The sequence below is a fragment of the Candoia aspera genome, chromosome 3 (assembly GCF_035149785.1).
Source record: "Candoia aspera isolate rCanAsp1 chromosome 3, rCanAsp1.hap2, whole genome shotgun sequence".
Lineage (NCBI taxonomy): Eukaryota > Metazoa > Chordata > Lepidosauria > Squamata > Boidae > Candoia > Candoia aspera.
The window spans coordinates 176,811,865-176,874,096 of NC_086155.1; the positions used below are offsets into that span (position 1 = coordinate 176,811,865).

Genomic DNA, 62,232 nt, shown 5'->3' on the forward strand with positions numbered 1-62,232 from the left:
TCATTCAAACCTGAGACCCAGCCGCTTCAGACAACCTAGCCACAGGTTCCTTTCTATAACCCTGATTTCATGGATTCATACCCCTTTCTTTTCATATACTTTTAACAGTTCTTCTATACAACTCCAGTTAAGCAGATGTATCTTGTTCTAGATACCAGAATCATTTTTTTTAAAGTATTGGAAAAAAAGGGATTCTGTAGTATTTTGTGGATGTATTTTTGTTGACATTTAAAACAGTGTATGTTTGAAATGTACTGGAAATATACTACCTAATTTAGAGTTAGGAAGGATGTGGTGCTTTTAGCTTGCACCAGTTATACTTATGTTATGAAGCATGAAACTGCTCTTTCTGTTACCAGTGAAACTCCAAAGAACAGGGAAATAGTTGTCAGTAAATAACATTAAGCAAGGTAGAACAAAAAATATTGTGAAAAATAACTGTATTTTGTAAGGCTAAAGTAGTGAATAATCATTAATCTCAGGATATGTTTTTCTGCAGTTTGCCAATTAGTGCCTTATATCTTACTATTCAAAAAGTTACAAATACTTTGTAAATAATATCACAACTAGCTGGAAAACTACAGAGTACTGATTTTTCCACAACATAGCAACAGGATGGAGTAAAAGCACTCTGAGATTATGGGATATGGTGTAATTAGTCTTGTGCACAGTACCAAACTATTTTACTAAACCTTTAATTGATTAGTGTGTCAGACAAAAAGCAGACATATGTATATTGTTTGTACTGTTTGTTTCTGCTGTACTTCATCCAGACTGCAGATTGTCTCATGTTGGGTAACCACGAATCTTGTTTTCTGTTTCTTGTCCAGAAGTGACTGTCATTAATGAATCATTTGTATGTTAAAGTAGGTCAATTTTGTTTTCCTTCTCTCTCTAACCATCATTTCTAGACAGTTGTGTTTCTGGTTTTTCATAACAGTCAACAAATACACAGCACGCACAGATATTTACAGCCTCAGTGCTGTTCATCATAAAAACAATTTTTATGCTTTTGGAGTTCCAGATTTTTCACTGCAAGGCAGCTCTGTATAGCTAATCCTTTCAGAATAAAGTAAGCATGAAATTGAAGACTCTACATAAAAATCACAAGACAGCCAGATGGTATGTTTCCAACTGGGAAACATCTGACCTTAAATATCAGACACATGACAAAACTTTCTGGTTTGCTATCAGAAGATATAAACCAGTTCTGGACAATATGTGACCAGTGGTGTCAATATATATCTATTTTCCTTCTTATTCTGGTGGCAGTGTATGACCAGGAAATTACTAGGAAGTGGTATGAAGCCACAATAAGATATTCCCATCCCCATATGCCTACTTTTCCCTGAAATGATACAATCATGTCTGGTCAGACTATAGCTGGGAGGTCATATGATGAATGCTTTATGCAAAAACCATCTCCATTCTGCCCACTTAGCATACCATACATCTTTCTCACCTCAAGTGGTACATTCTATGAATATTTTCTATATTTTCCACTCACGAATGTATAAATTGAGCTTTCGGAGTACATCATTTTTAAATGGATTATCACACTTACTTGTCAAAACTCTTACCCTTTGAATGTCTTATTAGAGCATTTGATAATATTACCTTTAGTCAAAGTAGGACTAACCATTGGACATCATTACATTTAAAATATATATAAGCCATTTGTATGCTATGGAATATATGCAACAATCCATAATAATTAGGTTTGTGCTGGGGGCTTTGCTTTGAAATAAAGGACATATGTTCTTTAGATTAGAGAGCAGGTTTGGTGTAGTGGTTAAGGCATCAGTCTAGAAATTGGGAGACTGCGAGTTCTAGTCCTGCCTTAAGCACAAAGCCAGCTGGTGACCTTGGGCCAGTCACTCTCTCTCAGACCTAGGAAGGAGGTAATGGCAAACCAATTCTGGAATCTTGCCAAGAAAATTGCAGGGACTTGTCCAGGTAGTCTCCAAGAATTGGACACAATTGAACAGATTAAAAAAAATCTTAATATTATAAAAGCACATAGAACAAAGCCTAAAATGAAGTATTTTAGAATCTCACACATGTCCTAGGTAGCGATATATTATGGAAAGTGATACTCTTTGCCTCTTTTAGTGGAATTTCCATTTTGACTGTATTCTTTCCTAAATTTACTTTCTCTTGGTTCTTGGATGGAAAGTGTATCTATATTTGCACTTTGAAATGAACTAGGAAACATCTTGGGAGCCAATGAAGTTGATGAAGCATAAAACTCATATAGCTCTAAAGTCAGCAACAGGCAAGATGACAAAAAATTAATGTTATTTTGAATCCCAAGGCAATTTCAAGGATATCAATGAGAGCTAAAAAGACAAGGACAAAATGCATGAGCAGTCTGGATCACTTGAAAAGGATAGACAAAAGAAGAGCAAATAATCTGAAAACTGGAATTGTCTTTGTTTCCGATCAGATAAGTAAGTTTGAGTACTTACAAGATCACAAACCAAGACCTAGAACAGTGTTTCTCAACCTTGGCAACTTCAAGCTGTGTGGACTTCAACTCCCAGAATTCCCCAGCCGGCCTTAAGATGTTTGGACGTCAACTCCCATAAATCCCCTGCCAGCTGCAAGATGCATGGACTTCAACTCCCAGAATTCCCCAGCCAGCAAGTCCATGCATCTTGCAGCTGGCTGGGGAATTCTGGGAGTTGAAGTCCACACAGCTTGAAGTTGCCAAGGTTGAGAAACGCTGTACATATTGTCCTCCTACCTACAAATGTATACTTAGTTCTGCCAATGTTGAACTAAAGTAAAGAGGGTTTGAGCCCCCAAAGGTATATCCCATAATGTATCTGCTCAGCTTTATGCTGTCACAAAGTGCCTTTATTTTGGGGGGGGGGGGGGTTCTGCATTGAAAGTATGCTGTTAGCATTCTGGAATTCGATCACAGTTGTAGGACTACCCACAATGGGGAAGTCAATGTGGTGGACCCGACCATGGATCGAAGCCCTGCCCTTTTCTGTGTGTGCATGACATTAACACACATAGAAAGGGGCAGGACGATGTGGTTGCCTCTGCCATCTTGCCCCCTTTGGGACTGCAGAGACCACTGCAGTACTATGACTTATATACCCTTCACTGGCTTCCAGTCTGTATCTACTCCCAATTCAAGGGCTGCTATTAAACTACCAAGCCCTTTATGGCTTGGGATCAAAGTATTCGAAGGAGTGATTCTTCCAATATACAGTATTCCTGCCTGTAATCTTCTTTGGAATCCCTCCCACAGGAGACCTATCAAGTGACTGAGAGTCCTTGAACCTGGGTTACCATCTCAGGTGACTTGCCTGGGGCCAACGTCTTTTTAGTGCTCAGGAAAGAGCCCCATTTTCATTCTCTTTCAGTACATTTCTAAGTTAAATTTAAATGGATATATGCTGCATGGGAACTTTGAACGATTTTGGCAGGTGCTTTTATTATTCTACAGGGTATTTTAATTAATCTGTTCGTGTATTTTAATCACTCATCAGAATGTTTATCTGTGCTTCAAATGTAAGGTAAGTTAACCTGGAAAAACTTGGTTTTGAAGGTGGGCATAGAAATATATATGTAAATGGGCAAATACCCTTCCCATAAAGCTCCTTCCATTTCATTAGCACAACCACGAACTGTGCGTAAGTAAGCAGAAAGCAAATCTGTCACATAGTCTGCCTTTCTGTCCCCAGGAAACTTAACAGGAGTTTACCAGCAGTCTTCCATGAGCTGTAGCTCTGCGTAGCTACAGCACCGTGCTCGCCCACCGAAATAAAATTCTAAAATGCCAAGGAAAGGACGGGGGTTATGCGCAGAAGGGAACCGCGTCTTCGAGGCGACCCGCGGGCTTCCCGGCGCACAACCGCCCTTCGCCTTGTCCTCCCGCCCCTCCCCGCCCACTAAGCGTAAGACTGCACCCAGAGCTTCGCTTCGCTTCTTTATTGCGGCTCCCTGGTTGCCTAGTGACTGACGGTCCCCGTTCCTTGCCTGATCCGGCCCGCGACGCTGTAACAAAGGCCGGCAGCGTAGGGATGCCGCCGCCGCCGCGCTCTGGGGTGCCGGCCGCCGCGGGGGACCATGAGCGTCCCGGATAGCTTCCGTCCCCGCCAGTTCTGCAGAGGCGAAGGGTTTGGGTGTTGGTTCGCCACTTACCCTCCGTTGCCTTTCGCCCCAGCGAGCGCAGCGGAAGGGCCGCTATGAGTAGCAGCCGGCAGCGCACCACCCTCGAGCAACGCGGTGCGTGAGGCAGCCCGGCGGGCGCGGGATGTGAGGGGCGTGCCTCGAAGGGTCTGCGCGGGGAACTGGCCGCCTAAGGAAAGGAGGGGGAAATTCCCGAGAAGGATTTGGAGTGTGGAGCTCTCTCACCTAGGACAGGGGTAACAGGCTAGCCTACCTTACAAGGTTGTGGTACAAAGAATGGAGGTGCAGCATTTGAACCGTATCACAAACCGGCACGGTCCTATACATACGCCTGGAGAAGGACGGGTCCCACATGAGGCTCAGCCACGGATAGTACTTTGAACCCTCTTTTTGCTGCCCATCTGATCCTATTTGATGAGAATGGGTGGCATAGTTTTGCAACATTTTGAGGCATGAAAATTATAGGTTTTAATAACAAAGAGAGGCCTCAAATTAAGAGTAAACTGAGTTGAGCTGGATTCCTAGCAACTACAGGGGCATATTCATGCTGTTTTCTTGTCTTCATTACAATGCTTTCTTTTGTATAATTTTTATTGAAAAAGGATTTTGTACAGGATTAAAAACTACACAAACGTAAAGAGAAAATTAGACAAGAGAAAAAGATATAAAAAGAAGAAAGAAAAAGTGGAAAACAGTAAAAATCAAAGAAAGAGAAAGAAAAATATTTAAAGAAGTGACTTCTAATCTTCTTTTGCAGCAGTTACTAATGTGGTTATTACCATTTCTGTCCTCCCAGATTACATAACATAGTTCTCCTCTTCTCATAAACAACCTTTTTAATCAGTAAATCCCAAAATCACCACTTCATTTTTGTCCATTTTGGCAAAAAGTCTATAAAGGGTTTCCAGTCTTTTATAAAAGTATTTATTGTTCCTCCCCTAATGAGACAGGTCAATTTAGCCGTTTCAGCAAATACAATGCTTTCTTTTGGAATTTTTAAAAAATTGTCCAGTTTAGCCTCAGATTTCTTAATAGTCTCCTATCCAAGTACTAACCAGGTCTGACTTTACCTATCAAGATCAAGGAAAACAAAATAAAATCCTTGCCCTCATTTATTGGTACCATCACCCCACTTAACTGCAGCCCTCAGGCCCCTCCAAATGTTAAGTGCGGTACACTGCTGGGCTAAGTCATACAGTAACGTGCTGTATGGTTTGGACTGTGTGAATCCAGTTATTATGATATGTAAACCATACCTTCTGGTTTAGCATTGTCTATGAGTCTAGTCATTTTTCAAGAAGCTATGGTTAAAACAAACCATGGTTTAGGCCACTGTCTGAATCCAGCAAGAACCACAACTTTCACTGAGCTAAATATGGCTGATTCTCAAAGTATGGTATATTGGATTGCAGCCTAAAGGATTGTAAAAGTGCCAGAAGTTAAAGGGAAGAGGTGAAGAGGTGATTTTCCTGCCTGAAAAAAGCAGAAATTTGGGGATTACTTGCAGAAAATAATGTAGTGCTGATACTTCAAGCATGCCTTTTATTCATTGTATTTTTGCATAAAATTAATGTAAAAATAAATTTCATTTCATTTATTTATTTATTAAGCTTTTAGCACCGCCCATCTCCCCCCAAAGGAGGGACTCTGGGTGGTTTACAATAAAAACAAAGTTAAAATTTGATACAATTATAAAAACAATAAATATAAATATAAGTAAACAATAAAAATATAAAGTATGATAAAATCAAGATGGACTGGGGAATTCTGTATCAATCCATGTGTCTAAAGGGCCACTCTAGGGGCTAGCCAATGCCAGAAATAACTGTTCTCCTTCCTGCTCCAGGAATGCTGGCAGAACCAGGTTTTTCGTTTTTTTCGAAAGTCCAGGAGCAAGGGGAAGAATGTTCCAGAGGGCGGGGGCTACTGCAGAGAAGGCATGCTTCCTGGACCCCACCAGATGGAATTCTTTTACAGATAGGGTCTGTAACATGCCCTCTCTGCATGACCGGGTGGGATGGGTCGATGTGATGGGGATGAGACGGTCCCTCAGGTAACTGGCCCTTTTTTTTTTATTTTGCCAGAATGAAGTTTGACAAAAATGAAGTTTTAGCAAAGTCATGTTAAAAGGCATATAATCATCCTGAATGGAACTAACAAAACTGATTTAGTAAACAGAACTATTTGTTTGTATGGTAGGAATGTAAAGAGTGAGGGTACCAATTATTTGTAAGGGGCAAATGGTAATAGGAATAATTGTCCTGTAATCTTATAATCGTTATGTTGTTCTCCCATTTGTATAAGGTAAAGGTAAAGGTTTCCCTTGACGTAAAGTCCAGTCGTGTCCGACTCTAGGGGGCGGTGCTCATTTCCGTTTCAAAGCCTTGGAGCCGGCGTTGTCATAGACACTTCCGGGTCATGTGGCCAGCATGACTCACGGAACGCCGTTACCTTCCCGCCGAAGCGGTACCTATTGATCTACTCACATTTGCATGTTTTCGAACTGCTTGGTGCGCAGGAGCTGGGACGAGCAATGGGAGCTCACCCCGCCGCGCGGTTTCGAACCGCCGACCTTCCGATCGACAGCTCAGCGGTTTAACCCGCAGCGCCACCGCGTCCCTCCCCATTTGTATAAAAATGTATTATTTAGAAAAAGTGGTTGTCATAATATTAGAAATGCATCCAATGAAGCTGAATAATGGCAGATTCAGAACAGATAAAAAGAAGCATTCTTTCATAAAATTTTCTGCCAGAAAATGTTGTACTAAGGGAATTAGACAGGAGGAATCACCACTACTTATACCAGTATAATTAATTATACTAATAAAATATATTATCTCTGTTATCAGAAACATTATACCTATAAATACTAATCAGTGGGAGTGTAGAAGGAAGGGTGCTTTTGCAGTCTTCTTGCAGAGTTCCCATGGACATTTGGTTAGCCATTGTGAGAACAGACTTCTGGACTAGATGGGTCTTTGATCTGTTCCTGTTGGATTTTTCTCAACAGTTACACTTTCCTGAGGGACAAATTTAAAAACTTTAGGCTACAGTGATTGACTGTGGAGCTAAAAATTTTTTTTACTGTCTCGGGTTAATTGAGTATGACTTTATGGACTTGGTTGAGATTGCTGAGCAAGAGTATGGATGGTATGATTACTGCAAATGAAGACACCAGGATGCTTGAAATGTGGTTTGGAAAAATTGTTGATTTGGAGAATTTGAATGAAAGCATTGACTGGGACACAAAAGCAGAATGTTACAGCTTTAGCATTCTTTTGGGTTGGTTAACTGCTTGGTTTTGAGCACTGTAGCCTGAGGAAATACTGTAAAAGCAAGGTAATCATCAAAAAGCTTGGTAACTGTAGGGAATTATCGGAAAACCATCAAGGGGAACTTAAAATTAAATCAAGAGAGCAATTAATAGCATAAGGATATAGTTGTCAATAGTTTTCCCATTTACAGTTATCAGAAAGATTCAAAATGGACAAGAAGACTTATGATATAGAGCAAAGTAAGACAATTTGAAATACAGTTGTGTACTCATGATGAACAAGTAATTGCTAGAATGTATAAACTTTTGTTGAAATATGAAACAGAGGAAGAACAGGTTAAAGAATGTGTGATAAAGTGGGCTAAGAATTTTGGTTTTAATATACAGATGGGCCAATGGGAAAATATGTGGTTAGAGGGTTGAAAGTTTACATTGCATTATGATTTTAAAGAGATTTTTTATAAAATGATGTATCGCTGGTATAAGATGCCAGAGAAATTATCTAGAATGTATAAAGGCACTTTAAATGTATGTTGGAAATGTGAACAACATGAAGGGACATTTTATCATGCTTGGTGGACATGTAAAAAAGCTAAAAAAAATTGGATTCAAATACATACTTTGATACAGAAGATTTTAAAGATTAATATTCAATTGAAGTCAGAACTTTTCCTTGAGGACTAATGGATAAACAGTTAGAAAAAAGCCATGGAAGGTAATTTCAATATGTGATTACTGTGGTGAGATTATTGTATGCACAGAGATGGAAAGATTTAACAGTACCCACTATGGAGGAATGGTTGGTGAAATTGACAGATCTTGCTGAGATGGCCAAACTGACTTTCCTGATTAGAGAAAGGTCATTATTGACATTCATCAATGACTGGAAACCCCTTAGGGACTTTTTACATAAAAATGAAAAAAATGAACTTGTGATTTATGGCTTTGATAATTAAACAGGATAGGTTATAGAAAGAAGAGTATTATGATGTAACTTTAGAGAGAAAGGTTAAAATATAATTATACTTACAACTGCTGAGAAGAATATTGGAAGCAACTTCTTTGTATCTTTTCCTTTCTTTTCTATTTTTCTTAAACCTTTTCTTTTCTTTCCTTATACTTTTTGCTTTCTCTTTGCTTTCTTCCTTTTTCTTTTTTCTTCCTTACTTTATATTAGTTTGGACTTATTTTTTTTAAAATCAGTAAAAATCATATTAAAAAAACCTATTAAAAAATTACTATTACATAGTAATAGGTAACACTACTATGTACACAGTAAGATCCATTGAAGAATATAACCTGGTATAGTTCTGGTAGCTCCATAATTAACCATCCCCACATCTCAGTGTGGCTTTAGACAGCTTGCTTGTTCTTGGAAACATTAAACCTGGCAACTTTTGAATTGGACTAATAAAGTTGTTGCAACTGAAGTCTGGATTTTTTGTTTGTTTCTCATGATCAAGGATACTACTGTTGCCTTTTACAGGATTTCTTCTGGCATTAGAAAGCTGAAGAAAAATCCTATTAAGCCACAGTCTGCAACAGAATAGCCTTAAGATATGGCAACTGGGACCCATTATAAATCTGTCTTTGCTAGGGGAGTGTAATCTTTTCCTGACAGCTGCCCATCCAGGAGACAAAGTACTAAAGCTGCCTTCCAGAACTACCAGCATTACTGTGTCTTTTTATTCTTTAACATTAATGTAAATTGAATGCGTTCCAGGAGGAAAATTGTAAAATGCTGTGCAAGCTATTCAAAATGCCAGAACCAATGTCTGTTTTAGCCTCTTCTACAGCAATTTTGTTTTATTTATCCTTTTATACTAGGACTTTACAATAGGATAATATATATTTAAAATTATTAAGCATTAGGTCCTTTATGTGTATGTGTCTCAGTTTTATATACTGTATTTTATTCAGACACATTAATTTTTATAGAAAAAGATATAGTACTATATTACTGTGGAGAGAAGAAAATATTCATATAAATCAAATAAATAAATAACTATTCTTACAACAAGGAATAAATCTCATATATAATGCTGAACAAGTGGTACTTACAACCGTTCCTCATACTTAAAACAGTTGCAGCGTCCCTGTGGTCACATGATTGCGATCCAGGTGCCTGGCATCTGGCTTACAATTATGACAATGCAGCATCCCGTGGTCACATGATTGCCATTTGTGAACTTCTTTGCCAACTTCTTACAAGCAAAGCCACCAGGAGATCGCAGATGGTGTCCACGTGACATTGCACTTAATGACAGCATGGGATTCGCTTAACAACGGCAACCCGATGTGCTGGAATTTCTGTTGCTAAGTGGCATGGTCACAGGATGTTGTGCTTTATGACCATGTCACTTAGTGATGGAAATTCCAGTCCCAATTACTGTCATTAAGTGAGAACTACCTGTATTAGCTGATGAACCATTATGTTAAATATATCATTGTCACTTTGGAAACAAGGACTTCCTTTCTGTAATATAATTTATTTTATTTTCTATCCCACCTTTTATTTATTTTTTTATAAATAACTCAAGGCAGCGAACATACCAAATACTCCTTCCTCCTCCTATTTTCCCCACAACAACAACCCTGTGAGGTGAGTTGGGCTGAGACAGAGTGACCAGCCCAAGGTCACCCAGCCGGCTTTTATGCCTAAAGTGGGACTAGAAATCTCAGTCTCCTGGTTTCTAGCCCGTTGCCTTAACCACTAGACCAAACTGGCTCTCATAATACTGTAATAATGTAATATAAGGCAACGCCAAAGTCTTAGATCCTCCCTGTTATTTCTTACTGTATTGGAGACTCCTTTTGGGACAAAATCTTACCAATTACAATCCATTAATAATTTACTGATGTATTCAACAGCTGTTTGGATTTATTCTGCAGTATATATTAAGAGACATATGACAAATTGAAGAATCCTCTAGTACAAGGATCTGTCTCAGAGAACTTTGTAGAAAAATCTTCAGTTACAGTATTACAAAATGCAGTGCCTACATCTGGCCAACTAACTTGAGGCAGCACTATGCTTAATATCTAACCAATACTTACATAGCTGTGCTACTATCACTCCAGATACAATCAGTGCCCAAGTATTGCCCATAGAAATCTAAATATTATGAAGCCAGGCATAGCAAGTTGAAATAAGATTTTATGGTACATGAGCCTGGCTGAACTTTTTATTTGTTAATCTGAGGTACTTCTCTGTGTCTCTTGACACTTGATGTTCAGCACACAATGACCAGGCTTGTCTGAGTATTGATGTGGAATGTCCTCCCGAAAAAAGTACACATAGTACCAGTTATGATACCTTTGTTGATTTCAGGCAAACACTTACTTTTACTGCTCAGATATTTCAACATGTTTTATTGCTAGTTTAGTATTTTATTTCCTCCAAAGATTTTGGGCCAGGGTTGATGTGAATTGTAACCCCGCTTATCCAGGGAGCATCAGATTTGGTAAAGTTACATTATAGCCTTGCAGAAAAGATTTAATGACATTTTCTGGGGTTTCTGTGCTTTTACTGATTTTGATGACTTCATCTTATTGCTGTTGTGTAGAATCTAGGTGTGTGTGTGTCAGTGTGTGTACATATGTATGTATGTGCGTACGTGTGTGTGTGTGTGTACATATATGACTGATTTCAATTGGTATGGATCTAATTTTTGAATATAAATATGTATGTTAAACAATTGAGGATTGTTTTATAAATAAGCTAAATGAATAATGTCTTCATTGATTTCTCTAGTACTTGCAACTTTATTATTATATAATATGTTAATTATAATTAGCTATTATTATTATTATATTATATTTACTTTGGGGTGCCAATACTAGAGAAAATGTTTTGTTACTAAAAATCATAGCCCTCCCCTGATAAAACACCTCCTTCCCCCTTTGCTCAACTATGTATGTTGGCCAGATTTTGATTTGAATTATTTACTTCTACGAAAGAAGAAGAAAAAATATAGCAGTTTAATGGAAACTTTCATTCCCAGATTTTTCTTTAAAAGTAGTGATTCTTTACATTTTCAAATGAAAACATAGTATTATTTTATTGCAGATTTACAGGCATATGATGGCAAGCTCCCAGAGATCTCATGTGTTCCAAAATGGTAAGTATTTTAAACTAGGGTCAGTTAGATCCTTTTTATTTTAAAAGGGTTTATTGTTTCCTTATGGAAAACATATTACTGTTGGTCTACTCTAATCTAGTATTTCCACAGAAATATATTTGTATCTTTTAATTGAGGCAGACAGTTCACTGTTCTTTTATAAGTGAGTGGGGCAGAGAGAGGGACTCACAGATAAGTGGTATGAGTGATTAAGAATTCTCCTGAATTACTATTTGCTATGTTTGATCAAGAAATATGCTGAAGACTAGTATTTGGTAGAGCATCTATGACGGCCTTGGAAAAGATATTCAAATGCTGTGATGTGTCTATACCTAGAAAGATCAGAATCATGCAAACTGTGGTATTCCCTGTGACACTCTATGGAAGCGAAAGTTGGACTTTGAAGAAGCTGGATAGAATAGTATTGGTGTGTTTAAACTTTGGCGTTGGAGAAAACTCCTGAGAATACAGTGTACAGCCAAGAAAACAAACCAATGGATCATTGAACAAATCAACCCAGAGTTCTCACTTGAGGCACAAATGACCAGGCTCATGTTATCCTACTGAAGATACATTATGCAAAGACCTAGCTCTCTGGAGAAGACTAATGCTGGGAAAGGTGGAAGGAAAGAGAAGAAGAGGACAACCAGCAGCAAGGTAGATAGACTTAGTTACAACAGTGATGAGTACACCATCGGAAGACCTGAAAGATCATCATGGAGAAAATCTGTTTATGTGGTCACTAAGAGTTCACAACAGCTTGATGGCACATACAGTAATCAATCAATCAGTCAATCAATCAATCAAATGAATGTCTGAACAAAAATAATAGGTGGAAGCTGTTAGCAAAATATCTTGCTATTGAATGTAGTCATGTTAAAATTGTGGCATATTTTTCTTTGATGGTGAATTTGAGAGAGTCATGTCTAAAGCCAACTGTTTACTTTTTTCATCCATTCTCTTTTTTTTTCCCTAGCACCTTGGAATGTATTAGAATTATTCTTAATGAAAACATGCTAGTATTTTGGTAGATAAACACATTTGGGACACACCGCTTGCTATTTTAGGGTAGAGGGAAATTGAACAAACTGAAACACCTGTTTGGAAATGTTAAAGCTGAAATATGAATAAAAGGGTCTATAGCCAAGACAGTGATAGAAAGAACCTCGTGTGGCACAGAGTGGTAGGCATCAGCATTGCAACCGAAACTCTCCCCATGACCCGGGTTCGATCCTAGTGGAAGCTGGATTCTCGGGTAGCCGGCTCAGGTCGACTCAGCCTTCTGTCCTTCTGAGGTTGGTAAAATGAGTACCCAGCTTGCTGGGGAAGGCGACGACTGGGGAAGGCAATGGCAAATCACCCCATCTCCTCCCGCTCTATAGTCTGCTAAGAAAAATGTTTGTGAAAGCGGCATTCCCCAAGGAGTCAGTAAATGAATTAAGGGACCTCCCTCCTCCTCCTCCTCCTCCTCCTCCTCCTCCTTTAAAACTGTCTTTTGCTTTTGGCATACATTCGTTTATAACTGTGACTTTCAGACTAAAAACTAAAATATAAAACTACTTACTGTATATAGAAAGAGCTTCCTAAAAGTATAATGTTTAAAGCTAACAATAATAATTAATGGGTAGAACCAGTCAGTCTGACCAATACTGCTTGGGAATGAAGAGCTAGGGAAGCTTTTTGTAGCTTGGTCCCTTCAGATCTGTTGGCAGGCATTACATCTTCCATTGGCCCTGTTGTCTTGGAATTCCAGAAGTTGTAGTCCCACCTCAAAGGAGGATGTTTGGTTAGGGACAGCTGAAGGAAGGTGTGCTGGAAATGAAATGCAGCATTGTGACCAGATCCTTTAGTGAGCCAATTATTATCTGAAATATATCCATACTTTATAATATTTGAAAAACATTACTTATTTGTGGTTTTTATGTGTCCCCATGATGTTCCATTTCGCCATCTGAAATAGCAAACATACCACTTTTCAGCCAATCCTAAAAGAAAGAAAATTGCCGTTCCTGATGCCTGACAATACATTCCTGGATAATAAAGGAAAATTATTTGAAAGTCAACCATTTATGAATAGTTCGAAAAATGCAGTTTTAAAGACAAAAAGAATTAAGCAAGGTAAAACATATTATAAATATATTGCAGAAAATTCATTAAAAATCTTATCAAATCTAGTGTATTTTTATACAAGTGTTGTCATAAGGTTACGTGATCTCTTTATGTTCAGTTTTGTGAAAGTTCGAATAAGGCAGAGCCCTCTGTAGTCATGGTATACGTCCTTAATTTGGTGGCATAGAATGTTGTTGTTTATTCGTTCAGTTGCTTCCAACTCTTCATGACTTCATGGACCAGCCCACACCAGAGCTTTCTGTCGGTCGTCAACACCCAGAGCCCCCCCAGGGACGAGTCTGTCACCGCTTGAATATCATCTATCCATCTTCCCCTTGGTCGGCCCCTCTTCCTTTTGCCTTCCACTTTCCCTAGCATCAGCATCTTCTCCAGGGTGTCCTGTCTTCTCATTATGTGGCCAAAGTATTTCAGTTGGCATAGAATAGTGGGTGTTATTATAGAGGGTAGAGGTTGGTAATTAAATTTGGCAAAAAGTGATTTGTCATTTGCTCCAATTCTTGCATTAAAATTGCCAGCCAATATTAAATATGCTGCAAGGAATGCCACCATTAGATCTTCCACATAAGTATCTATTTTATATCTATTTTATCCCATACATGTCTTATCTGTGAACGTATACACAGGGGTGGGATGTACACATTAAACAAAAGGAGTTGTCTGCTATTGAATTGAAGCAGAACTGTCAGTGCATACTGGTCTAATGGTTGTAAACTAGTTATCTGAGCCTGCAGTGAGGTAGATGTTAAGATACCTAAACCCCCGCAAAGCCTCCCATGTCCTGCCCCAGTAGCACACATTTTCACAGCTCTCCCTAATTTAATTACATTAATAGATTTTAATAATTTTTAATGATCTCTTTAAGATTTTAAAAAGTCTTTTTCCCAGAGTTGTTAAATGTTTTGTGCTCTTACTGTTTTTCTTTGTTTGATGTCTATATTTGAGCATTTGTTTGTAAATTGTCAGGGATGCAGGGCTGAAGGCAATGATATGAATCTTTTATATAAATACAAGCAGTAGTCAGTGGTATATACAGTTTAAATAATAATTATAACAATATTAGCAACATGTGGTCAAGATTAGTATCTCTAGGTAAACATGTCCCTACTTATTCTGGACACATTTCCTTAGAAATCTCCCACTGATTTCAGTATGGGTGATTTCTAAGCATTTATAATTAAGGCTCTAGAGTATTTGAAATTTTGACTTGATGTTTCATGTTTCCTACTTTGAATTATTTCTTTAAGCAGATTGTGTATCTGCATATGGCTTGAGCGACTCCATTGAAAATACTGCAATGCCACGTCTTTCTCAGGGTATGGAGAAATGTCCTGCAATACCAAACCCCTTTCCTGTTGTACAAAAGACACAAAGTGGTGCTAATCAATTTCCAAACAGGTATATTATTATACTTTGTGTTTTAATATGAGGAATATAGAAATGTCATTTCTCAGATTGTGCTGCACAGAATAATTTAGAGAACCAGAAATGCCATTTCTAAGAAATACCCCCCCAAGGCATCCTTGTTTGTATGGCTTATTTGAAACCATCTGCATACATGGCACTTTACAAAGAATGGGTATTAACAGCTCCCATGAAGCATGGATCGACTGATCCCATTATTATATTATTTGTATTTTTGATGTTAATTGTGAGAGTCCTTAGGGATTAAAGCAACATACAAGTTTAGCTCCCAGGATTCACCATGATTATTCTCAAGAGGCTATTCCTGGGTAAAAGACTTTCTCAGGAAACTCAGATTATTACCCCTGTTCCAGGAGTTGGTCCCAGTTCCTGTTGTTGTTGTTTTAAAGTAAAATGTGATAAATACAAATAATGTCCTGTCTATGCCATAAAGCCCTTCAGTGTAAGGCTTTTGCCCTTGCCACATTCCCAAGTAAACCGTACCCAAAGCAATTTACAGAAAACTATTAAATTACTATTAAAAATAACATATGAAAAAGCAGCCTGTGACAAAGCATGTCAATAAACTAAAATAGGACAAATTCAACAGTTCAAAAACCACTTGGCCAAGACATAACAATAAAGCTAATTTGCAATATTCATTATAGTCCGGTTTAGAGTAAATGGGACTTTACTCTGTTGGCTACATCAAAAGGGAAGAAGATAAGTTGTGGCAATGCTGATAAGTTTTCATTATCAATTTCCTAGGTGCTTCAGCTGCTAACACTAGTCTTACTGCTTTTACTGTTACTATTTTCATCATTTTAGCTCTGATAGTAATAAAGATTCCCGTTTGCCACCTTTACACTTGCTTCCATCTACTCTACCCCAACGTATTTTTGAAGGCTACTACAAAAGCAGGTAAGGCTTCATTTCTTATTGAAAAAGAATTAGCTTTACTATTATTCTGTTCCTTATATGAGCAAACTGCAGGCCACATGTATTACCTACATACTCATTTTACAGCCCCAGAATATCACTGGCATGGGCATGAACAACTTTTTCTCCTTTTTTGGGAGGACCTAGTTGTTTTTGGAGCAACTGGAAGGGTTTAAAGAATTGAAGAGTTCTGTTCTGAACCTTAAACCTTTTCCTTCCCCTACCTCCCTCAAATTGGGTCAATTGCAAGTCTGAAAAGCTTAAGACAGAGAGCCAGTTTGGTGTAGTGGTTAAGGCACTGGGCTAGAAATCGGGAGACCATGAGTTCTAATCCTTCCTTAGGCACAAAGCCAGCTGGGTGGCCTTGGGCCAGTCCTCCCTCAGCCCTAGGAAGCAGGCAATGGGAAACCACTTCTGAAAAACCTTGCCAAGATAATTGCAGGGACTTCGCCAGGAGTCAACACTGATTTGAAGGCATTAGAAAAGAAGTGCAATGGGAGTAGATGGTCTGTTTCTGGTACACATTGCTCTAAAAAAGCCAATTCTGAGATACAAGGGGTAGCTTGAGTAGACACAAGACTCCCATCAGGCTTACCCTTGGAATCAGATCATTTAAAATTAAAAAAAATATGAACCTCCTTCTTTTCTATGGGCCCCTATGAAGATGAGTCATTTATTTATTTTTTAAAAGAAACCTTACCTGTCATTTGGAATGTATAGAAGTTATTATAAGTTATTGTAGAGAGCATGGGAGATGACCTTGATAGGAATATGTAAGAACTGTTAACCTAGCCAAAGAGAGCTGAAACATTCTTTTAAGTCCTGGGAAGCAAGATAACATTCAGAAGCAGCTCAGGCAAACACCTCCCTGATTCTTTGGGGAATGAGGAGGGGAGGTAAAGCATAATCTGATTTGCAAGAGATTCTTGTTATAGCCAATCTGAATAGCCAAGTATAGGACTGGTCTTCCTGTGGAGTTGATTTTCTGGTCTGATCTACCTAAACAGTTATGAACCTTCTAGTTTAAAAGCTCGTTATTTTATATTATGATTAATTGTAATGTATGATTGTTTCAGTTGTTTTATTTCATGTATTGCACTTAGTTATAAGCACATAATAAATAAAACTACTACTACTACAATAATCTAAGTCACTGTTTCTTAAAGGACCCCTGGGGGGTCTGCAAAATCAGATTATTTGCCAGATATTAAAGACATTTGCAAAAATTTAAAACAACGTCACTCTTCTCATTATTTTTTATTTGTTAAAAAATAGTTTTTTTCATGAAAAATATTTTATTTATGTTAACATCTAATGGGTTTAATATTGTTATTTTTACATTATTCAATAAATAAATATTCTACAAATGCATCAGTTTTAATGTTTAATACAGTAAATATCAATAAATATAACCCATACAAACAAAAGCTCTTTTGGGGTCCCCCATAATTTTTAAAAGTGGGAAGGGGTTCTGAGAGCAAGAAGTGTAAGAAACACTGTTCTAGGTCATGCATATGGAGAAAACTCTAATGAGAATTTCCATTCTAAAAACCAGTGTAGCCAGACTTCTAGATATGAAAATAAGTTTGCAGAGAAAAGGGGAACAAAGGAAGACAAGTACGTAAACAGGATTTTTTAAAAAAGCCAATAGCCAGTTTAACTGAGCTATATTACCTCTTTCCCTAAGATCTTGGATTTCATCATTTGTTCAAGGTTCATTTAGTGTTGGAGAGAAAGCACTGTTGCTTTGCCAAATTAAATTAAATTCCCATCTCAGATGTCATGTGTCTGGCCAGTGGTATGCTAGTAAATGTTTAACAACCAGCTTTCCAAAAAATAAAATAAATAAAATAAAATAAAATAAAAAATAAAATAAAATAACAACAATAACAATAACAAAACAAAACAAAACAAAACAAAAACATAAATAAAATCTAATGCCTCTAGGCGTCACCAACACTGCTGGTTCCACTGCTACCACTGTGCCATGCCACAGTGCCACGCCACTGGCCATGAAATAGCTGATCAGTTCAGCACTTCTCTCAATTAGCTCACAAAATTCCAGAACGTTTAACAATCGGCTCTCATGAGCCAGTGCACACCGGCTCCAGCACACCACTGGTCTAGCCAGCAAATTACAAGGTTAGTTAGCAGCTGAACCCACCTTTCTAATGACTCTGGCTGGATGATAAAGGTGCATACTGGTGTTCATCAGTTGTGTACATTAAAGATTATACAGGAGTGGCACTTTGAAAAAGCTAATTATGACTTGTCCAATAGATGGCAGCACTTAACCAACTGTGGCTAAAATAGAAAGCTAATCGAGATCAGATCTTGGTGGATGGGAAACCACCAGGAAATTCTGGGGCTATAGATTAGACTGTGAAATCAAAAATAAAAACAGAAGAAAGCAATGGCAAACAGTTGCCATTTATTTGCCAAGAAAACTATATGGACATGTCTATGTAGTCAATGAGAGCCAATTTTGTGTAGTGGTTAAGGCATCAGGCTAGAAACCAGGAGACCATGAGTTTAGTCCCACCTTAGGCACGAAGCCAGCTGGGTGACCCTGGGCCAGTCACTTTCTCTCAGCTCTAGGAAGGAGGCAATGGCAAACCACTTCTGAAAAATCTTGCCAAGAAGGCTGTAGGGACTTGTCCAGGCAGTCTCCGAGAATTGGACATGGATTTTTTTTTTAAAATGTAGTCAGCAGTAGTCTAGGTTGCCTCAAGGAGCTTGTTATCTTCAAAGACAAAATCTTATCTATTCAAGCCTCTCAGCATGGAGTCCATTTACCAAATGTTTTAGTTGGCACTGATTGTGCCATACCAAAAATTAGGGGGTTCTCACAAATGAATTGAGTATGGCTGAAAGTGTCAGATGCTGTATAAAGAATAAAGAAATTTTATGTAATTGAATACTGTATGCTCATAATATGGTTTGCTTGGTGCTTCTAGAGGTATTTCATTTCAGTTTGCCTTAGTTTTAGCCAGCATTGCCAGTTGCAAAGCACTCTGGGAACTGTAGTTCAAACATCTAGAGGATACAGGGCCATAAGCACTTTCCACATAGCAAACTGTAAAAAATAAGTGATTTTGGAAGGCTGTGAAGCTTAACATCAATAGGGGGAGAGAGAGAGAGAGAAAAAAATATGTGTTTGTGTGTTTCATATTCTTTATAGGGGAAATATTGCCGCGAGAAACACAGACAGAAAAGGAATGCCTTGGATAAAAGCACCCCTGAAGAATTCTGAACTACACTGTGGATCTGGAGAGTTGGGCGCTGTAAGGTAAGGCAGTTTGAAAGGGCAAATATAGCCAACTCTTTTGTGAAATGTGGGTAGTTATTTTTTAAAAAAGATTTTTACTAGGCTATTACCTAGGTGCTTATTCTTGAAATGTGGTTGAGATATATTAGCATAACTGATTGGCTTCAACAATGCAGATTTCACATTTGATTTGTTATAAATTTAGGAGTTCTAAATTTCTAGTGACATAAATAAAAGTTTAAGATTTGAGAAAATCTTGAAAACTCCTTTACAACCTTGACTGATTATATCTGGTAAACTTCTGGAATGCACTGCATTGCATCTGAACAAAAGTCACAATAAACCTTCTTTATGCAATCAAATCAGAACCAAAATTAAATGTTACACTTTGATCTGGGAGTAAATTCCACTGACCAGGAAGCACTGAATAACTTTGGGACAGTGACAGCCTTTTGCCTAAATTTAAATGATTTGGGGCTCCTGAATTAAAGGCAACATGGGAATGTAATTAATAAATGTAAAGAAAATATTCTACCTTATGAAGTAAAAATGCTATTGTTCAGCAATATTAAACCTTCAAAATGGTTCATAGTATTCATCATTTGACTTTATAGGACAATTCTGTACCTGTAATTACAGTCCTACTGTCCTAACAGTCAGGAACCACGCTGAGACGAGGAATAGGTCTCTAGTGTTTATTACTGTTACGTTAGACAGAAAATCCTAACAAACTGAAGAAGTGTGGGAAAACCCAGACAAATAAACCCCAAAAGTCAAGGCGGGTCTGTTCTGTGTCACTTTGAATGGCTGCTTAACTCAGTACTACACATGCATTTTCCCCCCTGGATAGGGGCCCCCTCCTGCTCACCATCAGTGCTCATGACACCTACAATTTCAATGCTTATTAAGAATACAGTGTTGTTGTTGTTTATTCATTCAGTCGCTTCCGACTCTTCGTAACTTCATGGACCAGCCCACGCCAGAACTTCCTGTCGGTCGTCAACATCCCCAACTCCCCCAGGGATGAGTCCGTCACCTCTAGAATATCATCCATCCACCTTGCCCTTGGTTGGCCCCTCTTCCTTTTGCCCTCCACTCTCCCCAGCATCAGCATCTTCTCCAGGGTGTCCTGTCTTCTCATTATGTGGCCAAAGTATTTCGGTTTTGCCTTTAATATCATTCCCTCAAGTGAGCAGTCTGGCTTTATTTCCTGGAGGATGGACTGGTTGGATCTTCTTGCAGTCCAAGGCACTCTCAGAATTTTCCTCCAACACCCCAGTTCAAAAGCATCGATCTTCCTTCTCTCAGCCTTCCTTATGGTCCAGCTCTCGCAGCCATATGTTACTACGGGGAACACCATTGTTTTAACTATGCGGACCTTTGTTGTCAGTGTGATATCTCTGCTCTTAACTATTTTATCGAGATAATACAGTACCATTTAAAATGTGGATGGTGATGGTTATAGAAACATATTTTCATGGCGAAATTGTTTCTGGATGTGACATATATATATATATTCTCTCCACACTTCTGTGACTTCATACACACACAGATAATTACTAGAAATTAACACAAGCTGTCCAATATGTAACCATTTATAGGTTGAAGAAATACAATCGGTGTTCCAGCCTGATTTCATTTCCAGAAGGGTCCAAGTTCAGGACTGGTAAATAAATAGAGCCATTTCCTACTTCTGCCTTTACTAAAACAAATTTCTAAGGCAAATTAATGTTTTCTGTATTTTATGGTAAAGTCTTCTTCCTATTTTTGCATTCACTGTTATTATTTTCTCTAAGATAGGGGTAAGGAATGGAATCCAGAATCATTTTTTCCATACTGTAGGGCAGTATTTCTCAACCTTGGCCACTGTCAGATGTGTGGACTTCAACTCCCAGAATTCCCCAGCCTTCCTAGCTGGGGAATTCTGGGAGTTGAAGTCCACACATCTGACAGTGGCCAAGGTTGAGAAATACTGCAGTAGGGTGTAGGTTCTTTGAGAGAGGAAACATTTTGACAGTCAGAGGAGGCTCATAGTCACCAGCTATGCAGGGGCTTACAGTGGAGTGTCTGTTCTGCTTTGACAAAAAAAAAAAAAAAAGGCGGGGTTTGAGCAGTAGCAGAGTAGGGCTTATAGGACTGCTGGAAGCACTCAAACTGCCATATTAAGAGGGCAGGTCCCTTTACGTAGCACTGGGACTTGTTCCCTCCCAAATGTCTCTGGAGGGTAAAGTCAAAGAAATGAGAGTCACCCAGGCAGAGCCACCTCTCTGGGTCTTTTTTTCTGGAATGCTGTAAAGCAGAACTCTCGCCAGCTTTGGTCACCTTTTTCTGAGGACAGGAGAGGAAAGTGGGCATGAGCTGCATTTGTGGGCATTCAGCTGGAAGGCTGGCAAACACATCAGTTCCTTCTGCCAGCAAAGACGGAGCTCCTCACAATGCTTCCTGAGGTATTGGCAATCAACAATACCTCACGAAATACACATTTGAACTAGCCGTATGTTCAAATGTGTATTTCAGCTAATTGAAATTTTAAAAAACCTTGGCATTGTAATTTCCCATTTGGGGGATTTATTTCTGTTGCAATTGATTTGTTTGTATGGGCAATTATTGTATTTATGATAAAATAACAATATAAATGTATCTTTGCTGAATTTTAATAATTGCGGCCTCTAATTCGATAGCCATCTCATAGAATTCCCTTCTACTCCTAACGTTAATCTCGGAAAGAATTATGAATTTCAATTTCTATACTATTTCTCAGGGTATCAAGATTGCTGTTATGAACTAGAGGCTTTAATGTATATTGCAATGAATTTACAGTAATGTCCTGTATTATCGATTTTAGATAGTCTGTGACATATTTGCGTTATTTCTATTGCATGTAGTTGGCAACAAAAATGATTGAATTTTGACAATTCTTCCCCAAAGTCAAGAGTAGAAATGGGAGATATTTCAAGCTTTCGACTTGCACCCTTATAGACTCCAGATTTTTAATTTGTTAAACTACTGGGGGAGGATTAAGCCCCTTCCCTAGCAGCTTGAAAAACAGCAATCTGGGTGCATTTTCAGGGGATTTGGGCTGCTTAAGGGTTGGGAATAGATGCATGTTGTCTCCTAGAGATCTCCATTTCTCATTCTACCTCCAGCTCAAAACACACACAGAGAAACATACACAGGGGCTGGAAAAGTCCATCTCACCCTTTCTGGTAGCATCACACTACCATAATGTCCATCTAGAAAGGTGAGGGTTAAATTGCAACCTGACTTAAATGTTGCCATCCCCTACAATAAACCATAGATTGTGTTCACACACTGCATTAAGCCATGGTTTACTGAGTAAATCACACTTGTAGGACACTTAACTATGTACAGTAAATCAAATCAAATCAATCATATTTTATATCGTGAACCTTGATTTAACAGACCAGCTAGGGAAAATAATCTTCTATTAAATTATGTCACCTGGCCTAAATCACAACTGACATAAATTCAAGTGCTTCATCCAGACTACAAATTATGCAAATTACATCATTGCAAAAATCACCATCCTGATATACAGTATTTTCATATCTAATGGGCATTTGGGAGGTTTTACTGTATATGCTGCCATCATGTGTAACAACAGATGGCAGGAACTAATCAACCTTTGCTGATCTCAAAAAGCTAAGTAGAGTTGGATATGATTAAGCACTTGAATGGGAGAAAAAAACCAAGGGCTATAGGCTTGGCTTGAAAATCCAACATACCCCAGAAAGCAGTGGCAAACCATTTTTCTAGCATTGCTAACACAGGAACATGTCAGTGCAATCTCCAGTTAACTGTGACCCAAAGATTTTATTTTCCACATTGTTTTGAGATATGCTGGATTAAATAAAAACATGCAATCAAGTAGAATCTTTCTTCTCTTAGGTTACCGTTTTCCTGATCCCGTCATTGGAGCCCCACCTCAATTCCTTCAGAGGCTTGCTGAATTGGCTGCTTTGGAACATGAAACGATTCATCAAGAGAAAAGCAGTAAAATAAGGAAGACCAAGAAACAGGAGACATAGACCACTATCGTGCAAGGAGCAGGCTCCTTTGCCAATTAAAGTTTTTTTTTTTGGCTTGGATGTCCTTTCACATACACTGTGTTGATCAGTGAACCTGACAATTAATGTAAAAGGAAAATTTGATGTTTAATAAATATGTTATAGTTACATTGTCATTACCCAAACCAATGTAAGTTCAGTTTAAGTATTTTAAGATTTCTTAACAGGAAAAAAAAATCTCAGAACTGTCGAGTCCTTGGTGCTGAGCCTTGTTTTCTTGCAGACATTTCTTGCCAGACTAGGCAACATCTTGTGTGAAAAGGGAGTGGGACTTGCCGTCTGTTTATATACCATGGCTTGCCCTGCTTGTGTTGGTGGGGGTGTTGTTCTCTCCTTGGGAGTCCCTTGATTGGGCTCGTTTGCTGCTTGGTTAATAGTTCCTTAAGATATATTGTACTGTTTGATTGCTCATCTGATGTTAATCCTGGTGTTAATCTTAGCATATCTGAGTGTTGATTGCTGGCAAGGGAGTATACTGGCTTTTGGCTTTTCTCTCTTTTGAATGTTATGTAAATGTTGTTTACCTCTGTGTTGTTGGCTGCTTTGTCTGAGTGCCAGGCTTCCAGGAATTAAACCAAGCCAAATCCAAAAACACCAGAGAATTCCTGGAAGCTTGGCATTCAGACAAAGCATGTCCATTTCCTATAGTTAATAGCTGCTTCAGATGATCTCCCAATCCTGAGCATTTTTCTGAGGTTCTAGGCCAGCCTTTTGACCCTTGAAATATTTTTCATGCCTCAGGGAACCCCTGCACATTCAGGCTCAAAGATAGCCCAGAAGTTACAAAATTATATTCATTTCATGCATAGGCCTGAATATATGCATTAACAGTGTTCCTTAACTACAAATAAACGTACCTCTTTAATGTGAAATTGACTGAATTTGAAATAATTCTTTAAATAAATCATGATCTCCCAGGGAACCCCTAGTGACCTCTCTACCAGAACCCTGGTTGAGAAACCCTGTATCTAGGCATTTCCCCCCTTCCCCACAATTCTACTGCCAGTGGTTGGATTCATACACTACACCATGATTTAATTTGCTAAAGCAGCCTAGGGGTAGATTTAGGTATCACAATCTGCAATGTGGTTTTTCTAGTTTACCATGCTGTTTGAAACCAGCTGTTTTACTTTATTCAACAAACCATGGTTAAAACATTAGTATGTGAATAGAGCCACTGTGACTACTTCATAGATAATACTAGGGTTTAAATGGATTTGTCAGCAACTCAAAAACAACTAACTGTAGCTTAGTGCATCTGTCAATGCACAGCAAGTCAGACAGTAATCCAGTCAAGTATCCTGAACTGCATGGTCAAATCCTCCTTTGGCAGTTCTGTGACTTTGTCACATAAATCTGTACTAATTTACAGCTGCCAGAATTTTGGCCAGTGCACAGATCAACACAGTAGCCATTTTTCTATCTTGTTTTTACAATAGGCATCAATTGTGAACATCTGGTTTCAATATGTCAGGAATTTTTGTTTCCAATAGCTGGATATTGAAGTACTTCACGAAATAGTCCAGCTGATGACGACTATCTAGCAGACAGACTGCAATCCATATAAAAATCTTGATCATATACACAATCAACTTCATTTTGCAATATTCTGTATTTAAACATTTAATGCAGAAGATGAGACCAGTCCTTCCCTTCTTCTACCATGGAACTTTTTCCTTATCTCATGCCCATGTATCAGGAAAAAAAAATCCTGGTATTCTTATTCATTTAATAGCCCAGTGATCAACAAGTAGCTTAATCAGAGGCCTAAATTTAATTCTTATATCATGTTTTAGTTTACTTTCACACAGGGCCCAATTCTCTTTTGTAGGCCATGCTATTTGGACACCAAAAAGGAAAACAGCTAGATAACCAACCCTGAACTAGTTAAAAATGAAGGGCTTCCTGACCAAAAAAGTATATAGTGAGAAGTCATATATGGTATCATTGTATGGGCTGTACCTTATTCAGCAATTAGGTCATCCAAATAGCATACATCATGCATGCTTTCCTTCCAGGTGACTGAATTGTAGCTTTCCCCACTGATTGGAAGAAGCACGCCTAACTTTAAGTGTGTGTACTTGAAGTGCACAGGTGAGGTATGACGTCAGTGAACAAGCTATTTAACGTAACGGCACACTAGCTAAAACATCTTGTACTCATTGGAGTGATGCTACAAATCAAAGTTATTTAATGACAACATTCAACTTGTTATTGTACTACCTAATCACATTTAGTGGAATCAGAACATACTTCGCGTATCAGTAAAAGAACAACAGTGCAAGCAGTTTTCATAGTTCTTTTTTTATTAACAGTGTGTAGAGCAGTCATCTTCTGAGCCTCTAGAAGAGAAGAGATGTTTACACTTAAAAAGCAGAAAGCAAATCATATTCAGATTGAAAATAGAATACAGTTAAATTATTAAAATTTCTGAGAATCACCAATGTACTATACTGCATTTACCTCCCCTTTTCTGAACCAAGGACCACAATGGACCTTTGAGTGCTACCTTCATGGCTACATTCTACAAAGTAGATGGGGACTGGATGGAGGATGGGTCACAGCCAGCACAACAGCTAAACTTCATTTAAAATAAAATTAGAATACATTTAGTGTACTATATATACATTTAATAATTTTCTCTTCTGCCTCAATAAAATTTAATCAATTCTTCCTTCTGCTACAGCCCCACTTTGTCCCAAAGGCTATATGCACAACTTGCATATTCTACACACCTATGAGATTGAGAGAGAGATTGTTCAATATTGTTAGCTTCTTTGCCTTTAAGCAGAAAGGCAAGATATAAATCACATTAAGAAGGAACTGTATCTCCTTTTCTGGTATTATTTAAAGTTTAGAATTCAGTGCTAGTAAAAACAATGAAGAGATCAAAATCTGTATGTTGGAAACACAATTATCTCTTTAACTGTATCATACCATTAATTCATCCTCCTTATCAGCCTGTTAATCTGGTCCTCCCTGTTTCCTGCATCACCACCTTCTACGAAATGAGTAGTTTTCTTCTTCATTCCACCCCTCGGAGAAGACAGCTTGAATGGCCAGAGAAAGTTGTTTGCAGCTTTGAAGTTTTTGCCAACAGTATAGATTTCATGGACCAAATCTTCCATGCAAATAATGCCATACTTTTCTGAAAATTAAAACAAACATCAGAAAATGTTCAGACTGCAAAATGCCCTCACTTGCTCCTTAAAGGCACATAAAACATGCTGAGGTCTGGCTATTTCCACTATGGCCAGAACATTTCAACTTTCACATCCCAGCAGGTTCAGATGTGAAACAGCCAAAGGGGAAAAAAATCTGATCTGTCAATTGAATCTAAACCATCAATCAAAATCAATCAAGTCCCAAATCCAAAAGAACCTGTAATGGAGAACCACAAAAAATACAATAACCTAAGGAGCCAGATGCAGGTAAGGATCATGGATTTATTTTACAGGTTAATCTAAGCTGTTGGAAATTTGTTTGCCTTTGCTTTGTTATCTTGACTATTTCCTTCTCTTTATGATCTCAGTGTGTATGAATCTGAATGGAGCTCAGACTGCCAAGAGAAATCTCTTCAAATGAGCTGTCCAATTTTTTTTCTCCTATTGGCATTTACTTGTCTAGTTAGTTCCCTAACTTTAATATGCATAATAAAATGTCTGAACATCTTTATTGAATCAGCACACTTTTACAGAAGGACTTAAACTTTTAACATTTGGCTAAACTACTAAGAAAATTAAGAGGTTTGCAACTTTACTTTTGAATCTCCCCAGAAGTATGGCAGGTTGCAGTAGAAGGTTGAGTGGAGGATCTAGAGACCCCAGTGTGGGCCACACGGAATCCAGTTCATCACACCTGTCTGTGCCTATGCAACTACCCACCCCAATAACAGGCTCCACATGAAACACTGTTTCTGTAGAAAACAGAGGTATTCTGCCACTAAATTAAAAACTCAGCATACCTATCACTGTCCCAATTAGACTATGCTATCTGAAGAATATACATGTTTTCTTTGCTGTTATATAAAACTTAAAAGTCCTGTGTTCTATTTTGTTATTGACCTTTTAAATAAAACTACAAACAGTTTTCATTTCAAAGAGTTAATTTGATACTACAGCAAGAAAACAAGCCAGAGTCCCCAGATGAAGCAGCATTCCAGGCACAATGTGACCTTTTGACAAACCATCTGTTCAGTTCTTTTCTGACATTATTTATTGAACAAAATCCCTCCATTCAGAGCACAGTATGGCAGTGAAAGATTAAATGTCCCAAATAGGTATAAATAGGTACTATATTGTAAAACACATTCACTTAAAATCTCCCAATTATTTTCAAATAATAAAAATGTGCAAAATGTTTCAAAGTCAAAATAATGCTAGCTTGAAACAGTGGATTCAAGTTCAAAATGGACTGTTCTGACCATTTTGGAAGTGCCCATTTCAGAAGTGCTTGTTTCGCATTCTGTTTTAAGCTCAAAGTGGTACCTTCTGAACTTGGAAACACTTTTTGAATGTTTAGAATAGCTGCTCAAAACTCAGAGCATTTCAAACCTGAAATAGTCCTTCAAGTTCAAAATGTTTCAAATTCAGAACATTCTGTATACAACTAATCAGTAATTCCTTCTCACCTGATAAACATATATATAAAATATGAAATCTGTGGTCTTGCAGCTCTTTCAAAACACAAATATACCCAAATTATTGTTTGGATAAAATAAAGGGATTTATAAGTGAAGATGTACTATTTTAAAGCCTGCTGTGTTAGAAAGCACATATTGCATATTCTGAATTGCTGGAATTGTTAACTTTTACTTTTATTCTACCTCTGATTTTCAAGGCCTCAAAGATCAATAGGACTAATATTTATAATTAGATTTTCAAAACATAATTCTTCTGTCTAAACATTATAAAAAAGATTTTTATTACATAAAAGTTACAAGAAGTCACATGGAACTAGACTGCAACCAGAAATTTTCCAATACTGATCCCAGTACAGTATTAGAACTCTTCCAGTGAAGGTAGATGTTTAGAGGTTGAAACCTTTGGACCTCAGAATATTTTGTACATATGTAACTGCTGCAAGGATAACAAGACTTAAGCTCTTAGCATCCTAAATCCTACTTTCTGGCTATTCTGAACATTATATTGTGTTCATCATGCTCCTATTTCATAAAACAGCAAGTTACCGAGATTAGACAAGGTATCCCAATAACAACTGAACTATAGTGCATGTACAAGCTACACTGCAGAAGGCTTGAATTTAAAAAAAAAAGTAGCCTCTGCCCCCCCCCCAAATCCAAGAGATATTAAACATTTAAACCAGTCATACTGTATAGAGAAGTTACAGTATGTGTCTCAGAGCAACCATGCCACAGATTCACAGGTGCAGCTATACCTTAAAATCACCACTATTTAAGCAGTGATGCAAAGTAAATTGTACTTACTCAGGCATTTCTTAATCAGAGAGTTATCAGTCAAAGCTATGCGCTGCTTGTTGATCTTCCCATAGCCGCGCTTATAGATCAGCTCATGCACGGACTTTAAGTTGGGGTATCTAGAAGATACGCAATCACTTATTTCGGTGTAAAATTTTGTATATATATGGTACTTATTCTTCTTACATGCTAAATCCTTTGGAATACAGCATTATTAAAAAGACTGCAAGCAAAGAAACTAACACTATCGAGATAAGCAAATATATATTTGTATATCAAATTCCAGCAACAGGTAATTCACTACAGCTGATTTCTAAAATGTATTTTAAAAGGTATGTCTAGGCATGCAAGGCAGGAAGAACTGAAAATTCTTTGAAAATTAAAAAAAAATTGAAAAGAATCTAAAATTTCCTCCTGTGTGCTGAAATGCTGCTTCTGACAAGGCAAAATTAAAGGTATTAAGAAAACCTAGCATGCCTAACTTGGAATAATATTTGCTTAGGTATTTTAGACTGAAAGATTCAAAGGGCCAGGGGAAAAAACCCTTAACTGTTTTATACACTTACTTAAAAAACACTCTCATACTGAAGTCATGACACACAAGATATCTCCCAACTTTAAAATTGGGCACATTAAATATCAATTAAGAATTATTACAGGAAGGGCGTGTGCACACACACACACACGAATGGCTACTAAAATACATTAAAATCTTTTTCCAGTTGTTTCTACCTGTTCAATCCAATCCGGCAGGATGGGCATGCTCCCAGTCCCGTCAGCCAAGGAATGTCGGTTGGTGGGGACCAGGAGACATGCCTTTTCTGCCGTGGCACCTGCCTTCTGGAACATCCTGGGGTTAGGATGGCCCTGACCTTTTGGCTTTTCGGAAGGCCTTGAAGACCTGGCTATGTGCCTGGACCAAATACAGCCAAGAGATATTAAAATCTGTTGGTTTCAGCCCAACCATGAAACGGGGCACCAAGTGTGTGAAGGGCCCCATTTCACGGTTGGGCTGACACCCACAGAATTTAATATCTCTTGGCTGTATTTATATTTAATATCTTTGTATTGTTTTAATAGTTTGACTGGCTTTTTTATGATTGTTAGCCACCCAGAGTCACTGGTTTGAGATGGGCGGCTATATAAATTGAATGAATGAATGAATGACTGAGTGAGTGAATGAATGAATGAATAAAATACCTACTTGCCAATTATTTCCTAACAATAAAGTGTCTTATTCAGACAGATCAAGAGAGAGGGGTCCAATCAAATCTTCCAGACTTCTGTAGTCACCACTACCTGTGTCTCACTCTCTATTTTAAATCACTACAAGGACACTATGATCATCCCCCTCTGCAGACATTAAGCAATGGGCAGGTACACAAAAAGAAATTATACTCTAGGTATGCTAAACCAATACCATCATAGCAAGTTTTTATAGCATTCAGGAGCATAAGAATGAAGTACTATTTGTCTGTAATGCCCCCACTTTCTCAATAAAGTAGGAATGAAGTTTTAATCTTATAACACTTTGTAGCAAGACCATTTGACCATGCTTCCTATAACCACTTTAGCAGACCTCCAGGCTTATCCAACCTGGTATAACAAAGCCTGGACTATTTGAGGACCAGGATGCACAATCTGTTCTAGATGAAAGGCTGCACTTGGTCTATGAATGGCAAGTCAGCAAAGACACTCCCAAAAAGTGAGTGTCAGCACTTACAAAAACTAGACTTCATCAGATTATAATAAATGACATATCCTTAAAAAAAATCAGACACTCAAGCAGCAATCACTAAACTTGATTCAACTTACCCCCAAGCAATGTAAGGTTCAACGATCCTCAGCATGTTAATGGATGCCTTGTTGAGTTTCACAAATGTTCCATTGAAAATCTGACGCAGACGAAGGAGCTGCAGTACCTTACGAACCTTGGGACTAACGCCATTAATTCTAAACAGTAAAACAGAAACTCTTTAGTACATTCAGATGTACTAGCTACACCAAAATGCAGTATCTCTGTATCTATAAGCTCACACAGAATACTACAGCAGAAATTAAATTCTAAATCTTGCACAGTATTAAATATACATCATTGTTGCACCAGGTAAGTAAACTGTCCTTCAATCGAAGGATATACGTCCATCTATTTCTTGGGAACAAAATCAACGTGGTTGTTCCAACCTTAAACTGGGATGTTTTTTCAACTTCGCAGCCTACCTACACTCAGGAGATTTCCTGGTGGTCTCCATTAACTAGGTCCAATCCTGCTTAGCTTTTTGGTATCAGCCAAACTAGGCCATTGCTGTCATCTAACTGGGCCCTATGCAAAACAAAGTTTAAATATCTATATCAGCATTGTCTAAAAATGCATTCCTTGATTAAGGAATGTCAACCAATAGACAAGGAATCAGACAGTGTATGCTATTTTTGATCATGTATGCCTTCATAATTAATCCAAATTAAGAAGCAACTGGAAATTAATTATGAAGGCATAGATGATCAAAAATAGCATACGCTGTCTGGTTCCTTGTCTACTGGTTGACAGCTGCAGGCACTAATTCATACAGATTATAGAAAAATTAGGCTGACCTCAGATCTATTTTATGTTCTATTAAGGCAAGCGGACATGTACTGATGTATGCAACTCACTCATTTGGGAATGGAAAGTTCCAGAGAACTTCATTCCCACTCCTGACCACACAGTTCCAAGGGCAGTTTCATCATCTCCAGAAGTAAATCCTTAGAACCAGAAGCAGTTCAAAGTATCCTGAACAAAAGTGGGCCTACTTCAGGGCTGGACTACCCCTAGAACACTTCAAACTGCTTCCATTTTGGAGGATTTACTTCCAGGAGCTGCAGAACCATCCTCTCAACTGCGTGATTCAGAAGAGATTTGGCAGGGTCTAAAGGAGGAACAGAAAATTCCAGAGTTCTGAGGAAATTTCTGTTTCGAATGAGTGACTTTTCCACATCCTACTGACAACTTATCCTATATTTTTTTCTACGCTTCTGCATATAACAAACATGTATTTTTCACCCAACATTTGCTGATTTTATTGTGGAATTTTACTCCATAAAAAAAAAAAAAGGCTTAATGCTACGCAATAAACAACTGGATTGGCTACCACCCTAAGAGGATCTATCTGGACATGGCACCAATGTTTTTATACAATTCTTCATCAACAGATCAGTAATACACCACTACTTTGTATTCATGAAGCTCAGCCTCAATTCTTGACATATCAAGGTAGATCAGAAAAAATCTTGTTTGAAGTCCCTGTCAGGCCAGTGTCAAAAATGATCTGACTCAGTGACTTCACAGAGTATATAATTAATCAGTACAACACAGGTATTAGAAATAAAACATTAAAATTTACTTAAAATTGTCTCTAAAGCATGCCTAAACTGAATACTGGTCATGGTAAATGTGATAAATGAAGGAACAACCATCATTTCCTTCACAGAAATTACTACTAGTTGATATCTGAATAAATAGATATCTGAATAAAATTGTCCAATTAGTATTTGCTTGAATTAACTGCTTAGCGGTGGCTTTGCTATCAGGGCTTAGATAGCACTACAAATACACTTTTGTTTACCTTACCCTCTGATCCTGATTACAAATGCCAGTTTGGGTTCAGCAGGTACATAGTAATTGCCAGCTTTGCGGGCCATACGGGCCATGCGAATCTCACGACGGTACATCTGCCTATATTCTTTGTGGTAGGCCTGGGCTCTTTTATAGATGACTTTTCGTTCCTCCTTTCGCAACTGAAATGAGAATGTTATATTGAGAAATATATCCTTTTCTCCCTCCTAGGAGATCAGAGTGGCCAGTTCTCCCCCATTTAATCTCACAACTATACTCTCAGGTAAGATCAAATAACCAAATGAATATGAATTTCAATCTACTCTAGTCACACTACTACAACTTACTTTTAAAAAACTTGGGTCACTTTAAAGGCAACATAGTTCCAGGATTTTTTTTCTTTTCTAATCAGCTTGTGCTAGATATTTTCAAGGGTCTCAAATTTTTTAAGGCACTCGTTTGGAAGGAATGCTTACTTCCTGTTTTATCTTTATCCTCTTTACCTTAATCTTGCAGGGAAGGGCAAGCTCCCAAATTTTGGTAGATTCAGGCCAAAGACAAGACTGAAGTAGCTGAGGATCAGACAAGGACTTTCAGTGAAAGAACACTGAAAGCAGGAATTGTTTTAGCAAGGTACAGGTTAGGAATGGCTGCCAAACCCTGAGTAGTGGAAAGTTCTCTAGCACGTATCTTGCTAACCTATGTAAAATTAGAGTGCAAGTTATGTTAAGAAAAGGATCCAGTACTGTGTATTACTGATTAAGACACTGTCAGAATAAGAACAAGAATGCTTTTGGAGATGAACGAAGTAGTAAGTGGATCCCAAATAATTTTTTTGTTTATTTAATACTGTATATTGCACTGAATGCTAAGAATGTGGAAAATGTAGCAATTAGGCTCTGGAATATTTCATTTTCTCACAGAATGTTGTGGTCCAAATGTATTTCCAGAAAAGAAAATGGTTTATGATGTTCCAGACATGCTCCAGCACCCAAACAGCCCTGAGTTGCTTTCTGTTCACTAAAATACACTTCCAGACATGCACAAGCCACTTATGGAACAGTCAGGCCAGCCAATTCCAGGGGAAAAACAGAGCACTCAGGATAAAAGCAGAATGCTCAAGATAAGCTGCTCTGTTTTGCTTGTAATAGGAAAACCTTTGGGGTTCTATAGATGCTACATTGCTGCAAAACACTAAAAGGTTATTCAAATTAAAGCCAAAAACAAAAGCAATTTTTGCTGGTTCATAATCGATTATTCTCTTAAGATCAAAACTTGTGTTACTACTGCAACATGCCAAGGCAACAAACAAGATTCATCATATTTTAACCTGTGATTTTAATTTAAAAATTGTGTACTAAATTGGAATTTGATAGATTGACTTGACAAGTAAGCCAAATGAACACAATGGGACTATATTCTGTGTAAATGAGCATAGAATTGGTTATCATATTGGATTTTATTGTTTTGCTCTTATGTAAGCTGCCAGAGGGTTAAAAATATAATACTTACTTTCTTTTGGACCAACAGTCTCTTCAGGCGTTTGGCCTTTAAATCAGCAAAAGCCTTCCTTTTCTTCAAAAGGCTTTCTGGCACTGAAGGCAACTTCTTCTTTCCTCTAAATTATAAAACAGCAAATAAGCAATTAAGCCACCCTTACTGAACTGGTTCTCATGATTTTTTCAGTAACACAACTAGACAGTTTAACTTCTACTTCCAAAGTATTCTTCTCTCTTTGTGGGCAAAACTTTTCTAGAATTAATTGCATCAAAATGTTTCATATGAAGATGTTTGACAACTAGCTAAAATGTACCCAATAAAAAAAAACTAGAGCCTCAAGAAATATAAAATATCAGGTAATGCACAGATATACTTTGTTCTGAACTTCATTTGGTACATTTTGGTAATTTTTATGAAATTCATTCTAATTATCCAAATATGTATCAACCATACTTACACTACCAGGCAAAAAACTGAACACTTCCCTCAACTCACCCTGCCTGTTACTATTCCACTAGTTCAGGTTTTCTCAACCAGGGTTCCATGGAACCCTAGGGTTCCACAAAAGGTCACTAGGAGTTCCCTGGGAGATGACAATTTATTTAAAAATTATTTCAAATTCAGGCAACTTCACATTAAAGAGGTATGTTTCATTCTTTAGTTTAAGAACACAGTTACTGCATATATACAGGCCTACACATGAAACGAACATAATTTTGCAACTTCTGGCCTGTATTTGAGCCTGAATGTGCAGGGGTTCCCTGAGGCCTGAAAAATATTTCAAGGGTTCCTCCAGGGTCAGAAGGTTGAGAAAGGCTGCACTAGTTGTAACATAATGTTTTCCTCCATTAAAATCACTCCAAAGCCTATAGCAAAACAGGTTTATTGTTGATTTTGACCGAAGTTGGAAAACACTTATTTTCAAACGATCAAGGAAAAAGCAGTTAAGAATTCCAAGTTTTCCTGCCATTCTCTTTCAATGTTTTCAACGTTGAATACAGCGGAGTTTCGGATCCTTGAGTTCAGGCGAAGGACCACATTCTGGCCCTTTTGCAGCACAAGCGCCCTCCTTGCTGTGTTCCATTCACCCCCATACGTGGTATGCGTGTACAGTACCGGAAGGCAATAACTAGGCCTAGTCCGCACCATCAAACGAACAAAGCAGCGTAGTGGATCTGGGAGGCCGCAACTCACTCCACCATTAGACTTCTCTCGCTCTGAGAAAATAACCTTCTACAACAACTAAGGCGCCCCATTACATCACGGATCCAGATCCCGGCAGCATCTCCCTAATCAACCCCTCCCAGACAACAATAATGACATCGATGTAGGGAAAGCTTTCCCGGTTGTAAAGCCATGGTAAAACCAAAAAAAAAAGGCCGGCAAGGAAGCTCTTAAAGCCGTGGATGGCAACGGATTGCCTCCAAAAGCATTACTTACTCTTCGCCCGCCATGGTAGCTACCGGAAAAAGAAGGACGGGGAGCATGCGCAGTGAACATAAAGAGTCGCTTAGCGGGCCAATAGAAGGGACTGCTTAGTGCGAAGCCCCCGCTCTCGCTTAGCTGTCTAAAGTAATGCCTGCACCAAGCTTGGTGGACAGAGTAATGCTGAAACTTGAACGCGGAAGCAACTGTCGTAACTCCTTCAAATGGTGAAAAAGTTTTCATGCTTTCATTGTTATTGCCAACCAGCGTAGGCGATAAGAAGTGGGGAGGGCGACATTTAAAGTGAATGATTTTATCAGTGTGTTAAGGTAACCTAAGTTTGGAAATTTATTGATAATTCTTCTTGTTTTGATCTCTTGATCTCTCCTTTTCTAGGCAATAAAAAAGGTGTCGTCTGTGAAGTATGTAAGTGATGTCTACATGAAATAGAGTATGCCGTCCTTACGATCGTATGCATGACTCACTCCCAGGTTGGTTCAGTGGGACTTTCTCCTAAGTGCGTAAAGCTTCTACTATATGGAAATTGGAATGCTTCATGGACATTGGTGTGTTACATTACAAGGACTGCTGTTCTATTCTATTCGCTCCACGTAAATTTCAGTGTGAATGCACCGAAGAGCAGCACGTGGCTGGGTTTGAAAGCTAAGCAGTCTGGCTTGTTTAGCACTTGAATGAGAGACTGCCTGTAAGTTTGGCAATGGCAAACCTCTTTCATTTTACTGCCAAGAAAACTATACAGACGTGTCCATCTTGTCATCGGGAATCAAGCTCGATTTGAAAGAGGCTGTAGTCTAAACCTTCCACAGTACAGTACAGTACAGTAGAACCTGTTCGTTGAGATTACAGTGTGTAAACTGAATCCGGAGCATGGGAAAGACCGAAAGATGAGAGGAAAGCCGAATGCTTATGTAAAAACTACATTCTCCAGCATGCATTTCAACCCTACGAGGGCGAAAGTAAAAAAGGAGTTTTTACGGGAGCAAAATCTTTCTACATAGTGGCTTTCCATCAGGTGCCTCCTGAAGTTATATGATTGGCCAGGTTAGGAATTTTGGTGTCTGTAGGTCACCTCCTTGACTTCAGGCCTTCCAAATCTAGATGAACGGCTGCTGTGGCATCACACAAGTAATTCTTTTCTGAACCTGATCTTTTCCAATGTTTCGTATGGTGTATACATTTCCTTTGCCGTAAACTCCATTTGAAATCAGTGCGTGCATAGAAGCATTTAAGTCAGATCACAAGGCAGTGGGTGTGTATAGGGTTGAAGCTGTGTTGACATCGCTGTTTGCACACAGTGGCTCAGCTGTAAATGTCCTCAACTATTTTGGCTCTGCATTGTGGATTGAATTTATCAGGTCTCCGGTTATTGGAGGTGGTGATGGAAAAAAGTACACGACCGAGGTGGTCCTGCGGATTAAACGACGGAAGGGTTTCAGGCAGAAAGCAGCACCAAGCCGCACCCCTCCTTTGCTCCAGTTTGCAGCAGTTTCCTTCACTTGTAAAGAAAATTAAGGGTTCTACTCCCAATGATAATGCTCCGGTTCAAAAGGTTCTGGCGGTGTTAGTCTGTTAGAGCAAAAACAGCAGTCTTGGGCTACCTTAAAAATCAACTTCGTTTGCCCTGGTATCAGATTAACAGTTGCAATAATTTAACGCGATGGTAACTTTTGTTCAAGATGGCACAGGATTCTGGACTGTCTTACAGATCACGCTAAGCTAATTTATGGCTCCTTTTTATACATTGCAAATACTGCGTGAACCCAGCCACGGTGGTTTCATTCCTACCCCGTGGTCACACCATAGTTCACCGCTACACTCTACTCAGGTGTCTGTTGATTGAAATGGGATTCGCTGTCAAACGACGCGCGCCTAGGATTGTGCCTTGCAATCGCCCGCGCCTGGGTCGAGTCCGTGGACGCCCCAAAACAAAAAACGAAGCCGCGAGCCTTTTTCTCGGCGGCGGCTGGGCGGCCTACCGAGGTTGGGAGGGTGGTGCGCGTGGCCGCTCGGGCCAATCCGGGCCGCCCACCGAATTGCGAGGGTGGCGCTGTTGGGCGGAAATGTGAGGGGAGAAACGGCTCGGAATGCAAAGTGGGCGACGAGGAGGAGGGGCCGGGCTGCGAAGCGCGGACGGTGGGGGGAGTTGGGGGCGGGCTGGCGCCCTCGTGCCGGGGCTATATAGAGCCCCGAGCGGTGCGAACATGCTCACAGAGGGGGGATGCGTGAACCTGTGGCGGAGGCGCGAGATAAAGGGTGCAGGTAGGGCTGGGGAGGGAGGCGTGGAAGAGCAGCGGTGGCGCTCGAAGCAGCCTCCTCTTAGCCTCGTTCGGTGCTTCGCGGTGAAGGTGGCCGCAGAACGCCCAGCGGGAGCCCAGCGGTACGCGAGCGGGCGAGGCACAGCGGAGGGAAACGCTGGTCAGGAGCGCCGGCAGCCTTCATCAGAACTTGTTCTCTGCTCTCCAGAAACTCGCCGACTTCCCTAGTCGACCCGGGCGTAGGTTTGGCTTCTGCAGGAGGGGCAAGGTGGTCGTTAGGTAATAGGGCTTGTGCTCGCCGCAAAAAGCAACCGCTGAGTCAGAGGCGGGGAGGGGTTAAACTCCGAGGACTCCGTGGAGATCCGTCCCTGCCAGCCTGCCAGGTGTCTCTAGAGAGTGTCCAAAGAGGCTTAACCAGGGAGTGTGTGACTCTTGCCTGCCTCTCTCTCGACAGTGGGAGCCACCGGCACACTCCCTGAACTGCTCGGGGCAAAGCGCGAGGGAACAGGGTCTCTTCCTGCTATGCGCTGGCGCGCTTCTCCTTGACTTGTTGAGCCGGCGCCCAAGACCTCTGTGCGGGGAGCCCAGCGCGCTCGCACCGTCTCTAAACGCGGCTCGCAAAATCTTCTGAGGCTTCTCCGTCGAAGGGCGGCTCCGCAGCCATGAACATCATCCTGGAATTCTTCGTGGTCACCTTCAAGGTCCTCTGGGCGTTCGTGGTGGCCGCCGCCAAATGGCTCATGCGCCCCAAGGAGAAGAGCGTGGCGGGGCAGGTGTGCCTGATCACCGGCGCCGGCAGCGGGCTGGGTCGGCTCTTCGCTCTGGAGTTCGCCCGCCGCCGAGCACGCTTGGTGCTGTGGGACATCAACACGCAGAGCAACGAGGAGACGGCGGGCATGGTGCGGCACATCTACCGGGAGATCTCCGACGAAGCTGTGGTCGCTGCTCAGAAAGGTAATGGAGTTGGCTGAAGGCAGGTGGACCCTCCGGGACTGGGCATTGGCGCCTGGGGCGAGCCCCAGCTTCTCCAAGTCGGAAAGAAAAGTGGGCATCGAGTGTTGCTTCCTTCAAAGAAGGATAGTTGGAGTGCGTGGGTATCTTTAGACCCTCGCCTGAGATACACTGAAATAACGAGCAGGGAAGGAAATTAGGAGCTGTGTAGGAGCAGCGGTGACTGCCATAGTTTACTCTTGATAGTGCTTGGAATAGGCATTTCCTGATGCACGGAGATCAACGGATACCTAGACGAACCTTCAGGAACAGTGTTGTATCAAACACTTTCTTTGATACAAAGAAATTACTCTTTGCTTAGAATAAAAATACAGTATGGCTCTGGTCCAGCACTAAGGGAGGAAAATCCAGGTGCTTTGCAGGAGACTTTTCCACAAGTCACTAGGAGGTCCAGTGAGTTGTGCTACTGCTTTGCAGCCCACTTCAGAGGGACTTCACCTGCTCTTTTCTTAAGAGCAGCAGACTTGAAAGTATTAAAAAGTTCTGGTGTGGGGGGGCAAGCATTGAAGGGTGTCCTTCAAACTGGTTTTGGGGGGAATATTCTCCATTCTTGCCACCTAAGTAGTTTAGGAATTTGGGCATTTTTTGTTTAGCCAGAGACTTATGTGCTAGAAGCAATTGCTGTTATGTAATTTATAGCAGTGTCCTATTGAATGGGTAAAGAAGCCTCTCAATATGTACAGTTGTATAGAACAACAGAGAGAAAGGGTCTTTGGAAAATCTTAAGTTACCCTGCTGGTCACTGATTCCAAAATCACAGCACACATATTTATAACAAGAATTTCCATTTCATTCTACTCCAAAATGACTTCGAGTAGCTGATGAGACAAAGGATAAATAATTGAAAGTTTAAGGGTTTAAAACGTACTGCAAAATGAAAATGGTGACAACAGAATTTTGTTTCTATCACAGTGGGAGCTAGGCTTTTTTGATGGATTGTTACAGCTTAAGAGATAGAAAGTTGACACCCTTGCTATTAAATTAGCAAAATGGGAGTACTATTATGTGCTTTCCTTGAGATAAGTATTGTAGGAGTTGCTTGAGGTAATAAATGGCATAATAGCTTCACATAATTATTTAAACAATTTAAAATAATTTTAAACTTATTGGGGAGTGAGCCTTAATTAGTACAGTGGGACTTCCAGGTAAATGGATGAAAGATTGCAGCCTGCAAAATAAATTCATGGAACTCAATAATGCATGAACTAATATGAACTAACTTCTGAACTCATATGAAAAAGCTAAGTTTGCATGTCCCCACTGAGTTTGGGGCTTCTCAGTTCCATTTTTTATCAGTTTTGGTGCATTCCTTGGTTCTGTTACCTTCCACTTGGCATCAATTTTCAGATCCCTGAAAATTAGCTTTGTAGGGCTTGGTACTTCATTGTTTTGGTATGTAGTTGTCAAACTTTATTTTTTGGAACAGGACTAACAAGAATCTTGTCAAACTAGGTAGATTGATAATTGCCTCTTATTTCCTGGTATGGAAACAATATATATTTAATTGAACTCTTATTTGTCCCTCTCCTTTGCTTTTCTGGATTTCTGTAAGCAGCTGGGCATGGTGAAGAGGAAGTGCTACCTCCCTACAATTTACAAGTTCATACATATACTTGTGATGTGAGCAACAGAGAGAATGTGTACAAGACTGCTGAGAGAGTCTGCAAGGAGGTTGGAGAAGTCTCAGTCCTGGTGAACAATGCTGGTGTGGTTTCCGGGCACCATCTTCTGGAATGTCCTGATGAGCTGATTGAGAGGACCATGATGGTTAATTGCCATGCACATTTCTGGGTAAATACACTTATTTCTAGCAGGGTGGCTGTATGAGTCTGTTGCAGTAAGTGTTGATATTCTGAAGATGAACAGGACCATTTGCTTATACTTACTTCATTTTCATGTTTCCATTTCTGCTTTGTCCTTTCCTCTTAAAGTTGAATGAAGTTTAAAATTTGCAGCATTTTTTTTGCATAGGACTGTAGTTTTAAAATGGTTTTGCCTTAGACTCTTCCACTTTTTTGCTGATTTTCCTACTCAGTGAGTCTGATCCATAGAAAGTGTACTGGTGTTTAATTGAAAACAGTAATTAGACATGTTTGTCACAACTAACTTCTGTCCTACAGGTTTTAGTCAGAGTTGAGGGTGATACAGACCTTCCAGTTCAGAGATACTACTAGAGAAACATCAGTGGATTTAAATAACATTCACTTGTTGTTTCTCCTTTTGAATTGTATCATACATCTGGCTCTTTAGATGTTGTATTATATTTAGTGTGTTATGACAATGAAAAAGGGCATTTCTTTGAACATACTTTACAGCATATCTTGTTTATCTAGTTGGAACTGGCTGCAAGAAACTATTACCTCAAATACATGAAGCTTCGCTACCCTGACTATGGTCATTGCTCAACAGACTATTTTCTCTTCTGAGTAGTAGCAGCTGTCTGAAGTCCCAAGCAGAAGTACATGTTAACCTTGTTTTCGATCACTGGGCTGGTAAACTTTCCATGGGGGATTTGTAGTCCACTTTCTGCTCTGTTGCTACTTGAAGTAGACTTTGAATGACTGTGGCTTTCATCACCTGTACTGCCATCCTGTATATGTTTAGGTGTAACTTAGTTCCAGCAGGTCCCAGGTAAGTGTGTAGCCAATTGAGTCTAAAGAGCACTGAGTAATGGAAATCTGTGGAGAGAAGGATTAGCTGTTCCTTGGCCCCCTTTGCCTTCTTGGCAGTTTTAAGTCCTTTAATGTCAAGAATGCTCTTCTTAAGGGTTCTGTTGCTGACTGTAAACAAGCATCAGTTCCTTGAATAAGACTTTTTAAATGATTCACATGACATTGTATAATATTCACAATCCCAGCACCTGCAATGCTGATATAGTTTGTAACTCCTTGCTGCTGAGAATCTTAAGCATTTGCTGAGCATATCTTGAGAGAAGAGCAGATGAGTGGTTCATGACCCTTATGTCAAGCATACTCTTTAGATCCATGCTGCATGCTGTTGAGTGACTTGATCTGAGAGCCCATTTCAGCACACACTAGATGCATAACTCAAAAACGTTTGCCTTTAGTATTTTACAGACAAAGTACTTAGAAGCTTTTTCTGCATGAAGGATAAATATCCAGCTGATACTCAGAAAGGCAGAAAAAGTACTAACTTCACAAATGTGGTTAGTGACACAATAGAAAAACGAGAAGCTTTGGTAGTTTTGTCATTCATGAAATCCTCATAAATACATGGGAGAATCCTGGATTATCCAGTTGTTCTTCCTTTGGGCAACTAAATCAATTATTTACAAAATTGTGTGTTCTAAGGAATCATTTTAAAATCCCCAACTAATAGAACATTTAAATGTAATCCTATAAGAATTTATTAAGAAATAAGCATTACTGTGGTCAACAGAACTTACCTTTGAGTAATGTATATAGGATTATTATAGCACCATCTTACAAATGTTTATCCTTATTTCAGGCTTTTTCTCTCTCCTCTGGAGCAATAGTGTTTTATTTGAAGCAGACTGGCCTAATAATCTGCTAATAAAGAGTCCAGACCTTGTCATACAACTTTGTATAGTTTTAGTTAGCAACCACAGCCTCTGTATTTAAATGTTCATGACTTCTGTAGTTCAATGAAGATGTCTTTAGGAAGAAATTATTTTCTTATGTGGATACTTAGGCATCTCTTTGTTTTTGGATACTTAGGCATTTCTTTGTTTTCCAATCCAAAGTAACAATACATGAACAATTAAAATTTCAAAAGGAGTGTGAGCTATTAACATCTGCTACTGATGATCATAAATACACATATAATTTAGTATTTTACCATTTGCAAGTCTTGGTTGTACATATCATGACAGTGCTCTAAAACCTTGAATTCCATGGCTGATCAAGCTACAGTCTTTATTCATGAGAAGTTGGGTGATACAGTCTTGTTTCCTTTCACCTATGAAAAATACTACCTAGTGGAAAAGGGTTTTTGTGCAGATTTCTCCCCCTGTTCTGCACAAATCCCCCAGAACTACTCTCGAGGGGAGAACAGCATAGAAGAGTAACAGCTTTTTATGTTGATGGATGTCTTCCTTCCAGAAGGGAGCCACAATGGGACACAGCCCTTAGTGTCGTTTTTGGGTGCAGTGCTAGTTCATGTAGTGTTTTATTAAATATATGGGATTTTTCTTTTTCTTTTTTTAAATGGTAAGGTAAAGGTAAAGGTTTCCCTTGACGTAAAGTCCAGTCGTGTCCGACTCTAGGGGGCGGTGCTCATCTCCGTTTCAAAGCCTTGGAGCCGGCGTTGTCATAGACACTTCCGGGTCATGTGGCCAGCATGACTCACGGAACGCCGTTACCTTCCCGCCGAAGCGGTACCAATTAATCTACTCACATTTGCATGTTTTCGAACTGCTTGGTGTGCAGAAGCTGGGACGAGCAACGGGAGCTCACCCCGCCGCGCGGTTTCGAACCGCCGACCTTCCGATCGGCAGCTCAGCGGTTTAACCCGCAGCGCCACCGCGTCCCTTTTTTAAATGGTACTTAACACTTTTTAGTCTACATTAATATTCATAAAGGATTTGCAACTATTTATAAGCACATCATGAGAAAAAAGGTTCCAAATCTTTCTTGACCCAATGTTTGGAATCCATTGCATATGACAAGCCCATAAAACTCTTTAAAACACGTGTATTTAAAATGTGATGTTTAGTCATATATGTGCTTCATCTGCAAACCAATAAAATAGTCAGTGTATCTCTAGCAAAGGCAAAGGAACCAAAACTTCCAAATCTTTGCATCAGAACACCCATGCACCATATTAAATATACGTATTTAATATACGTATTTACACAAACATTTCTAGTCCATTAAGCTTGCTTTCTATATTCATCATGGTTAAGACTACCTGGGTCATCTTGCACACTGGATTTACAGTACAAACATCCTTCCAGTTACTGTTCTCCAGAATTAGTGTTGATATATATATCCTGGTCTCCTAACCTGATGCTTTATAGCAGCCTTTCTCAACCTTTTGACCCTGGAGGAACCCTTGAAATATTTTTCAGGCTCAAATATAGACCAGAATGTACAAAATTATTGTATTTGTTTCATGTGTAGGCCTGTATATATGCATTAACAGTGTTCTTAAACTAAAAATAATGAAACTTGCCTCTTTAATGTGAAGTTGCCCGAAATTGAATTAAAAAAAAAATTGTGATTCCCCCAGGGAACCCCTAGTGACCTCTCATGGAACCTAGGGTTCCACGGAACCCTGGTTGAGAAACCCTGATTTATAGACACATTTAAGGCTAAGCTAAAAGTAGCTTTGAAGTGTTATGTATATATCAACCCATATTTAGAGTGTGTACATTGCTGCTTTATCCCTTCCAGAGGAAACTGAGATGATGCCAAGAAGGATTAATTTAAATAGTACTATATATAGTTCTGTATATATAGAAAAATCTCCTATGGTTTAGTAAAGGTATGTCAGTGATAAATGGTTTTCTACTTCTGTGCAAAAGTGTAAATATAGACCAGTTGGCTTTTTTAAACAGGCTTTTAACTATGCCCTCAAGTATCTTGTAGACTATTGTCCTTACCTGTGCATTTTAAAAATGGCTGCAAGTAAGTGTTAAAGTTATTTCAGTATGTGTTTTTTCATCAATGTCAATCTTAACTCCAATTTTTTAGATTATGAAATAAACTCAGGGCAGCAAGCTTCTCCACAGATACATATCTTTATTGCATACATTGTTTTTGTGTACTTAATATCCAGCCTCCTCATCAAATGCATTATTTGACCTTTGACTTAGCTTGAACTAAAACAAGTCTATTAGTGCTATACATCAAGGCTAAGACTTGAAATACACCCATTGAATAAAAATGGGAGACCATGAAAGCTGGTGGTGGTTAACAGACCTCTTTGAAGTTGATAGAAGTTGAAGTATTTTGATACTCCATTGTGTTGTTGGGTTGTTGAGTTTGTGCCAGGTACTTAGATCAGTGATAAATAGTTGGAATGTAAAGCCTAAGTACTGATACCAAGATCTAATTGTATAGCACATCCATATATGGACTGAAATAGATGTATATTTTTAGGAGTGAACTTGTTCATCATTGGAACATCTGCTAAATGAAAGGTGGCTTTTATAGCATGCATAGTTCTAACTCATAATTCAAAACATTTTACATCTCTGCTCCCTAATTATATATGCAGTTTTGAAAAGCCTTTTTTCTGATTTTTCCATTGATCAGGCTCTATGTACAAAGGATTAGGTTCAGGTGACATAAGTAGTATCTGTGGATCCCACTCTTGTAAAACTACCTTTCAACTCGGCAGTGGTGTACACATGAAACTGCCTTAAGCTAAAAGAAATGAAACTTTCTATCTCACTATCTCATTGTCTATTACCCTCCAGATTCTTGAGCCCAAGCCTTCTTCCCAAAATTTTTTCTCTGGAGCTGCCACAATTGAATCTTACATGTTTTCATATAAGTGCAATGTGAAGATAACATAATAGCACCAATTTCTTTATTTTTCAAATTTGGAAAGCATCCCACTACCATAACAACTCTAGGCAGCATGCAGTATTAAAAACAGGTTAGAACAATTAAAAAAAAGGAAAACATGAAGAAAACAACACCCTCTCTTACACAATAGACTCACTAATGGGGCCTGCCACTCAGCCTAGCCAAAGGGGAAAACCAGGTTTTAACAGCTTGTTTGACAAGGTCAGCATAGGAGCCACTGGATTCTTGAGGAAAATCTAAAGTATAATGTATTTCCATATTACTAGCAGGTAAGGCGTATGTCTGGCTCTTTCTTACCTTTGGAACAGCCTCCTGTTGGAAACTTCAACTGCTTTATAGGATCCTTATTTGATGACAGACAGTTACACTGAAGGCTTTGAAACTGAAATAAATGAGCTGCGCTTTCCAAAAATGGGACTATATACCAGTTCTCTCCACTTGTTGACCCCAAAATGCATTCAGATGGCAAATTCCAAAATTCCCTGCCAATTCTATCTTTACCTATATCCCCAAAGTTTTTGTTAACTCTTCCTTGTTTTTTTGTCACTTTATCCATGGGCTTTGACTAAAAACTATTTTTGTTTTTGTTTTCAATTTCACTTGTTTTATTTTAAAATATTCCTGTTATACTCTTCTGCAGTGCTTAATAAGGCATAATACTTTTCAGAATGGTTCAGAAAACTTTAAAAAACCAATTGGTGATTCCTTGTAATAAAAAACAATATAGAATTTATTCTAATTAAAAGTCAAAATTAACAGGAAGAAGTAACATTCTGTTGTACCTATTTTTAAAGTTTTTCAGAAATGAATTACCTTATGGTACTCTTTTTGATTTCCTTATTATTATGGTAGGATACGTGCAGCTCCTGCTTGTTCCAGAATCAAATCAAAGTGGAGTGACGCACAATGCACAAGGTAGTATGTGACATAATACATCTGGCAGTAATATTTTTCTTTTGGGGATGGGGGTCTGTGAGTAAGAAAGTGTCACTACTTCATTGTGTCAAGGATGTGACGTTTTGTTGTCACTACTTGGCCTACATATTTAACTTTATCCACTCGTTACGACTTAAGCCATTCACTGGTCTTGTGTATATTTGCATACACCAATTCAGCTTCCAAACTTTTTCATAAGGCTGGATGTAAGCTCCCTTGAACATAATGGAATTTTCTTCTGGGGAAAAAAGGATAGAATTTTGTGATGAAAAGGCAAAAATTCGGTAAGCAAAACCTTTTTTCCTAAATGCTTATTAAAAAGAAATTATGCTGTTTTATGCAAACCTCAGTTATCTTAAATTGGATTTCTAGTCATGAAAAGATGGATTTGTTATGGCAAAACGGATTTGTAAGCCATCAATAGTGCATATTCCATTCACTGATGAAGTATTTGAAGTATGTTTCTAGGGAAAGCCTAATGAAATCTTTTTGTTTGATCTTCTTTCTGAGGGAAACTTGCTATATTTTTCCTGATATATTTATCATTTTCCACCAAATTTTAGAACCTAAGTTTTTTTCCCATCCCCAGTTTGTGGAAAAGGTTTTGTGTGCTGAAATGCCCATTGGATGAGAATGAGACTTATTTGGTGGTTGGTTTGTGTGCCTAGACATCCCATGTGGGGTCCTTCTCAAGCAGCATGGAAGGTAACACTAGGAGCTGCAGTGGAGGAAAATGTGTTGATTCCATTCTCTTCCATTCACAGGAAGTCTGCTGGGGCATTTTCCTCCACAAATGGGAAGATCCTTTGTTCATGTGGAAGGACAATTCAGATTGAATATATTGGCTCTTTTTCATTTCAACTGCTAGACCAATACTGTACTTTACTAGAAATGTGTAAAAGTGGTGTGTCTCATTCATCAATGTACTGAAGTAATCTCTTGGGCATTTACTGCCTTATCAGAGCTACAGGTGACTCTCTTTCCCTCGCTGTTCCCCAGCTCCATGAGGGGGCATGCTGGAAGAAGCCAGAGGTACAGCTAGTCCAGCATTCTGCCTCTACTGGGATCAGCCAATGCTTATAAGAATTCCAGAAGCAGGACTTGAACATAGTAGTGTGCTTACATTTCTTGCCAATGGATATTCAGAATGAGTCAGGTGGTAAGTGGCAAGGTTTAAGTATTTGCATTATTCATTGGTTTTTAACCAAATGGCAACAAGCTTTGGTGCTAATTGAACAGAGGTGAAGAATTTTTGCAACTAGAAATGGAATGTGTTAGTAAATGGGACTTAGGATTTAGGTGCTAGGAAACTTCTAATGTGTAATGAACAACTGAAAGACAAAAGGTGACTCCTTTTACTGGGACTTGGTAGTTTAGATTCTGTACCTAAAAATAAGCTTTTGATGTTTTCTTTGTTGTTTCTTAGTAAAGTCTCTGCCAACTTTCTTGTTTTCCTTCCTTAACATCCTGAATTAAAGTGTGTGGGGAGTGTAGAGTCAAAGATTGCTAAACCATTAACTTCTTAACTCTTTAAGTTTTTGTGGCACAAAAATCCCAGTTTGACATATTTTTTTTCTTGATGGTAAATAATTTGTGTAGATGGATTGATTATGTGCCATCATGTCATTGCAACCACAAAGATAGATTTTTTTTCCAGGACAAAATGTGTACATATAATCAACTTTAAAGATTTATTCTTTGATTGGAACTCTTGGAAGCTGTTGGAAACCAGTTTCTCAGGTACCAATTAAGAGGGTCATAATATTTGTCTAGGGACCCTGTTTGATTTTGCTGTTTATTAGATTATTTTAGTCTGGGCTGTCCATCTGATTTGATGTTTATAGCTGTTTTTATGGTTTTTTTATGCTGCCCAGAGTCCACTGTAGTTGGATGGCTAATTAAATAACAACAACAACAATAATAATGGAAAATGCTATACAGTTATATATTTATATTTGGACTTATACTTTTGTTCTTGATTTTCCCTCTGACAGTTGAAATGAAGACCAGAGCCAGATTACTGGACAGGCTAGCAAGGCCCTGCTCTAAAGTTCATGGTTTCCATAATGCAGTGCTGCTGCATCTGCTGTTTTTTTCCCCATTTTAACATTTCACATTATCCAGTATGACACAAGAATGCCACAGTGCCATTGATTGATATAAGACCTTGTATTTTGCTAAAAACAGTTGCACTGGATGTAAATGAAAAAGAATTTTGTGCTGCTGTCCTCCTATACCAGTGTCCCAATGCAGAATCATCATTCCTTACCATTGCTTCCATTTAGTTATCATCTTCAGTTTAATAGCGATGAAGAATTGAGTTCATACGGTCAAAGTGTAGTGTGTTCTTCTGAAGACCTCAGAGAAGAAATACACATTTTTAAATAAAATATTTTTGCTTTAAGATCTGGATTTTCTTGACACACAGTTTGGCCTTTTTTTTTTTTGGTTTGGCACAGTATACAGAGTCCTCCTATCCTAGAGTTAAGAGTAACTGCTATGTGTGTATCAAGGGAATTCCTTTTATGGCTGTAAAACTAGTTGAACCAGTTCCTTTGTGTCTGCGCAGAATCTGGTTAACAGTTCTCTTAGCTGCTCCATTATGTAGATACTGGTACTGGTAAGAACCCTACAAGAAACATTTTATGTGATGGACAGAAACTTGGTTTTTGTCCTGTTTTGCTGTTTTATTCATATTTCCATAATTCTCTGTTTAGAACTTTTGTTCTGGCTTGCATTGTGCTGTTTTATCTTTTCAACTAGCTTCTTTCATAGTTTTAAAAGTAGAACTAAAGTAATAAAGGGGGGGTATTAGAAACTAAGTTTTCCATGAATAGAAACATTCTTAGTCCCCATTCCCTAAAACAAAATACTTGTTCAGTTTCATGAAACTAGTTTCATTAGGCATTTTTCTCAGAAACATTCATTTACAAGACTATTATTGTGTTGGAAATAACTCTACAGCTCTTTTTTGAAAAATAAGGTTAAGAATGGTGAATGCATTTGAGATTATCCTGATGTTACAGGAACTTGGCAGCCTCTAACCATGAGGCTAAGTACATTTTTAAAAATATTTTTATGATGACGGCTAATTCACAGCTTCCCTCTAAATCTAAATTGGTGCGCCTTCATATATTAGCTTCATTTCACCTTCATATTAATCAAAGACACAATTGGAAGCAGACTGAGAGTCAGTTTGGTGAAGTGGTTAAAGTTAGAAGCCAAAAGACTGAATTATAATCCTCCCTTAGGCATGAAAGTTGACTGAGTTGCTTTTGGCCAGTCATACACTTAGTCCAACCCTGCTCACAGGCTTGTTGTAGAGTAACTAGGAGGCAGGAACAATATGTATACCACCTTGAGTTGTATACAAAGGTGAGATATAAATCTTAAAATAACTATGTGGGTATGTCTCTTTAGTCATCATAAGTTGAAGAATGCAGTGGTAGGTAGGGAAAATTTAGATCTTAAAAGGCAAAATATCTTTATGTGCTTAATTTAGTAATTCCTAAAATTCTAGGAAAGGCTTTGCAGTTATTCCTGTCCCCACTAGATAGTTATTGCTGAGTTTTTTCCCATCAAATAAATACCATCTTGTCTTATGGTAATATTGTATGTTTATAATTTGGGTTGTTGTGCAAATCTTGCTCAATGCTTTTTTTTTACTTTCTAAACTCACACATACTTAGAGTTATTAAGTCAAGAGTTACTTAAAGAGATATTAAATCAAACCAGTAGTCCATTTAACTCAACATTGCTGACATTGACTGGCAGCAACTATGCAAATCTACTTAGATATCCCAGAAAGTGAACTTGAGATTTTCTGCATGCAGAGTTTGTTCTGTCATGGCAATGTGGTCCTCTGCATCATTGTTCGAAGGAATTCATACATTTTACAAGCAAATTGTCTTTAATCATGATTTAACAATCTTGACTTTGGAGATTAAATGAAGTAGAACTCCTTTTCCCTCAAGACTCATAATATTTGCATATGCCTCCTGCTGTAAGAGGAGGGACAAGCTCAAAATAAGGAAGTCTTTACTAAATTTGTGAATACAGAGCTGTGTGTGGAACTTTGCATTTGGCACAGAATCTGAGTTTTCAGTATGATGTCTTTTTTTTAGTCGTATACCTGCAGAGAGATCATTTGAAAAGACACCAAATCTTCAGTAAAAGTCTCTATAATGAAGACAGTCTGTACATTTTATCAGCTTCTGTATCAGTTTATATTAACCAGTTGGGCATGCAGTACTTTCCAGTCATAACTCCTTGACGGGAAACAGGCCTAGAACAGGAAGGATTCCCCATGTACCCTCTTTCTAGCTTCTCAGCATTAACAAAATGTATAGTCCAGACATTATTGGGAAAAATGATATAACATTTTTTTTCCATAATACGTACTTTCATTTCATAATTTAGGTCTTGGGTATGCAACATCTAGATCAAAAGCTACACTTGGACTTTAAATAGTCCAAGTAAGATGGGGTGAGAAATAAACTAAATTTGATTTTGTCATTGTACATTTAATTAACATTAAATGTAGTTACTAGTTAATACATATTGTAAAACTGATTTGATACTGTCAAATCATGTGCTTAATTTCTTTTCCTTCTGTTACATTAAAAATTGCAAATTGGTAACGACTTTGTGTATGGTGCTTAGATTTTACATTTCTAATTAAGGTGACTATCTGCTTTGCAATAGGAGTCAGTGTTTTCAAGAACTCCAAAGGAAGATCGGGTGGATAGATAAAACAAACAAGGTTAATTCTGAAACAAATATTTTAAGCAGTTGAAGCAAGAACTGAGGAACCTTTAATCTTCTGTCATCCAACAACTGCCTAGTAAAATCTCTTTATTTGTGTGGTGTTCAGAGTGCAGAGTTAACACCTGCAGGCAAAACTCTGGAACAAGAAACATGTGAAAATTATTCTGTCATTTTTGATTGAAAAACAAAGACCCATCATAAGAGTGAAATTAGACTGGGTCAGATGTTGGTAAAGTTATACAAGCCAACAATTATTTAGAGAGCAAATTCATATAGCAGGTGATTTAAGTTGGGGAGAACAAGGGAGAAGAATCCTCGTGTGTGCAGAATTGATGTATAGCAGTCCAAAACTAAGCCCTGTTTTTGGCTTACAGATACAGTCAATTTGGCAGAAATGCAATTCTAGCACATTGTCCCTTCCTGCAAGCACATGGCAGCTGCAATGTGACAGCTTATAAATGTTTTACTATTTCAAGAGGATTTCTGCATGGGGAAGCTCAGAAAAGTCCACAGAGGCATATCCAGGTGGTGTGGGATGAGATTATAGAAGAAACTTTGTGGAGAGTTTTTTGTTGTTCTGGCCTTGTGTACTGGTAAAAGGGAATTGGCCAAATGTTGCTCTGAGAGACTGCAAACAATAATTATAAATTCTGAAATGCAAACAATAAGATAATTTTTGGGAAGAACATTCTTGAATGTGATTATGGATACGGCTGCTGGTACGTAAGAAGGGATATTCTAAAGCAGCGTTTCTCAACCTTAGCAACTTCAAGATGTGTGGACTGCAACGCCCAGTGTGCTGGTTGGGGAATTCTGGGAGTTGACGTCCACCCAGTTTAAAGTTGCCAAGGTCGAGAAACACTGTTCTAAAGTTACCTCAGTCACCATATGCCATTTGGAGGACGCTCCTCCCTTTGAAGGTGTCCCCTATTTGAAAGGTTGATCTGTGGTAAATCTAATTGTAAAGTAACTATAAAAAAAAGAGCAAGGATCTGGAAGCTGCCATCACTATTGACTCTGCACTTGTTACAGGCCTTTGGTTAGTGACCTTGCTATGATGGTGGCATTTTTATTTGAACTATGGTAATTGTTTTTACATATGTATCTGAAAATTTTAAGCAAAGCTAGCTTTTATCTATTTAATTTGATGATATGCATGTGTATCTTTAAGAAATTAAAGTGCATTTTCTGTCATAGAGCCTGACAGAACTTACCTACCATGTTTATTCAATATTTGTTGAGTAAGCCCAGTTGGCTATGTTCTCCCCTCCCCCACATGCCAAACCAAACCAATCATATAGTTAAATAAACATGTTACAGTTAAATATGATAAACATTTTTTGTCCATGAGTAGAACTAATACTGGCCGGCTAAGCTGTTACTTATTTAAAAACATGACCCTTGCTTTTAAATAGAAGAGAATTTAAAAAAAAAACAATCCTGCTTTTAGTGTCATTCAGTGGTATGTTGTGGCACCCAGTATGACTTTAGTACCCCTACTTGTTAAAAGTCAGTTCATGTTTCAAAATATCCTTAAGATTATTAATTTTAAAAAGTCTTTATTCAAGTACTGCAAGGCTGCTCATATGTGCAAGATCCTCACATCAGTGCAGCATATCTGGGTAACTTATGTTTAAGCGTTGTTGAAGTATTGCAGTTTTGAGGATATAGTTGTGTTGTCGAAGGAAGCTCTTATCTCCATTTTTAGTAGGTAAGATAATGGGCGTTGTGTCTTCTGAGACCTCCAAAGCTAAGCCAAGCAAATGTGTTTTGCTCTTTTTAAATTGTCAACAGGTCCAGGGAAGAGTGGAAAGCTGCATATTACTTCGTTGTGTTCATCTTCACTGCACAATAGGAAGGTGGATCATCAAGTGCTCAGACAAATTTAAAGGGCTGGGATTTCTTATGCAGGGATACTTATGCAGGGATATGAGGCATAAAGGTTGTGCTTCTCTCTTAACCCTCCTCTGCCATGCAGAAGTAGAAAGATGAAATTATTAAATAGAAGGGAATAATATTAATTTAATTAAACAGATTAAAATTAAATCAAATGGAGGTTCCATTAGTGGTCCCACTAGAGGCTGCTCAGTAGGAATCCACTCAAGGATCAGTTGTGGCCTTGAGTCTGAAAAATACTGCATAGTCAGTAAGGTGGCTTCTATAGAATAAAAGAGAAAATGGAATTAGAGAAGTGCAATCCTGTGCATGATTATGAGGAATTTAATTCCACTAAGTTCAGTGGGACTTACTTCCTGGTGCATGTACAATTGTAAACAGTGATATCCAAGCAAACTACACTGATGTGACAATGATGACACTTGCAATAATGTAATGACACAAATGCTGCCATTATGTACTTGCATCCTGACATCTGATACTGGTACTAATTCTTTGTGTAATAATGCCCATGGTTTCACTCCCCTCCCCCCTTAGATACCCGTAAATCAGGATTCTTCCATTTGAAATGAAATTTAAGAGGTAAGTGTGTAGACTAGCAGTTTAATGTGGTAGGAAATAAAAAGGTCAAGGACATTTTCATTGGATATTCCTTATTCAACGTGTAATATAGAAAGAACTCAAGCAATGTGTTGCTCAAATACTTGTGCTTTCACTCTTGTAGGTATGGTTTGGATCCAGGGTTAGTTATACTTAAAGTAGCACTATAGAAGAAGTGTGACTTAATACAGTAACTGAGTATTTTCATAGACAATTAATTAGAGCTACATGGACTAGCCTGTGTAATTTTATATATAAGATATTGTCATAAATTCATTATTTTTACTTTTTGTTTCAATAACTTTACTTAACTTTCGTTTTTCAGGGGGGGGGTTGCTTAAATTTCCATCTCAATCCTGAAATGAAATAAGCAGGTTTCAGCTCAGAGGACTGCTTAAGTATGACATCTTTTGGCTGTCTTACTTTTGGGCCGGCACATCAAAGATTAAGACATTATCTCTTGTGTTCTTCTTTGCAGACCACTAAAGCTTTCCTTCCCAAAATGCTGGAACTGAACCACGGACACATTGTCACTGTTGCAAGCTCTCTTGGCCTCTTCAGTACAGCTGGAGTAGAGGTTTGTTCAAATGTCTTAAAGCTGTTCTTGCATGTCAGAAGGGTCTGCTTTAACATCATCAAGCTTGCTACGCAAGGTAATGTATGCAGCACATGGACAAAGAATTCAACTTTTGAGGAATCCACCAGTCAGGAGCAACTAACCTAATTTCTTTGGAAAACCAAGTCACCAATGAACTAAGCAGTAGATACTGTAATAGGACTACCACCAGCATTTTCAGATCTTTTATAGAACTGTTTGTTGTAAAACTATCACTGTAGAAAAAAAGAAAAAAAACAGCTCTTCCTTTGTGAAATCTCAAGGATATGAGATTTAACTTTAGTATCACAATCTGTTATTAGGGTGTGCTATAAAGCTGCCTTTTACTGGCCCAACCAACTCAGGTTTGTTCACATTAACTGGCAGCACATCTCCAGAGGGTTTATCTAGTTCTGGGAGATGCTAAGAAATGAACCTCTGTCACTGAGCCATATGTCATTTGAGGAATCTAGATATTGTAACAGAGCATTCCTAGTTCAAAAGACAATGCCAAAGACCTGAGCTGAGATTAGAAGTGGAAAGGTAGATTTGGTCAGAATTGTTAAGTTAACTAGCACCTATTCTTCCCTCTCAGAACACCCCTTTTCTCTGCTTAGAACTAGAGCCATGTTCCATTCCTTCCTGGAAAGCACAGTTGAATTGTTATGCTTTTGGTTTCCAACTGCTTTTTGTTTCTAATATAATTGATTTAAGGTTACATATTTCTTCTGTCTAGCAGTTGAATTTATAGGAGACATCAGCAAGATGCTGAGATAAGGTGATTCATTGGCAAGGCTATTCACTGTGTATTGTCTCTAGAGTTGTCAGCATATGCCACCACTCCTCTTTATTGCTTAATGTGCTTGAAACATCTGATCACAAGGAGGATACTTCTTATTTTGACAGTGAAAACAGCTAGACAATGGGAGGAATGTGGTGACCTCCTCTTTGCTAGATGTGTTCAGACAGAGGCAGGACAGCCTTCTGTCAGGGATGCTTCAAACTGGATTCCTCCTATGAGCATGGGTTGGACTCAGTAGCCTTTGCAGCTCTGGGTTCTATACTTGCCCAGGATATTTCTAAATTCTTCTTGTATTATAACAAAAACAGGTTTCTAATCAGTAATATGTTTTCCTTCTTACTAATGAAAATACGGATGGCAAACAATTTATAATTTCAGTTAGGCTCACAAAGAAGGGATTAATTAATAACTTCTAATGTATTAAACTGAAATACACCTGACCTTTGTGCTCTAGTTTCCTTCCTGCACCTGTACCTTCGTCCTCAGCGCCCTGCCACTGAAGGCTTCCTAAGTCTTAAACTAAAGTTCACGCTCTAGACTAAGATTCTGATTTGTCCCGAGGCTGCTCAGATTCAGCTGCTAATGTACAAAGGTCCAAACATTCCAGTTTCTGGAATCAAATCCATTGAGCAAACCTAAGGAAAAGGATGCTACTTAGTGGCTGTTTCTCCAAATTGCTTGAGCTAGCTCTTCTTTCTCTAAAAGAAAACAATGGCTGAATTGAAAAGTGTTTTTTTTAATGCTGCTTGAAAGACAGAGGGCTTTTTATTTCTTCAAAAAGCAACATCAAAGAATATTACTTTACTTTAATTTTTCAAAAGGCATTTTTATTTAATAAAAATATTATGACAGCTTTAAGTCTGTTTTTTTAAAACTGTGTTACTTGTTTCATACTTGTTTCTTATATCACCAATTTAGGATTATTGTGCCAGTAAATTTGGAGCTGTGGGATTTCATGAGTCCCTGAGCCATGAACTAAAGGCAGCTGAAAAAGATGGTATTAAAACAACACTGGTTTGCCCTTATCTTGTAGATACAGGAATGTTCAGAGGCTGCAGAATTAGGTAAGTAGGCAAATTTGATTTTTTAAAATTATGTTAAAAAAGATAATGCAGCTATATCATATACATTTCACACAGCATCACTTTGCTTTGTTGCAGTAAACAATCTTCCCCTTTCATGAACAAAATCATAATAAAAATATCTATTCCATTTTCTGCATTATGGGGATGCATGGTCTAATACTCTTTGAAAATATATTGGATCAGATTCTAATGTGATAATGTTTAAAATAGTTCATTGGACTCCCATAGCTAGTTTAAAATCCATGGTTCTGCTGTGTTTGTAAGCTACTGTTTTTTTAATGTGGCATAAATGCCCCTTACATTAGATGTATTTGTTATTATTTATATAATGCATATTAAACCTTTTAGATTAGAAAGCATTCAGTGTTATAACCCAAAGTTAAGCCTGACGTTTGTAATCATGATATGAGGCCGTTTCATGGCTCATGTCCTAAACAGTTAAAATTCTAGTAAGATTCTAGTTTTATAATTTCTTCTCTGGGTAATTTAATTCATTAATTCTTCATTACTGGTATTTATACTGTGCCACAGAATTTCCAATGATAATGTATTCTTTGATTTTATGATACTATATGCATATTTATTTGTTTATTTAATTTTTATCCCGCCTTTATTATTTAGGCTTTGAAAGCCAGTTTAGTCTAGAGGTTAAGGCTCCAGGCTAGAAACCGGGAGACCATGAGTTCTGGTCCCACCTTAGGCATGAAAGCCGGCTGGGTGACTTTGGGCCAGTCACTCTCTCTCAGCCCACAATGTCAGGCTCAGGCGACAAGCTGGTCAGTTAATTCCTGTTGCCATCAAAGGATCAGCATTCGATTGATCTGAAAAAGTAGACCCTGCACCTGCAAGAAAAATGCTAGGAAATAAAAAAATATGTTTTAGGCTTTATTATAAATTCCATTAAGCATACACTGAGTGGAAGGATGATTTTAAATAAGCAAGGAAATACTTGAATTTCACCTTTTAGAATTAGTAAGACAAACATGCCTGATGTTGTCTTCTATCTACATGTACGTCTTATCTGATATATTTGTAACATATGGTTTGCTTTGTTTTTTTCAGAAAAGAAATAGAGCCATTCCTTCCACCTTTGAAACCAGATTACTGTGTAAAGCAAGCTATGAGAGCTATACTAACAGACCAGCCTATGATTTGCACACCTCGTTTGATGTATATGGTCACCTTCATGAAAAGGTGATTATCTAGATTTTTGTAAATTGTACATCTTTCAGAGATAAATGGGCAGACAGACTTTGGGGTAGTTGTCCAGCTGTTATTTCTAATTATCTCAAGCTAGTGGTATTGCTTGTCAAAAGAAAATGTGATAGCACAAAGTGGCCCAGGAACCTATAATTACTCAGAATTTATGGAATTGATACAACCCGTTCTCCAACATGGTATGAGGCAGTGTTCATTTCCTTCTGTCTACTCTACATGCAACAGTTAGCAAAAGGTATGAAGCAGAAGTCCTTCACCATTTACTACTTGAGCTTTTTTGGGTAATAGACATTGCATGCAGATACTTCCAGGTGCAAAGCAAGTGTCTACCACTGAGCTTTGCCTTCTGCAACAGTCCATCAATATTAATATGGGAACATCACTGTGGCAATTGTATTTATTTTGAAGAAAGAGAAGCACAACATAGATTTCATCGATAGTATACTGAAGAAGGAAAATATCCAGAATTTTTGAGCCTAGAGAATAACAAGAACACATATTCTGGCCTGACTTGCTTAGAAGCATGAATCCTGAACAATCAGAATTCAAGTTCCATAGAAATCAGTAATAATGACTAACTAAATAATTTCCAATCTATTCCTGAAGAACCCTGAAAATTTAAAAACTTTATCACATACTGTAGCTTTTCTTTTCACAGCAGTAGGTGCCAGCCCTTAGCAAGGAATATTTATCTTTAGATTACGGATGAACACGTTACGTTAATTCATTCTGCAGCCTCCCTGTACTCAGCTGCTATTAGATTTGAAACATTTTAGCTCACAAAAAAATCAGAAAAACTAACCACTTCTATGAAGCACATAAATTTAACAATATTGGTCCCTTCCCAAATGTCTTTGGGAGGAATGATAAAAATGAAATTAAGAAACAGTGCATCTCCTTAATCAAAGGCATATGGACTATGACATTCTATGATATTTTCCCTGTTTTGATGCTCTGGATTATTTTATTTCTTGGAAAACCACCTTTTCAAGTGACTTCACAAATCTGTGTAAGGCCTTATAAAATTCCTCAGGGGCTCATACCACTTCAGTTGTTGAGGCCTCTAGATACAATGAAAATAGAAACAGTAACACACGAAAACAGAAGTAAAGTACCAAGGAAAGAAAGAATGAGGCATAGCGCAAGGACTTTTAAGTAAAAAGAATGTTAGCAAATGTTTCGATGTGAGTCCCTCTTTGAGTATGAAATCCTTGATCTCTGGGTACTTTTTTTTTCTTTGCAAAAAAAGAGTAAGTCTCAGGAAAGGAAATACTAATTTTAAAAGAGGTAACAGTTTGATGAATTGTTATTGCTGATAAGATTATTGCATTATTGTACGGAGACGTCATTAATAACTCAATAGCTAGAAAGTGTATGCAGCCAAGACTAATCCACCCTGGGAAGCATTCTTTAGTGAAAAATATCAGGGTGGGTTTTGTGCTTCGGAGGAAGTCCTTCAAGTTTCCATAAAACACATTACAGGCTTCACTTGTACAGTATGGTGCTATTAACACTGACAGCCTGAAACTCCTTGGAACAGTGTTAGAATTTGAACTAATAATTAAAGCTTTTGACTTATATAACATTCAACACATTTAATAATAATAGATACTTTCATTCTTTTAGCCTTAGGAATTATTTATACTTTATTGATTTTATAGAAAAGTAATTTTAGAAGCTTAAACAACTCCTATCCCTAGCCTACCATATCTGAAGGCCACCAGACTGAGGGAATCTGCTTTAGATAGTATTTCTAATATTCTTACATTTGTTATTGCGGTTTTAAAAAGCAAATAATAACCATCTTTATCAATATATTTAAAATCCTGTTAATCTTTTTACTTCTTTTAGCATCCTACCTTTTGAAGCAGTTGTGTGCATGTACCGGTTTTTGGGAGCGGACAAGTGTATGTATCCTTTCATTGCTCAACGAAAACAGGCCACAAATAACAATGAAGCAAAAAATGAAATATAACATTTTGCAAGGGACTGTTATTTGTAACAGAACTATTATCAAATGTTAGGACTGAATTCTGGAGTGCACTTGCATTTAGCAGGAGCAACTGTTAACCATTTATCATGGCATTCTCTTGGATCCTATACGTGGATAATGAATGGGAAAAAACATTTTTTTTACGTATTGTATGTAGAGTAATCAGAATTCCTGGGAATCATGACAGGCAAATTTATAAAAAGTAGTGATCACCCTTGTTCTTTTGAAACTTTATTAGATGTACAATAACATGCTACTCTTTTTATAGAGAGAAACTGTATGATATCTCTTGAGATGGTCATGCAATTAGAAGATTCAATTGTTTCATCAACTGTTAATTTTCTTGTGATATTTTTATGGGTTATCATTTAAAAATATGTAATGTAGCAGGGCAGTACTTCAAAGGCTCACCCAGTGGTGTGGAATAGATAAATTATAATTACGTTTTGTTGTTCAACGTTGCATATATTGAACCTAAATAAGTCTTAATTACCAGGAAGTTCATATTTTGGAATGCTTTCAGATTTGAAGTCATAATCTATACCATTTCTTTCTGTTACTTATATAAAGCATATATGGCTTTCTTTTAAAATCAACCAGTATAAAAGCCAACTTTAATGGGGTTGGATGGCAAAGGAATCTACAGTTAAATGGTCTTTCTAGACTACATAGTGAAGGCCCTGTGCCTATCATCCATTACTGTCCAATAACCCATGTTTTTGCTTAAAATTCAAAAGCAAATTGAGTTAAGAAAAAACAGTAAATCCTGGTCCTCTTGCCAATGGCCACATTAATAAGTTACATAGATAAAATGTAATATTAGGTGCAACTTGAACATTAAAAAGACTGTAAAAATGTTTTCTGCTCTATAATGCAATTTTTAAAAAACATTTTTTTACCTTTTTTGTAAGAACTATTTTGTGCCTTGAATTTGGTAAACTGTATTAGTAGAATATTGTAAAGGTGAACTTCTACCTCTATATCTAAATGTATATCATCCACTTGTAAATTTATTATAAAATTATGTGACTGGTTTTTTAGAATGTCATGTTAAATACTGACCAACTTTTGTGGTTATTAAAGCTAGCCACCTTGTTCTTTAAAATATAACTTGGATGGATTGTTTTAGATGCTGTCAAGTACTTTGGGTACTTTCCTACACTAATTATGTTTCATTTCAGCACAGAACAGGAGGATACGTGTGTTTATATTCTGTTCCTATGTTAGTAAGTGTCATCAAGTAATGCAGCTGTGTCCCTCGCTGAAATTGATTACTTTGCCCATTCAGTTCTGGTATTTCCACTATAGTGTGCAACTCCAAAGAAGTAGTGCATTTGTTCCAGAAGGCACTCTTTGTGGGAGAGTGTAATAACTTTGGTGTGTAGTGCTCTTCAATTCTCTACAATGAATGCGGATTTCATTGCATATATATCCCACAGAATTCAGTTCAAGGTTTTAAAAACAAGAAGCAGCCTGCAGCAAACTACTGAAATGTTTTTCTTTATCTCACATGTTTCCAAGACAAAATGAATTATTAGAGACAATGCCATATATTTTAAACATTGCTTCCTCCAGCCACTATAAAGCACTCTCTTCTGCTATCCAATAAATAATAATAATCAGTTGAGACATGTATCATGGAAATGGCTTTTTCCCAGTTTGGTGAGAGTGTGGGTATGCAGTTCCTGCTGTGTCACTGGAATTTTTCTGATAATGTTGCCTGTTCTATGGCATGATTTTTGTCATGTCAAAATAAGTGAATACTGTAGCATTATTGTGATATGGATTGCTGTATCTCTCTTAGGACAAACAAGAGATTACTTTCTGAATAATCTTCAGCACCTTTTGGTTTAAAAGTACTGAATCTCTGTCCAGAAAAAGGAAAAACTCTTCTTAGCTCAACCCTAACCAAATGCAAATTTATTTCTTAAGGTAACAGTTCAAAGAGATTGTAAAAGAACAGATGGCTATATGATAAATAAATATATACACTACATAACATTCAAAGCAGTTGGTATTTTAATGCTCAGGAAATCTTATAGTTCTGGATATTATATGGAATGAACAGTAAGACTTGGTTCCCACATTATATGAAGCTGTAGTCTGATTAACTGTAATTTGAGTAAACCTATTGACTGGATTTGCACAATGCATTTAAACCAAAGATGGGCAATCTGTGATCCTGGCTGGGTAACTGGCTCCTGAAGACTCCCACCACCCCCAACAGCCCTCTCCAACTACTTTGACAAATTTCAGTTTCCACTGTTTTGAAATGAAAAACACATGGAAGCTGTAGCACAAGTTTAAAATAAGCTTAAATCCTTCACCTTAGACCTGTGCTTTCCAAACCTGGGTAAATTACCCAAAATTGGGTAAGAGTGGTTTTTCTTTGGGTAACGAAGCACAAACCCATTAAATTGAAGTGTTTTACCTCCATTGGATAAAAAGGAATTTCTGGTAAGTGGTTTTGAGTAATGAAGGAAAACGATTGGGAAGTGCTGCCTTAGACACCTCTGGGACTGCCAACTGCAATCCACTCCCTAAAACCATTAAGAGCAGTGTCCTTGCCTAGGCCATAACTACTGCCTCCGTGACAGCAGTAGTGCCTTGCTTACATAAAGGTTCTCTGGGGCAGGTTTCCTGTTGTCCCAGCAGCCTTTATACCCAAGCCACAGTCTCCATCCCATTTTAAGGGATACCAAGTATCCTGTTCTCCTGTGCTCTTTTTTCACATATATTGTTAACGTCTGAGCTGGGCTTGGAAAGTTGTATATGAGAGACTCTCTAAGCCTCTTCCCAGATGCATCTCTTGACAGTTACGACTGACAAAGTCACAGATCCAAGTAACAAATTATTTTCTGGAATTCCAGAGGTTTTAAAAAAAGGTATCAGATTTTTTTACACCTATATTTTTGCTTTCAATGTACTAAAAACAATATTTTAAAAATAACCTATATAATGGTCCACAAAGATTATGGATCTCTAAAAACTGATTGATTGTATTTTAAAAATGCCTGTAACTAATAGCATTCTCAGGCTGGCCCTGTCCAACTTCTGCTTCTCACAGCTCTGCATTACACGCCAGTTGTGTTTACATAATGTATTTGGCCAGGTCAGTTAAAGACCTAGCAGCTACAGGTGCACAGTATCTTAAGCCTGGTTTGCAATTGAGTTTTTTTATTTTTTTTACTTTTTTGCTTTTGTTCATGCTGGTTCT

General features: G+C 38.2%; 3 protein-coding genes across 3 annotated transcripts; 2 read left to right on the forward strand and 1 right to left on the reverse strand.

The window, feature by feature from the left end:
- The first annotated feature begins 10,806 nt into the window (after positions 1-10,806).
- C3H8orf89 (chromosome 3 C8orf89 homolog) lies at positions 10,807-23,328 on the forward strand. The gene is made up of 8 exons (XM_063300251.1): positions 10,807-10,884; positions 11,490-11,541; positions 13,502-13,659; positions 14,919-15,066; positions 15,901-15,993; positions 19,193-19,300; positions 20,881-20,945; positions 23,189-23,328. Exons 3-8 carry the CDS (start codon positions 13,554-13,556, stop codon positions 23,326-23,328), a joined length of 660 nt encoding a protein of 219 aa, XP_063156321.1. The 5' UTR covers positions 10,807-10,884; positions 11,490-11,541; positions 13,502-13,553.
- Positions 23,329-25,655: 2,327 nt separating this feature from the next.
- On the reverse strand, positions 25,656-35,425 carry RPL7 (ribosomal protein L7). Its single transcript, XM_063299390.1, has 7 exons — positions 35,337-35,425; positions 33,909-34,014; positions 32,412-32,578; positions 30,620-30,757; positions 28,814-28,923; positions 26,305-26,515; positions 25,656-25,709 (listed from the first exon to the last, which is right to left on the reverse strand). Exons 1-6 carry the CDS (start codon positions 35,381-35,383, stop codon positions 26,307-26,309), a joined length of 777 nt encoding a protein of 258 aa, XP_063155460.1. The 5' UTR covers positions 35,384-35,425; the 3' UTR covers positions 25,656-25,709; positions 26,305-26,306.
- A 2,127-nt stretch (positions 35,426-37,552) lies between these two features.
- Positions 37,553-60,208, forward strand: RDH10 (retinol dehydrogenase 10). Its single transcript, XM_063299383.1, has 6 exons — positions 37,553-38,551; positions 40,164-40,399; positions 53,801-53,899; positions 55,638-55,783; positions 56,867-56,998; positions 58,874-60,208. The coding sequence occupies exons 1-6, from the start codon at positions 38,260-38,262 to the stop codon at positions 58,995-58,997; spliced, it is 1,029 nt and encodes a 342-aa protein (XP_063155453.1). The 5' UTR covers positions 37,553-38,259; the 3' UTR covers positions 58,998-60,208.
- The last annotated feature ends 2,024 nt before the right edge of the window (positions 60,209-62,232 follow it).

Bases quoted from the DNA above. Each gene is read 5' to 3' on its own strand.
- C3H8orf89 (XM_063300251.1), top strand. From the start codon at position 13,554: ATGCCTGACAATACATTCCTGGATAATAAAGGAAAATTATTTGAAAGT. The intron at 13,660-14,918 runs GTAAAACATATT...TTCTTTAAGCAG, and splicing joins GACAAAAAGAATTAAGCAAG to ATTGTGTATCTGCATATGGC. The intron at 20,946-23,188 runs GTAAATAAATAG...TTCTTCTCTTAG, and splicing joins AGGGTCCAAGTTCAGGACTG to GTTACCGTTTTCCTGATCCC.
- RPL7 (XM_063299390.1), bottom strand. From the start codon at position 35,383: ATGCTCCCCGTCCTTCTTTTTCCGGTAGCTACCATGGCGGGCGAAGA. The intron at 32,579-33,908 runs GTAAGTATTATA...TTCTCATTTCAG, and splicing joins GACTGTTGGTCCAAAAGAAA to TTGCGAAAGGAGGAACGAAA. The intron at 26,516-28,813 runs GTAAGTACAATT...TTTAATTTTCAG, and splicing joins TCTGATTAAGAAATGCCTGA to AAAAGTATGGCATTATTTGC.
- RDH10 (XM_063299383.1), top strand. From the start codon at position 38,260: ATGAACATCATCCTGGAATTCTTCGTGGTCACCTTCAAGGTCCTCTGG. The intron at 38,552-40,163 runs GTAATGGAGTTG...TTCTGTAAGCAG, and splicing joins TGTGGTCGCTGCTCAGAAAG to CTGGGCATGGTGAAGAGGAA. The intron at 40,400-53,800 runs GTAAATACACTT...TCTTCTTTGCAG, and splicing joins ATTGCCATGCACATTTCTGG to ACCACTAAAGCTTTCCTTCC.